This window comes from Netta rufina, assembly GCF_964035555.1.
Source record: "Netta rufina genome assembly, chromosome: 19".
NCBI classification, from domain to species: domain Eukaryota; kingdom Metazoa; phylum Chordata; class Aves; order Anseriformes; family Anatidae; genus Netta; species Netta rufina.
In genome coordinates, this window is record NC_140143.1 from 7,824,042 (window position 1) to 7,894,254 (window position 70,213).

The window sequence follows — 70,213 nt, forward strand, 5'->3', positions numbered from 1 at the left end:
CTGTTTCAACTACACCACATCCTCGTTTAAGTTCTCATGAAGCAATCCCTTTGTTTCCCAAATACCAGCCCCGTGCTGCTGTTCTCCCAGCTCCCTGCCACCAGCTGGGCTGGAACGGGGCAATTCCTGGAGAGGGGGAATCGCCAGCAGGAGCAGAAAGGCCCTGAGATCACTGATCCCTGCCACCAGGACACCGAGCTGTGCCCGAGGAGCCCAGCCTGTCCCCACAGTCAGCCTGCAGCGGGGGTCCCTGCTGGGATGGACTGGAGTTGGGGGGGCTGTTTTGGGAATAGGGGAGGGACTGAAGGCAGTGCTTTACCAGAAATGATGCTAAGCCAAGAGTCACTTTTGGGAACGATGGAGCTGCTCCTGGTGATTTAGTGAGCTTGTGAAAGCATCTATCACTCCCGAAGCACCAGTACATGCACGCAGAAGTCCATGAGATGGGCTGAGAGACCTGCCCTGGGTGCACTTGCTGGTTTGTGTCTGTCTGGGGGGGAACCTTCTGCTGAATTTTTGGAAGAGCGTTGCCTGCAGGCACAGGCGGGTGGATGCTGTTGGGCTGGGGGTGGCTGGGAGGTGGCCGAGCCATCGCCGTGGATCTGAGCAAAAACCTCCCCGTCCTCCAGACAGCTCCACGTCCTCTGCTCGGGTCAAACTCTGGTCAAACCCACGGGTACACCTGGCCCGTGTCAGACCAAGGAACAGGGTTGGCTCCCAGAGCCGTGTGGTGATGTTAACATCTCAGCAGCAGTTTTAGATGCCTTCGGAAACACGAAGGAAAGCTTGAAGGCCGGCTCTGCGAGGACCCGGCACACGAATGTTTCTCCACATCCACACAGAGTCTGAAACTTAGAATCAGAGACCTAAACTGCAGCAGTCAGCCGAAAAAGCTGCTTTTCTGGGGAGTTCCTTCCCTGCTTTTGCCCAGCTTTGACCACCAGGCAGGGCCAGCTCCTAGCAGGCTGCTCAGCAAACCTGGCTGCGGGGCCGTGTCCTGCGCCGAGCCCATCCACAGGGTGCTGACATAACGGCTATGCAAAGCAGTGTCTCTTTTCCCTTTTTTTCCATTTTTTTTCCCCTCTAGTAAGTGAAAGTAAGTCTTCTAAGCCAAGGTTAACAATATATATTTATGAGTTGTAGCCAGCTGCTTCTGTGTTTGCACATGTGTTTGTTAATGAAGAGTAACCTAAGGGTCAGGTTATTATGTAAATAACCATTGTCAAGGGTAAAGGTGAAGAACCCAGTAATGAGTTGTGTGTCTCTGTCTCTCTCACAAGCCACTAATGAATATTGGATATTGCCATTTGCAGGGCTTTTTACCCTCATTTTATCAGGGGGTGAGGGGCAGGGGTGGAAAGACAGGAAAGAGAAAGAAGTAAATTTGTAATTAAGTCGAGGTCTCTTTTTGCCTCTCTCCAAACCAGCTAACGCAAGTTATTTCCTCTGTAGGAATCATGTATGGGTGCGTATGTGTATATATACACACATATGTATGTGAGGCTGTTATATTTTTATATTTGATATAAAATAAAAACTGTCATGAACTGCGTCGGGGCAAAAACTGCCTCCCATCACTGGCTCCAGGCTGCATCGAGCCGTTTCTTTTGAGCCTCTGCAGCTCTCACTTTAGAGGATGCCCACAAATCAACAGTCTGCATCTTTGCAGATAATACTTAACTGAGGCAAAGCCAGCAAGCCATCGAACAGACTTTCCATTAGGAAGGTTAACAGCAAACCTGCCTGCGCGGGATTACTGACAGAGTGCGAACAGAAGGTGCAGTCTCATTGCATATGCTTTTAATATCGTGGCGCAGACAGGGAAGCCTTTAGCTCGCAGACACCTGACACCCCGCGCTGTTGTTAGGGTAATAGTGCAAATAGGAGCCGGGAGTCGTTCTCGCTGCTGTGTGAAAGCACAGATGCCAAGGTAGCACAACGCTGATTTTATTATCTCCCGCGCAGGATACGGCCAGACAGGCTTGCGCCGGGAAGGGAAGAGCAGCCTTGCCCCAAAGCAACGTATCTCTGCAAGCCTCCGTGTCATTTTCTTTCTTTTTTTAAATTATAGATGGTCACTGCTCGCCTCTAACACGTGGAGGATTTGCCCCACATAGTTTGGGGCAGGGACCAGTGTTGCTCGGCACGTGGGGCACCCAAAGCCACAATCTCCCAGCGGTTGTGCACATTGGGTGCCCAGCTCCCCTGACTGCCTTGGGATGTGGGAACCAGAGCGCTTTGCTGGCAAATCCTGGTGGCTTCCTCCCTCTCCTCCGGGCTCCCTTAGACTCCTGCCTCCCTGTGTAAGCCTGGCCCTTGGGACCCCCTGGGCACGGGGAGGACGAGTGGTGTGTCCGCGATTCAGTGCGGGCGCATCCCGCTGTGCCTTGTGGTGCTGCTGGCCACGAACGTCAGCAAGGCAGGACCCGGGGGGGCATCTGTCAGAAAATAAACAGTAAAAATAGTAAGAAGAAGATGCAATGGTCAATAATTACCCGCCAGACGATGACAGCATTGCTGTTTAAACGGGGTTTTGTTCACCTTCCCTGAATGTCAAAGCCAGGAGCTGGCGGTGGTGGGGGGCACGGTGGGACCCGTAATGCCGTGCCGCCTGCGTGAGCCTGGCTGGGTGGTTTGAGTAATGTCGTGTTGCCACTAGGGTGTCTCTGCAAACAAGATATTGCGTCTCCGAAGAGTTCCTAGCACACATAAAAAGCTAAAGAGAAATGATGGGCTGACTGGCTGAGCCTGGGCTTTTTGCTTTAATGATTGAGAAATAGGTGTTGAAATTGTCAATAAAAATAAATAAAATTAAGTTTCTCTAGTTAGGTGAGGAAAGGCGAGCCTACCTTTCTTTGCTGACAGGCCTTTTTGTTCTGTGTTGGCTTTTATATACGTGAAAAAAACACCATTGAGAGCTTCCAGGGAGCTGCACTGGGGCGGTTATAGCCATTTTTACATCCTTTATATGGGCTTAAATCCATTTACAGATGTGCTGGAGACAGAGAGACATTTTTTACAAGTAATTGTCATGTATACAAGGGTCCTTATGTGTCACAAAAAGATCTCACTTAAGAGAAATAAATGTGCTTTTCATCTTTTGTTGGCAGGAGCCTGGTGGTTGGGAAGAGGGTAATTGGTGATCTTTTCCAGGCCGATAACCAGGACAAACAGGGGGGAGCTCGGGGCTGTGGCGTCAGGATGCCGAGCTCTGCCTCCTTGGTGCCTGTACCTGGAGGTCAGAATTTCCCTTTTGTTCTAAGTCCCGAGTGGGTGCTTTTGACAACCATTGCTCCTCTCAGGGGCTGAGATTTCGAAGACTCCCCGGAGGCAGGGCAGCTTTGCTAACATCGTGCATCGCCTGGCCCCAGCGTCCTGCAGGGCCCGGGGGGCTGCAGATGCCTCGCACAGGGGCAGGACCGATGGGAGCACTCGCGTGGTGAGGGTGCTGGTCCCCCAGAGCAGGGGTGGGATGATCCCTGGCTTTGCACGAGGTGTTCCACAATATCTGGGTGGTTTTCCCTGGAGCTCTATGCTGTGGTGGTGCTCTGGAGGAACGTGGTCGATAACGCAATCGAGCTGTGTGCAGGAAGCCCTGGTGAGCACCCAGAAACCAGTCAGGCTAAGGAAATAGCAGATGCAGGCTGCCTTTGCTGATGGAGGGTAAAAGCAGGCCCCCATTGGGGCCAAACAGCAAAACGCAGAGCCTTCATTTCATAGAGTTACGTATAAATAGCTGCTCGGTCAATAGAAGGCAAAGCAGGAGCGGGAGCAGGGGGCTGGCGTTGAGACATGCAGGACAGTTCAAATGCTACGAAATCTCCACGTGCAACACAGCAAGTTTCATGTTCCCAATCCATAATTCCTGTTTAATGAACGCCTTGTGCAGAAGGTGCTTCACACCGTGAGCGTGGGGTTGGAGAAGCAGGAGGGAGCACGGCCTTGAAATCAGGGACAGGTGAGCACTGAGCCCGCCCTGATAAATAATGGATGCGTTGCGCTTGGTTTTGCTGATGATAGAGTGACCTTTTGGGAGGCAAGAAACAAAGAAACAGCAAATGACCAGCAATACTGATGAACAGGCTAAGTGAACTGGACACATCATTAACACCGGCATACCAAAATAATTACATGCAACGGGGAGTCACGCGGTCAGCAAAAACAGGGAAGAGGGAAAAAATTGAGCGTAGGTTTGTGCTTTCCATCGTGCAGTGGCAAAGAGGTTTGGGGGATACGGTTTTGTGGTGGTTGGGGAGGTCAGACCTTGGCGTTTGCCCCAGAGCAGAAATGGGCAGGGCACAGGGGGTTGCAGATGTCCCAAAAGCAATCCAACGGGATGAGAGAAGCACCCACGAGAGCAGGAGGGAGCCTGTACTGCAGGGAGGGATTGGCAATGCCCAGGAGAGACCAAAGAAACCCAAAGCAATATGTGGCTGGTCAGCGTGTATTGTAGAAAACAAGGGTGTTCATTTTATTTTATTTATTTTCTTCTTGTCTCATCTTTGTAAAGACAACAGCTCGGCCCCGAAGTGGCCAGCTCCGTATTTCAAGCAGGCTCGAAGGTGGTTTTGGTAAGGCAGCAAAACTGGAGCTGGTGAACGGGCAGAGGTTTGGCTGGATCGGGCATCTGCTTGCACTTTCCTGTTGGAGAACATTACTGTGAAAGGGGATCTGCTGGCAAGAAAGTGGAGAGAGCTGCTGCTTTTCACATGCTCATCTGTTTTCACATGAAAACAAGAGTATTCATTATTGGTTATTCATTATTCTCCCATCTAATAAACTTGCTGCCAGGCAGGCAGCGAGCGGGAGCTGCAGCATGCTGCCTTGTGCAGCCCGTCCCACATCCGGAGTAGCAGATAATGAATGGGCAAATCAAACGTCTGTCCCAAAAACTCCGTCTGAAAATTATTCAGCCCACCAGATATTCTCGAATAGCAGAAATATCTGCAGAAATTCGGCTTGGTTACGGTGGGCTTACAAACAGAAGACCTGAATTTGCAGTGACTGATTGAGGTAGCTTTGCTTGGCGGTTTCACTTATGAAACGTAATGATAATTTTCCCTTTGTTTAGCACCTTCCATCTGAAGGTCTCCTCATACAGGCTCAGTTGGTTGTGGTAAGACCCCTCCCCTGCTAATTTTGACAGTACGGGCACCATTTTAATGCTGAAATGTAGACTTGTTTCTTACGCTTGCATACAGCAAAGCAGTGGCAGAGCTGCGGGCACAGCCCGGCTCTCCTCCTAGACCCTATTTCTTCTTTTATTATTTGAACTGATCTGAAACTTCCCGGTAAGGTTAGCATGACAGCAAACGTGCACCTGCTAGCGCCACATGAAATCTACCAAAAAAAGCATGCAAAATGATCTTCGTTATTTGTGCTAACTGGGCAAAACCGGAGGGGAAGATGTAACAACTTTAAAAGAGCAATCTCTTTTGCGTGAAGGCAGCAACAATTTCAGTTTTTTTTTTTTTTCTCTTTGAGGTTTCCGAATTAAAAAGAAGTCAAGCCATTTCTACCGTCGGTTGAAAAAGAGCAGCAATATTTTGTGGAAAACCCACTTTGTTCTGGGTTTTCTGCTTATTTAACAGCTGTGTTGAAAACAAAACGCCAGAATTAGCATGTATTGCTCAGCTCTGCTCTCCGGCCGGAACCAAATCTCTGGGTTTGCCGGGGCTGCGTTGAGGCTGTGCCGGTTCTGGAGCCGGGATGAGTGCAGTTGAGCAACCAGCACTGGCTGCATTGCAAGAAGAGTTAATCCACTGCCATCTGTCTTTATTACGCTGCCTTTGTTGGACACCACAGCCTGGAAATCCAGCAATGAAACCCAGTTGTTCATTGCCATTCATCATAGTTATTGCTGGAGTTGTGTAATGAAGAGGGGAAGTGCTGTTTATTGCTCTCCCCTCTTTAGAAACTATCCTTGGGGGTAGTTATGGATGGTTATTGAATTCAGGCGCGGGGCTCTGGGAGGGCCTCCCTTCGTTCTGTTTATGCGTTGAACCACGAGGTCTAATGTGGTTTTATGTCTCCTTTTGCTTTGAGGCTGCTCTGCTGCCTGCTTTTGTTCTCAGTGGTGTGGAGTTTGGCTACCTGGCTCCTGGCATGAAGGGAAAACGGAGCTGGTCGGAGCTTTTAATGTGGCAAAAACGCAGGAGGTGCATGGCCACCGTTCTGCCCCGCAGAAAGGCACCGAACACGGACAGCAGTCAGAGTTTAAAGCATCAGCATGGTCAGGAGTGGAGCTTACCCCTGATGGGTTGGGAGAAGGACATCAACATCTTGGGCCAGGCACTGGCCGTGTGGGAGGGATGGAGGAGGGAGGTGGAAGACCCAAACGTAGCTCTTCAGGGAGAATTGCAGCATGTCTCAGTGGGGGCTGCACGGGTAAAACTTTGGAGTCATTGGAAAATAACTGTAATGAAGTCGTTCAATAAGTTGGTTGCACATCATGCTTCCTACGTAGCAGAATGAGATTTTGGAGGATTTGGGGTGAAATACGCTCCCTCTAGGCTTTGTGTCCTCACAGAAGCTCAGATTTCAGGGGAGTTTCCAGAGCCTCAAAGCTGATGGGCTAAAAGTGAATGAAAACGTGATTGTGTGCAAGAAGAAACACATTTGGGACATGTCTGCTGAGCAGATAGGCACTATGACTGAATTACCAACAGCTTGTTTGTGCAAACAAGAAGGGAAGGGACAGGGGGTCTTGGATGCTAAGTTATGGAGGGAAAGAGCTGCCTGTCAGTGTCTGAGCCCATATTCCAGCAGTGGTTCTAAGGGTGGTGTGTAATGGGTATGAGACCAGCTTCAAGGAAGGGTCTGAAGGCGTGGAAATAGTCGGAGTCTCAGTTGTGCTCCCAGATAGCAGATAGCTGGCGCCTGCCAAAGTTGCTGCTGATAAGGGGATTCTGCAGCAAGTAATTAAAACTCAGCCCCCTGGTACTTACCGAAAGGGGAAACTGCTGGGACTTGATAGGATTTTGTTGAAAATGACCAGGAAGCTGATTCTTAACGTGCTATGGGAAAGCTCAGAGAATTCAATCTAAGAGAGGGGCCAGGCAGGTTTCAGACTGCCTTGGCACAGCAGCAGCGCTGCAGGAGCCGTTGGGGTCTGCCAAAAAGTCAGGGTAAGTCCAGCAAACAAAACAAAAACGCTGGTGACACAGGCAGAATTCCTTCCCGGAGAAAAGTGTACGTTGACTTGGAAAGAAACCTGTGCAGTGATTTTGGACTACAGTTAGTTCTCTTTTCCCTGAGGTAGCTTTACTGGAAGACAGATAGATCTAAACAGACAGCTTTGCATATTAAGTACATTTTTGCTAGACACCGGTTGTCTGAGAAACTAATTTGTGACAACAGAGTATAGTTTAGTAGACATTATCTTAAACAGTTTGCAGTGAAGTGTGGGTTCAGCAATATAACCCTGCTGCCTGCAAAGTCTCATCTGAGGGGTGGTGGAAAATTATGCCCCAGTAATAGAGTACTTATTGATGGGGTTTGCAGACTCCAAGCCTGATATATTGCTGGCTCTTTCAATTATGGAACGGCACCAATGAAGCATGGATTGTTATCTGCTGACATCTTGTACAGCAGAAAAATGAAAAGCAGGAATTCCTATGTCAGAGCCACTTGGGACACAGAGAAGTATAAAGAAACAGATGAGGCAAAACAAAAAACTCAGCGTGGCTCGAGTCCCAGGAGCTGCCATCACTTGATCGTTTTCCAGAAAGTGGAGGCTCAGCACTGGGGAATGGCAGGGGTAAGGAGAAGGGGTGTCACGAGAAGTTTCCCACAGCTGTGTGGTCCTGTCCCCTCCGGCAGGCTTAGCAAAGAGCACGAGGTGCTGCTGCCGCCCGGAGCATCAGGGTGGGAAGAGGGAAGGCGATGGCACGAGCAGCCAGGACAGGCGGCTCCCTGGCAGTCGTAACGCTCGTGTCGGGAGGCAGAGCCCAGAGCCCAGCAGCCCTGCACACACCGAAAGCTCATCGACAGGCGTTACGGGAGTGACTTCTCCTCGAGTGCCTCTGCTGTTGAATTTTGGGACAGATGTTGTTGGATCCTGCGCCTCCAAGGGCTGAGCTTCCTTAGTAATGGGTGGCCGCGATGCTGTGGATATCGCAGCGTCATCTCATCTTGGTACAGGCACTAAAGGAAGGAGCCTGTGGCCAAGAGCTCTTTAAGCACCGAGAAGCTGCTTGGAAAGGCTTCTTTGAAGGAGAGTGCCTGTGTGAAGGTGAGGCATTACAGATCCAGCTCAACTCCAAGCCAGGGAATTTTCCATTTTGTTCCTGTTTCACCCTAATAGTTATAATTTCGTTATAAACATTGGTTTCCAGAAAAAACATCCCAAGTGAACAGTCTTCCTAATGGAAAGCTTTAGGTGCACATTCATCTTCAAGACCATGATAATCCTTTTAAGTTCTAAGACAAGTCATGCTTCAGGTCTTAGCAAGGCTCAGCCCCTGGACTGCTTTTCCTCTGAATCATTCTTCCACTTTACGTCGGAATTAAAAAATCCCGTGAGAGATGCTTGTTTTTTAGGAAATACCCAGACAATCTGAGAACAATTAGACTATATGCAGTCACTGTAATTTCAGAAAGTTTATTTGAAAGAAGCCCCTGGACCACAGCTTCCCCTCGCCATAGTTAATGGTCGAACAGATCGCTGCACGTACCTGCACTGATCTCAGTACTTACAAGAAACGCCTGGGTGGCACAGCTGGAGATGGCAGCCCGATGCTTTGATGTCTGCTTGCCAAAAGAAGTTGTTTTCTGGTTAAGATGAGGATCCAAATCAGCCTTTGCAGAAGAAAGTCAAGCGTAATAAACTATGAGGAGTGGGGGAAAGGCAGGGACTTTGTAACACAGCAGAGATGGGGGCTCTGGGCCCCGCGACCTCCTTTGCCGCTGGTTAGCTTTGTCTCCATCATCCTGCTGTTTGATCTCACCTCTCCTCCACTTATTCATCTGGAAGATTCGCTTAATTATATTAGTCAACTTCACGGAGGTGTCGTGAAGCTTAATTAAGGCCTGGCAAGCCTGTCAAGAGCCGCTGGCAGAACGCTGCAAAGCGCCTTTCAGACATGGACACGGGGAAGGGGAAGGCTGCTGGGGGTTGGCCATATGGAGCTGTCGAGCCCCTGCCACTGCGCTGGACCACGGATTCAGGGAAATACCGAGTGTGCTGAGGAGCTACCCGTGTAAAGACTCATCTTCTTGTTCTGTGGTAGGTGAGCCTGTGTTACCCTCGTGTTCCAATGTGGCTGATTTGGAGAGGGGAGCGCATGCATCAGCGCTGTGCATGGAAAGGCAGCAAGCACAGCTCCGCTCCTCCTGACTCCTACCGAAACCGGCCGGAGCTTGAAAGTTCATCCAGGCACCTGTGGCTGGCTGCTGTCAGCTCTCGTTTCACCCTCGGGAGGGTTTTCGCATGACGCACCCCAAGGGGTGAATTGACATTCATCGCTCCTCCAGGGGAAGAAGCATATGGAGGCTCCGCCGGGACGGGCTCCATGATCTGCATTGCCAATCAGCGCCTGTCTGAGCCTCAGCTGGGAACACCGTGCCGCTAACGAGCCTCCCTGCTCCCCCGCTTCCCGCTGCAATCTGTCAGCTGCTAAATACGGCTTCGGCAGCGCTCGAGCCGATGAGCAACCTCCAGCAGCAGCTTATTACGGAGAGGTGGTAGCCTCTGCATATTTGAGGTGCAGCCAGTTTCTATTATACAGACCTGCTCGGTCTTCCCCGTAACTTGGGAAAACTGGATCAGCCTTAAAAATGAATATTTAGTCGGAAAGTAAAAGAGAATGGTTCTGCTTAGCTTGAGGAATATTTCTCAGAGTGGTTGTATTTGGGGCATTTAAAAATACCACTCCCTGTAGAAGCTCGGAGTTTTGTCTACTTGTTTATATTTCTTTCACTCCGGATGCTGTTGTTTCCTTACAGTTTCCACTGAGCTTGAAATTGCTGGCTACGCAGGAGGAAATTAGTTTGTAATTAAAGCCAAGTTAATAACGATTCCCGCAGAGTCTGCTGGTCCTATTGCTCGGAGCGAGGCGCTGTGCCTTTGTCCTGCCTGCGAGCGCGGTCGGGCCCCGCTGCCCAGCTCCAGGCGCGGGCAGGGATCGTTTCCACGCGGCGCTAACTGCACCAGCACACACATGGGCAGGACTCGAGGTCTTTCAAGTCCTTGCACCCCACCAATTAGAGCTGATGGCATTACATCAAAACAAGATGAGGAGAAATAGCGCAGTTTTCGACCCTGCAGCCAGAGGATTGTTTATGGAAGGTTCAGGACTGGAAGCTTTGGGCTTAGCCTTGCCATGTGTGAGTCTGTGCCTCCACCGGAGATCTTTTATTTTTAAGGGGATGTAAAAACTGAAAGCTGCTTGGATACTCGCTCATTGCAATGTGCTGCCCTGTTGGCGTGGACAGAGGTGGCGTGCTGCTGATGTGCCACCGCTGCGAGGACCGAGGGGCTGCGCTCGCCTGCCGTGGGTGTCCCTCACCCCTATACATGCACAGTGCGTTGCTTCTCCCATTGCTCCATCCTCACCTGCCGTACGTCCATGAGCACAGTGGTGCCACAGCACCTCTGGCACCTTGAGGAGCCCGTACGCGGGGCACACCATGCCCCATCCCTGCAGCAGCTCCATCACCAGTCCCAGCAGATCAGAAAGATCTGGGTAGTTGGAGGTTTCCTGTGGCTGGACACCCCCTGAGCGCTTGCTTAATGGAGTCCCTTGAATACCCAGTGTGACAATTGCATTTTTAGGCTGATTTTGATTCCCCCTTTCCAGTTAAAGATTTTCCTGCTTTCAGATGTTGTGGATGAAGTCCTGAGGGCGGCTGGAAAATGTTCTGACTTGTTTTGATGTTGAGGTTCACCGTGTTTGCAAGGAAATGAGCCTTATCCAGGCATGTCTCACAAACGTGCCTGCCTGCTTCTCTTACGAACTTCCAAATTGGCTGGCTGTTTTCTAGACAATTTGGTAATGAGGTGGTGGACATCAACTAAATGATTTCCTTGTGTAAAGATGACCAGCAAACTGTCTTCCCAGTGCACAGGTAACACAGGCGTAGTTTTGGTACCTGAGTTTAGCAGAAGGAGGGAAGAGGTGCGTGTGTCTGTGTTCTGGACTGCAAGGAAAAAGTAAAAAATCTCAGCAGAAATCCTTATTTTCTGAGTGACCTCAGCACTTGGCCGGAATCACATGGGGCTTGGTTCCAGGGCTGATGCAAGCACTTAATCTCGTCCTGGAATTGGGGACTATTGGGCACATGAAGTAACCAAACGTACTCGCGTACTTGTGCGTAGCTGCACCCGAGAGCCTGTGTCTGAGCGGTGTTTGGGTTCTTGAGCATCGAGGTCAGGCTCTGAGGATGGGATGTAGGCTGGATTCAAGTGGGCTTAGAAATCCGAATGCAAATGATTAAACTGAAGGCTTACTCCCAGCTCCTGTCATACCCTACAGGCACCCAGAGTTGTAGCTCTTGAAATTTTTCCTTTTCCACAGAGTCACAGGCTGGGTGAGGCTGGAAGGGACCCCTGGAGGTCACCTCGTTGTTTCTGGAGGTTGTCTGATCTTGTCCTTTTGACCTGGTGTATCTTGTGATCTTTATTTGGGGGAAAGGAGCATTTGAACACCCCTAAGATGAATTTGCAGCCAGCCTATGGGGATGGGTTTGACCCACCCTTGAGCTGGATCTCTGCCTGGATGAGCCTTTGGAGCATCAGCAGAGGCTCTGGGCTGGGCTGCAAGAGAAAACCACGAGCCCTGCTGGGAAAGATTGTCTGCCAAAATGGGGAGAGAGACCAAAAGATACTGGACAGAAATGAAAACTTGGGAATTTCCCCAGGGGGTTAAAATAAACTCCACGGCCCAATTAAAAGAAAAAAAAAAAAAAGTGACTCCTCTTGAAAGGTTGCAATTAGGTGGATAGGATCTGTCCCACCTGACCCGAGAGACAGCCCGCAGGTCTCAGCATCCGCACTGATCGCTCAGACCTCATTTACCATCGATGGAGAGAAATGGGCACCTCCAGCAGGCAATTGCACTCGTCTGGCAGCGGCTGCCTAAAATAGGTCAGACAAATCACTTCTATTTCTCTCCACTTACGCACTTAAGAGACTAACTCAAGTACAGCCACTTGCCTTGGGGACCTCTGGCAGCGGGGGAGTCCTCCTGAAGTGCCAGCAGCAGAACGCCCCCTCCCAGCCCCTCCGAAACCCCCAAAGCAAGGAGGGGATGAGTGGGGACTTCCCAAACCCCACACCAATTGCATACCGAGTCAGTCCATCCAGAGCAGTGAATATTTCCCCAGAACAGCCCAGCCTGAGCTCTGGCTGCTTGGTGGATCTGGGAACTTTGGAAAGGGTGATCGGGATCGACCCATTTCCCTGCGTAAATCACTTGGAGAGCCTTAGATGTGAAACCATGTTGGTTATCGGCGTCCTCGTGCAGTAATACGGGGTTTGGTGAGTTCTGGAAAGATTTTCCTGTGAAACAGCCTTTTTACGCCTTCCCTGAGTGAAGTATTTTGCTACTCAGATTTGTGATTTAATAATCATAAATAATGGAGCCCTTAGTGCTATATTTTTAAATGACTGAATGGTGAGAATCTACTTTAAGAAATTGTATGAATGCCTATCACTTGTGTGCATATAAATGTATTCAATTAGCACTCAAATCTTGAGTTATCTCCTGATGGAAGGCAAAACCTTTTGAATTCAGTCCCATGCAAGAAATACTGTGTCATTTAACTCACAAAAGGATGCCATGCACTTAACAGATAATGACTGAAGAGGATTTTGCTGTATTGCCTGCTCAGCTGCTTGTGAGGACAAAGAAAATAATTCCCCTTTTAGGATCCGATGGGGTAATGAGGAAGCCCTCTCTGCACTGATCTCACCTAACACCAAGAAGGGAAAGGCAATAGCCCAAATGGCTGCGATGTCACTGTCGGGCTCTTCCACGTACTTTCCGTGTTTTGTCTGTGGTGCTAAGCCCGTGGCTAACCTGCCTCTGAACCTGCCACCAGCACACGGAGATTACTCACCCTGGATACTGCACTTCAGCAAACGCAGAATTAGCCCTGGCTAAGTAATCTTGTTAGCGTGATTCAGTGTTAAATGGATCTCGATTAAATGGGCCTTTATATCGTCCCAGCTGGAGATGATAAGCCTCCACAAGGAAATGGCAGGAGACCGAAGGAAATTGCTTTACTCCAGGCTGGGACGTTTAACCCCATAAAACGCTTCCTGCTCCCCTCTGCCTCTGCTGCTGCTCCCTTGCCCGGGACCGTCCTTGGTGGCTGTGGGGGACAGCAGGGACACAGGACGAGGGCTGAGGGATCTCCTCCTGCCACCCTTTTGTTGGGACAAGAATAGGGTGGCCCTGAGGGACTAGGTAGAGATGATCTCCTCGGTGCTTATTTTATGATCCTAATAACTCCTTCATCAGCACAGGTGGTTTTTTTTTTTCCAAGCTCTCGCTCCAGATGCTGGTGCCGGGTGCCCGAGCATCCCGCAGGCAGTGCAACTGGTGCCACCCATAGTTTGTTAAGCACCAAACTCCAGGAGAGGGGAATCTTGAGGCTCATCTGAAGAGAAATAGATTGCTTAAACGTGCCGCTGGGACTTCTTGGGAATGGCTTGGGGTTTATCTGTGTGAGATAGAAATCAGCACGGCGCGTTGTGCATCACAACCTGACACCTCATTTCTCCTCGCTATTAGATTTGGCAGCACGTGCGTGGTCTGGGTAAGAGGGAAATGGCATTGAAACCCCCAAAGGGGTTCAAACGTGGGGGAGAATTGTGGGGCACTGCTGTGACAGGGACAGGAGAGCTGGGATGGCAGTACCGGGGTTCGTTCCTCCTGGTGGGAAGGGGCTTTGCCCTCCAAGGAGCCCTGGTTGTCTGAAACAAGGGTGGGCGAGATGCTGTGTTGCAGGTGGAAGCAGGCAAGATTAGGGAGGAAAAAAATCAAATAAAGAGCCTCATCTATGGCCCATGCTAGTGGGCATTGTTAGTAAAGGTTTCTGGGCCAGATGACAAGGTAGTCACCGAACTGCCCTGCATCTCTGCTCTCAGCCTGCCCGGCGTTACCCGACGGGTGCTCTCAGTCCCTGCCTGCTGTGACTCCACGAGGCAGATTCCCTGTGGGGGGAGACACGTGGGGAGTCTCTGCTCTGTGCAAGTCAGATGGTCTGACATCTTTTTTTCCAGACCTTTGACAAAAATACGGTAAACATGCAATTATTTGAATTTTTCCATAAACTTTGCATTTGAGGTGGCTCTGCATGCCTGTGATATTTTCCAGACGTGGATCCCAGCACCGCCAAGGCAGCCGCTTGGAGAGTGGCTGCAGAAGGGCAAGAAATTACATAATCTATTAAAGATTTCCTTCATTATCCCTCTAATCAAGGCTTCTATCAGTCTCCTTTGATGCGCTGCTGGAAGAAAAAAAAAAAAAAAAGAAAAAAAAAGATCTTCAAGTAAACTGATGCTGGAGATAATTAATTAACTTGCCATCCTCCTGCCTTACAGACAGAGACAGTGAAAGAAAGAAGTGTCCTTTGCAATTACTGATCTGCGCTTTTCCATCCTAGTGCTGACAGCTCGTAGGACATGGAGTGGAAAAGCATTTTACCAAACTTTCAGGCTTTGACCATCAATTCCAGCACTTGAGAATATTTTCTCCTGCTTGTATTTCTCACGCTGTTAGACAACGCTCCTGATGGTGAAAAATGGGTTTAATACTCGGACAGTTAAAGTTGCGCGTAGTCTCGCCTGGTAATGTTATTTTCCTTATGCTTTCCTTACAGCAAATACCCTCACCTCTGCTATTGTCAGATTATTGTACATGAAGTCCCTCTTTAGTAGGATAGAATAAAAAATCAAGAATGAGAACTGGGTCAGTAACACCGGTGCTGCACACGGCTGTCGGCATTCGCCAAAATTCTTTGTGGGGTTTAGCAGGGGGTAGGGGGGTGGCTTCCATCCCTCCCATCCCAGGAACCCAGCTTTTTCATGCAAACAGGCAGATGGCTTTCCAGATGTCTTTGCTGGACTCGAGATCGCACAGTTATGGTTTCTCTCTGTAATGATGTGCAAGCAGGGTTTAAACTTGGCTGTCACCTTGGACCAAGGCTGGGGTAGCAGGAGGAGCTTTGCTGGTCACTTTACCCAGCTGAGACTTCTCCTTTTACAAAGGATGTCCTTTTTGCTTAGGATCTCCTGTGTTTCCAGCTCTGTGAGCCCTTGAAATAACATTTCAAATTCTAAACTAGTCTGTCTGTCTTTAAACTTCCCATTTTTGGTACTGCTTGAGCAGCTAGAGCCAAGCATGGACGGCTGGGCAGGCTGTCAGGGCTTGGCACACGGTGCTGCTCAACCCCACAGCACCCTCAGCAAAACCCCTTGGTGGTAAACCAAGGAAAAAGCACTTAATATAGGCAGTGCTTTTAGGAAGTTGTCTGGGAAAATGAGAGGTTTCACTTGTTGGTAGCCAGCAGCATGTAAATGCGGGGTGGATTTATGGCAAAGGAAAACTTCATTCATTTGGTTCGGATCTAGCAATTTGTATGTAAATCAGTTGGTACTTGTATGTAAATCAGTATGGAGTTGTATGTAAATCAGACGGTTCTCGCAGGACATATTAAAGACCAAGGAAGCCAGGGATGGGATTGCTGCAGTAGCAGCAACTTTTACACTTCTCTTTCTGGAAGAAGTGCCGCTATTGCTGCCATGAGGCAGCCCGCCAGCTCTCGCCTCCCTGTTTTTGGAGCAGCTGTGGTGGGTGCTGTTGCAGAAGGAGCTCAGTGGTTGTGGCCAGCACCCAGCACTCAGCTCTCAGCCGCTGAAGGCTGCGGTGGCTGCTCACGGGGACGTCCTCGTCACCTCCCGCTGCTGCTGGGCTGTGGCTCTCTGGAAACGGAGACCCAAGGGGACAGAGGCTTTCTGGTAGAAGTGGTCGCCTTTAGGAAACTGGGGACCTGTCCCTTCTTCCTGGCTTGCTGGGAATGTTCTCAGCTTCGAAGCATCTGCTGGCAACCTCTCACAGTTTCAGCTGGCCCCTTATAACAGCAGCTCTCTCGCAAACCCTAATTCCTTGCCCGGCCTGTAAGTACGGAAAAGCTCCTAATGCACGTCCTTTCTCACACACTCCTTGTACACAGACCTCTCAAGAATAAATAAATAAATAAATCTGCTAATTAATTTTAAGCCTCTTTGTGGCAAAGCCTAAGCACCGGATTTACCAAGATACCAGGGGGTCCATCTGGTGCAAAAACCTCGCCCTCTTGCCAAGGTATTTGTCTTACTGAGGCCTTTGGGCCCAGAAATTTCCCCCTGGCAGCAGCAGTGCCAGCTGTACTGACCCGGGAGGTTGCATAATGTGCTGATGGATGGTGAAAAACGGCTTCTTGACCAGAAGCCAGAGTGGTTTCTCTTGGGCTGCTCCCACATGTGAAACCTGTGCACGATGGCTTCACGGCACCCATTGCATTGCGCCAAGTGATGGGATCAAACCTGGTGGCAGTGCTGGGTTTTAGAAGCGGGGGATGAGAAGCAGAGTGGGAGCCTAATGAGGCTTTGGGAGTTTTATTGTCCAGACTCCTTAGGATATCCTTTAAAAAAAAAAAAACAGATGCATAAAGGCAGGCTCCTGATGTCTTTGCCCTTCCCTTGCCAAAGCAGGTTTGGCTGGGAAATGCAGAGGCTTGGTAACGAAACTGATGGTCTTACACTGCAGCAGGTTCAGACAGAGACCTGCGTGGTGGCAGAGGGCACGAGTGCCGGTCACTGCTCCTACAACAAGGGCATTTTTCAAACTGAGGCCAATTCTGCCAGGCAGAACAGCGCCTACAGCACACCACCACGGGGCTTCTGTGGCGGAGCCGTGGCACACACGTGCCCCTCGCAGCTCCCCTGCGCTGTTCTGTGCCTTTCATCATCCTGGCCACCCTTCCTTGCCATTTCTAATCCTGACACATCTTTTTCAAGGAGCATATTACAGCTTCGTTAGTGCTAACTTGTTTCGGTTCCCCAAAAGGTTTGGGTTGACTCTGGGTTTAGAGAGAGAGAGGAAGCAACCAATGAGGAGAGTTATTTATTTTAACTTAATCTCTCCTTCTGTGCTAATTAGCAGGACATTTGCTCATGGTGAGAGAAGAGTTTGCCAAATAGAAAAATAAAATAAGCTGGGCAGGGAACATTGTGCCAGTTTTGAAGTGTTGAATGCAACGGAGAGTAACAAAAGTAAACACAAAATGCATCTTTCCTCCCCTTGTAGGAACAGCCCATCCTTCCCAAGTGAGCTGCCTGACAGTCTTTTTCTTGTCTTTTTTTTTTTTGTCTTTCAGCAAAGAATAAACCACCAGACAGGCCCCTACCAGAAAACAGCTTTTGAAGGAGTCAAGAGCAGGTAGGGATTCTGCTTCGGACGATATCCATGAGAAATGTTTGCTTGTAAATTTGGTGCCGTGCAACCGTGTGGGACCCGACGGGAGGAGCGGGGCTGGGCTGGAGCCAGTCCCAAGCAGTCGGCAGACCCCAGCCCACCGCTGGCAGGAGGGCTCGTGCTGCGGGCACGTGTCTGTGGGGTCGTGCGAGGAGCCTGGTGGGTCGTGCCCAGTGTGGGATCTGTGCCCAGCCTCACACCGTGCTGCCCTCCTGGCCCAGCAGGGGCTGGTGACGGGCTGTGCGTGGCCTCAGGTGCTGCTCACAGCACTGCTGGGCCTGGAGAGCTGGAGATACCCATCGTCTTGTTCAGCTGCTGGTTTTGTCTTCTCTTCCCCCTTTTCTATGCTTGTAATGAAAATCTGGGGCAGGGTTATATATTCCATCCCACATCTGTGTGCGTAGAAAACACTGCTGCTGAGAGCAATGTAGGAATGTCTCTTTCTGTAGGGTAACCTTGAAGGGTTAAGCTCAAGCACCTGGATTAGGAGGACTCGGATGTTGTGCCATGTGTCGTGCAAATGGTTACTCCAAATGTTTGCAATCTTGGCAAGGCTTTCTTGCAGACAAGCTGAAGTAATTTTCCTTACATGCACAAAACAGTCTGCAGAAGCACTGAAATTGTTAAAAAAGACCTGAGCATGCTGCTAAAATTCAAGTGATTGTGCTGTATTTTGTTTGAATTTTTAATTCATCTCCTGCTAGCTTCCCTTGGTTAGTGGTCAGGTCTGACTTCACCTCCAAGTTGAGTCTTGCGAGACACAGCTTGTGGCTGATTGCATCTGACGGCGGGGAAAGGGACTTGCTCTGGAATCTTGCTTTAATCTTCAGGGATAATTTAGGATAAATTAGGGCTGTGTGGGCCAGGCAGCTGGTGATGGCTTGCCCACAATGTGATCCCCACGCCAGATAGTGCTGAGAGGGGGGAAAGGGCCCAATGGCTCTGCTGGCAAACCCCAGCTGGGTGAGAGCAGCTCACGGGAGAAGGTAGGGCATGGGCATGGAAATGGGCTCAAAAGACCGAAGCCATGGGTGGCCTGGATTTCAGAGCTGGCTCAATGTTCCCTGTCTGAGCTGTTTTTCTTAGATACAGCTCTGAGAACTAAAATCAGTCAGATACTGGGCTTGCTTTAGGCAGACGCTAACTTGCTCTTCTATCCTCCAAGTCATCCAGAGGTGATGCAAACGTGCTTCGGGCGATGCTGAGCTCATCAGCCAGCAGTTCAGCTTCAGCTTGGTGCCGACATGGGGACAGCAGGCGTGTGTCTGCCCGTGAAGCTCAGTGCAGGCAGCGCCAGGCACGGGGCCAGGGGCTCCGTGGAGCAAGCAGCGGCTGCGGATCCCCCGCGGGGAGCACGGCGCAGAGCAGCAGCGTGCCCCTGTGCCCCAGCACCACGTGCCGGGCTCCTCGGGGGCTTGAGTCAGGAATCTTCCTGGCCTGGGTTTTCCCATCCACGTTTCACCAAGGGCACATTTGAGTATTTAGCTCGCTGGAGCTTTCAGCACGGGCTGAAGTTTTGCTGCTGTCAGCGAGACGTGCATAAGGGTCTTCTCCCCGGAGAGCAGTTCCCGATGTGGTTGCGTTTGCGCTCACGTCACAGCCGTGCAGGTGTGGCAGTGGGAGCAGTGCTCATTGTAACTGAAAGGCAACGCGGGTTCCTTCTCCTTATTTTAACTCCGCGGGCTCTGCCCTCCTGCTGCCCGCTGGGTTACAGGGGCTGGCACCAGCGCTGCCAAAAACGGGCCAGAGCTGACACCCGGCAGAGCCGTGCAGAGATTTCCTAGGGGCTGGTGGCACAGGGGCAATCTGGAGCAAGTTTCAGAGCATGCAGCAAGGGGTTGTTACCGGGGCAGACCTGGCACCGGGTCACCTGAGGGCAGCCAGATTGCCTTGGCTGCCTTTAAAGGGTTTATCCCAGGAGGCAGCTGTCCTGCTCTTGAAATCCAGCCGGCAGCGGGTGGGATCCGTCCCTCCCCTGCTGCACCCCGGTGCTCCCAGCCCTGCAGCCTGCTGCAACGTTTGCATTGGCTCTTTGGGACGTGGCTGGGATGGGATGGGCCCCGCACGGTGCCCCTGGCTGGGATTCTCCAGCTGTACCCCCAAAGGGCAGCGCTGAGCTCTCGAGAGCTCTCCTGCGAAGGATTAGAATATGCTGAACTATGAAGACTTGTCTTAATTAATGCTTTAAATAAGGTTACAGCTCGAGCTGGGGAAATAATCAATAGTGAATCATCTAGTCGGCAAATTCAGCTCTTTTCGGTCGGTGAGTTATCTGTAAGCAGCCTGCAGTTTTCTGCGTTCATCCATTATTTAGAATTATTTCCCGAATAATTCCCTCGAATCGCTTTTGGCTTGCAAGCAGCCAGCTGGGGGTGGCTGATGCTCGCTGCTCAGGCTCCGTTTGTCACTCGGGAGGGATGAGCAGGTCCCGTGGCCTCACGCCGAGTCCCCGAGAGGAGCAGCCTGGCTCTCGCTGCCCTCCTTAATGAAAGCAAACAGCTTTGGCAAACGCTCCCTGCTCCCTGCCAGCAGCCTCGTTAGCCGGGTCCTTCACTCGGGGACTCATCAGGACAGCGGCTGCAGCGAGGTTTTGCTGCCTGGCACTTCTGGGGGGTTCCTGACCTGCTCCCCTCGTGCTCTCTTGGTGGTGGCAGCAACAGGAGCGCATTGCAGTGGCCATCTGGTGCCCCTTTTTCCCCTGCTTGGCTCTTGCAGCCCCAGACAAAGCTTGCCAGGGCTCTGTGGCCAAATGCCACCCGTCTGGAGTGGCTGTGACCCTGGAAGGGAGCCACCAGCAACCCCAGGGCTCGCGCCGTGTCCCAGGCTTGCAGCGTGCCTCTCCCCGTTCCCATCCCCGTGCCGTCGCAGCTCCAAGGAGGTGCTGGCAGTTGGGCTGATTAAAAGGATTTCTGCCTGCTAAGAACTGGAGCGAAACTCATTTCAGGTGGCGGCCCAGCAGCTGCCGGATGGTACACAGTTTCATTTACTGCTGACACGAACGGGATTGTTTTAAGCAGAGGACACAAATAGGCTGTGACATAAATCAAAGAGAACACCAGCTGCAGGTCAGCCGCGCTCCGGGGACGGGCTGCTAAGGACAAGCCTGCTGCTGCTCCGGGCTGGGCACGTCGGCATCGCCCCTGCTGCAGGCGGTGACGTGGGGAGTGTGGGGAGGTAACGGGGTTTGGTGTAGTCTGGAGGCAGGCGGGGATTGCTCCGGCTGTCTTTTCTCTGGAAGAAAGGCAGAGGAAGGAGGAAAGGAGCGCTGCCCCAAAATGAGCAAATCCTGCCCTCGGCGGCGGGATGAGCCCAGCACAAAAAGCCACCGGGCACCAAGCGGTGCTGTCTGCTCTCCAGCAGAGCACCCCTGCAGCCCGCAGCGGGGTCCCAGGGCTGCAAACCCACCCTGCTGGGGGCAGCGAGCGCTCCTGGCACGCTGCTTGCATCCCTCCCCAGCCCAGGCACAATCAAAGCCTTCCCGGTGGCCTGCGCCTCCCTGCCCAACGTCCCCTTGGCAGCTGAGCCTCCCTGCCCCAGCGCTGCACGAGCAGGGAGAGAGGGCTCTCTCAGAGGGCTCTCTCAGAGGGCTCTCTCTCTCTCTCTTTTTTTTTTTTTTTCCTTAAGTCAAAATCAATGATGATGACAGAGTTATAAGGTGAGCGATGGGAAAGGAGAAGAAAGCACCCGGTGTCAAATTTGATGCAGGAGGCAGTTAGAGGAACCTATTACTAGTTCTGTTGCCTTAGGGTATGTTGGTGGGTACATAGGAGAGTGTAATGTCAGCGAAACGGGAGAGCAGCCTCTTTCCCCTTGAACCCTTATCATTAATGTGGAAGGCATACATTGTCAGCTATTAGTCTGGAGGGGAGGGAGAAGCGCACGCGAGATGTCTTAGTTTGGAAATGGAGTCTGACTCGCCGCCGTCTGGCGTCTGAAAAATTAGGGTGGCTGTAACGGGTGGTGGCGGCGTGGGGAGGGGAGTGCGGCCTCTGGGGGGGACGGGGCAGCGAGGGTCCTGCCGCCAGCCCCACACAGCTCCTGGTGGGTGAAGGCTGCGGAGAGCAGGGCGGCTGTGGTCCTGGTCCCTGCCTTGATCCTGTCACTGCTGCACCCCTGCCCTGCGGGGGAAGGCGCCTTGGGGAGCTCCATGGGGTCGGCCAGGGGGGTCCCCTGATGTTGAGGCACTGCCTCATGGTGTAGAGTTTGGCAGCGAGCCCCAGGACAGCCCCAGTCCATCCACGCTGCACCTCAGCAGCAGTTTGTGTCCGAAGGCACCAAACACCTTGTGCAACCTCAAACCAAAAACCCCAAACGAGTGCTTTTCGAGGGAAATCGCGGCGGCTCCTGACGATGCCGGCAGCGCGTCGCCCTCCCGCACCTCGGCTGCCTGTCTCTGACTTACCCACTTGATACAGTTTCCCTCATTTAGGAAATGTAAATAATTCCTCGGGCTCTGCTAATCCCCAGATTACACGAGTAATTCCTGTTTGCATTAATGGGAGGATCTCTCAAATTCTCTGCATGTGAATGAGCAGCACTCGAGCACCGAGCCCGAGCGAGTCCCCTCCTCCAGCAGTGATGGTGCTCGGATGACCTGAAATAAACACAAAATTAGCTTTTTTTGCCTTAGGACTTTTTTTTTTTTTTTTTTTTTTTTTTTTTTTTGAGTCCCATGGGTGCTGCTGCAGCACAGGGAGATGGAAAATGTGGTCCTGCTCCTTGAGACAGAGAGAACTGGGGTCTGTCCAAGTGAGGTGAAGCCATCCCTGTTGGCTCACCAAAATCCCAGATTTTGGGTTCTTGTGGTGCCCGTTTTTGGGGTACTGCATTACCCCAGGTCTCACTGCCAGCCTGTTTGGATGGGATAAGCCAGGTGTAAGGGTGGCTGGGGCTCCCCTGAACCCATCTGCAGCTCTCCTGGTGCCCAGACCCCAAAAGCAGAGGAACCCCTCACTGCCACAGCGCCGGGGTCTCGCAGCAGCCTCAGCTCGCTGCCTCGCGCCTCCTCGCTGCTGCTCTTGACCACAGCTCCTGCCGCTGTTCACAGGGGGAAATAACGCATTAATCCAATTAATGAAGATAAATTGGAGCAGCGGCTCTGGAAAAATACCATCAGTCAACAGCGAGCTGCTCCCTGGGGCCAGGGGACAGCGCTGTCCTCCCGTGCTACTCCCCTGGCCTCGCTGCGGCCCCGCAGGGATGCTGGCATGGGTAAGTCACCCAGAGATCGGCACTGACCCATCCCATGGCTGGGATGCTGGCGTGCTGGGAGGTGTGCGTGCTTAAGATTAAAAAAAAATAAGGAAAAATCCCCAAATATCCCCCCAGATTGCCACGCATCAGTCAGTGCTCCTCTCTGGTCCCTTCAGCTCAGCGCCGAGTCAGGTCGGTACAAATGTGTTGAGGATGCTGCCAGCCCTCCAGCCTCGGGGGCTGTCACTCAGCTCCTTCATTAGGAGGAAAAAAGAGCTCGGGAGCCGCCGCTTCCCACAGTGATTTCATTTCAAAGCGCTCGCAAATCAGGGTGGAGAGGGGACGAGGTTCGCCTTTGCGTTGGGGCTGCCAAATGGAAACGTTCCTCATTCTGGGAGCGATTTGGTCGTTTCACGGAGTGGAAACCCAGGTGGGCCTGCGGAGATCTAGGGATGGTTTGGGAGAGAGCGAGATGGAAAAGCCAGAAAACCCTGTGTGCTGCAAAGCTGTGAAATCTGCGTGCCACCGTCATCCACTGCAAAGGAAAAAAGGGAAAAAAAAAAAAAAAAAGAAAAGAAAAAGAAAAAGAAACAGGCTGTTAGCTGGGCAGCAAGATTGGTTTTCTTGTCTTATTCCAAAAACACTGGGCTGATATTTATTTCATTAGTGTAGAGCTTTCTGTAGCTGGTAAATGAATTCCGAGAAGTGAGAGGAACCCCAGGATCAGGGACTTTGCTTCATTTGGGTTTGTGTGCAGCTAATATTCTGGTTAAATAAATACATTTTACTAATTGGATTACTCAGAGCAATATACCGCTGGATTTCCAACATGATGCTAATAAATTGTGTGAAGAACTTAATCATGTTAGCTTCCAAAAAGCTTGTAAGAGATGAAATTAAAAAATAAGTAGAAGTTGACATCTATTGCATTTCACAGTGTCTCCATTCCCCTCATCCTTCTTAGGGTTCTCCTTGCCGTAGCGTGGCTGATGTGGATTTCTGGTAATCTGCTGGTGCTTAGGGAGGACACGGTGGCCGAGCAGCCCCGTGGGGTGGCGACACCCAGCTCCTCTTCGCCTCCTCTGATGCTGATTCGTATCAGGGCAGAGGGCAGAGACCTTAACTTGGTTTTTCGGAGGCAAAGATGCTCCCGAAATTGAGGAAGGGGGACGCTGGGGCTGCGCATCCACGGCCCCGGGCTGGGTGCTCCATGCAGGGCACGGTGCGGGTGGCCCCGCTCGGCACCGGGGTGTCCCAGGGCAGCACGGGGCAGGGCAGGTACCCAAATGCTGGAGCAGGAGGCGCTGCCACCAGCACTCAGCGTCACCCAACCACCACTGCCACTAAATCCACCTGTGTGTCTCCACCAGGAAGAGGGAACGGAACAAATCCTTCTCTTCCCCTTTTTTTTTCTTCTCTATTCTTTGATAGAAATAGACAGTGAGAGAGGGAACGGCTCTCCCTCTCCAGGAATCGGTGACAAATGGCCTGTTAAAAACAGGTAAGTTGGAGCCCCATCAATAGAGCAGCACCACGGGTTAGAGGGAGAGCTGGAGATGTATTATTTAAGCCCCAGCCAGCTGTCAATAGGCTCTGCTCTTTAGTGAGAAATAAATGCCAGGCAAAGGGAGTTTTGTGGCTTGAGCCCAGCAGCCGGGGAAGCTGCTGATGGCTGAAGTCTGGCGAGGGCGGCACCCCCAGGGCAGCACCCACCGCGTTCCCCCGGGGCAGGGATGCTTGGTGCCAGCCCGAGTCCTTCCCCAGCGCTCCCCAAAGCGTTTCCTCTGTTGCGCTCAGGCCTGGCACCGTGCTGTGAGGTGTGCACTGCCCCCTTCCTGCGTTTCCAACCCCTCCATACGATGGGAATAGTTTTCTGTGCCTTCCCAAAGACCCAAGTGGTTCTGCGGCACTGGGAGCTAAGGGGTTAAAGTGCCCTTCCCTTGCTGCTGGTTTGGGCCCCCCTAAATTTCGTGGCTGCATTTGCTGCATCAAACGGTGATAATTGGTGTATCAAAGGGGCGCGGGGGGGATTAATGTGCCTCTCTGAAGTGCTGTGAGATCTTCAGATGAAACGTTTGGCTGCCGTGATTGACGCTGAAGAGAAGGGATTGATTGCCACTGCTGGAATTGGGGTGGTTCCCCAATATAGGGCCGAGACGTGTCCTGGCGGGCACATCGTCCCCACAGGTCCTGCCCCGTGCGAGCACCGGCAGCCTGAGCACAGCTCGTGAGGCTCAGAGCACAGCAGCACCTCCTGCTCCTGGCTGCGTCTGGGCGCTCCAACCCCAAAGCCCCCGAGCACACGACGTGCCTGGGAGCCCCTTGGAAATCCTAAAAGCAGCATCCAGCACCCGCAGCGGGTCTGCAGAGCAGCGCCGAGCCCGCAGCACCTCTGCGCTCCCCCTTCCTCTTGCTGTTAGCTCTGTTCCTGATCAAAGTTCCCCTCGGTTTTTCATTCCCCCTTTAAAAGGAGCATTGTCTGCGTGAGGCCTCGCCCTGCATTTATTTATATTTTCGTTCACAGCAGGACTTAAAAACAACAAACCAGCCCCTGAAATGGCAGCAGCTTCCCCATAACCCGAGCCTCATTGAAATACTAATAACTAGGTTTTGATGCAGCTTTGTGGGTATTAATGCAAATGTTTTTCTGACTCTCCAGGTTTAATAGCAACAGCTTATACAACTCTAATTAGCATAACAAAATTCAGTGATGAGGAGTAAAACGCTTGTCTTGTTTGATGTTTCCTGGTAATTAGCAAGAATAATGATGTGTGCAGCGCTCCCGGGGCCCGGCTCGCAGGAGATGGCAGAGAGCAGCCTCAGCAGCCAGCCCGGGGCCTGGGGGCCGTGGCTGGTGGGAACACGCGTGTCCCCGTGCCCCCACACCCAGGTGAGCTCACGGGGTCGTGTGTGTGAGCAGACACCCACACGGGGCTGCAGCCCGACATCTCCAGGAGGTTCCCGTGTCGGTCGGTGTGGCTGGGTGTGCGCACGGCGCGTGGGTGCTCTCTGCGAGCCCTCAACGCCCGCGCTGCCCTTTGGGGACGGCTGGCCAGCGGGTGTGCACAGCCAGGGCAGGGCTCCGGGTGTGGAGATGGGATCCGTGGGGCTGAGTTGTCCTTGGTGCGTGCAGCTGGGGAGGTTTCCTTCTCCTGCAGCAAATCCTGGAGGTGCGGAGCAGGGGAGGGGGTTCCTGCCCCACGGCACCCGTCAGTGCCAGCACTCGCACGGTGAGGAGGTGAAGCTGCGCTCAGCCCGGCAGCAGCACATGGCACGCAGCCCAAAATAAACCTTTTCTCTCTGCATTTGGGGAGAAGTTTGACCCCAGGCTTTGTAAAACACAGCAACGTGACCTGTGCGCTCTGCTTGCGGCCAGAAGTAAAAGGTCAGGAGAGAAGAGGCTGTGGCAGTGCCGTCTCCCAGGCTGCACAACCCTGCCTGCTCACCCCCGGTTGGAGGCACGAGGCTTTGTATTGCCTTCAAGGCTTCTTCGTGGCTACAAACCCTTTTTCTGGGGTCCGTGGGGAGCAGCAGCTTTGCCCCGCCAAGCCTTCTTCCCCGTCTCACTTTGCACAATTGGTGAAGGGTTGCAAGGTTCCGAGGTGCAGCCCCTGCAGGACCCGCAGCGCTCCAACACCCACCACGGGGTGCTGGAGGTGCCGGCCGTGCCGTGCTCCTCTCTGGGGGATGCTGTGGTGCTCCTGCTGCTCGCCCCTGCCACGAAACATGTCCTGAGTTACAGCCTTCCCGTCAGCCCGGGATCTTTGTCTCCTGCCGGCTCCTGCGCTGCCGATCCCCCAGCGCCATCCTCGCCCTACAAAAGCTGCATTGTGTCAGCGGCCGCACGGCAAAGCGTGCGGGGCAGTAAATCCCGAGCTGGTAAAAAGAAACCCTCCTTTCATGTGGCGGGCAGCCGGCATCACGAAGGGCAGCGCTGAAGGCGCTTATTGAGATAAATGCTCCGGCTGAGTTTTTAAAAGGACTGAATAACGCTGGCCGTTTGTGGGTATGTAAGGTGACAGAATTAGGAGAGAAGTTAAACTACCTGCTGCTGAGCAGCAGATGAATTTCTGGGGCAATCTGGAAGCAATCTCGGGCCGTGCACGCGGCTTCCCAGGCAGGGACTTGGCCGGCACAGCAGAGGAGAGCCGCGGGTGTCTGAAGGGCTGGAGCTTGGCTGCAGCAGCAGACATGTCGGTAGCCGGATCCAATCCAGCAAATCCTTTGTTTCCTTGCTAAGAAAGCTAATTTTGCAAAGCAAAAGACTGAATGATGTATAATCTGTGAGCGCCTCTAGTCTGTGGCACTCCTGGGAGAGAGAAATTGTCATCTGCAGAACAGGACAGATGCAGCCAGGGCTGCTCAGCTGCGCTGCCTCCTTCCCTCCGCCTTCGCAGCACTGCTGAAATGGCTCCTGCCACGAGACACCCCGAGACAAGATGCATTCATTCATATTAATAGCGTTGGAGTATTTGCATGGGTAAGGTGGCTCAGAGCGAGGCGGCCACGATGAGGAGAATGATTTGGTCCAGCCAGGCTTTGCAAACGGCCGTGGGGAAAGGCTTTGTGCCCTGCTCCCATCGGAGAGCACGAGCCGACCTGACAAGCTGCGAGTGCCAGCCTGCAAATCTCCCCTCTGCAGCCCTGTGGCTTCCCGGGGCTCCTCACACCAAAAGCACCAAAAGCTGGGCCAGGTGGGGGCTGGCGGGGAGACCTGAGGTCACAGTGCTTTCTCCAGTGATGCAAAAAGCCTGGGGGAGCAACCCGGGGTGCTTGGAGAGTGAGGCTCCCTGCTCAGGGAGGTGGTGGCAAGGCACTGAGCTCCCGGAGGGGAAATTCCTCCCCAGAGAGATCTCGCCACCCTGGGAGGGCTGCGGGGAGCAGTGGGGGCAGAGCCCCTGCCCGCAGAGCCGCTGCAGGCCCTGCTCCTGCAGGGCACAACAGCATCCCTGTGCCTTTCAGAGCCAGGCTGGGGTGTTAGCAAGGACTCGGCAGCAGGCAGAGGAGGTGAGCGGCATCGTCACATGGCGATTTGGTGGGTTTTCATGCTTGTGCCCTGCTCTAGGATAATGACATCCTTGGTGCTGCCCCCATCCTTGGACCTCTGCTGGAGGAGAGGCACGGCCACGGCGCTCCAAGTCCAGCCGGCCCCAACGCCACGAGCCCTGCACCAGGTCTCGCTGCACAAACAGTTGTTTCACGCAGCTTTTTTTTTTGTTGGCTGTAGAAATAATTACATTTTGGTACGAGACCTTGAAGATCTTGTGCTTGGCTTGGCTGTGGGGAGTGTTACTGAATTGTTGCCGGGCCTTAAGTTAACCCAGAGAGCTCAGCACCGACAGGAGCAGGACCCGAGAGGCAGGTGGGCAGAACAAGGCATGGCCGAGCACTGAATGCTTGTGCAAACAGGGATAGATGGGGGACTGCATTTTAAACAATTGCCCTTGTCACCGTGTGTCAGCCAGCTTACTGAGTGCCACTTTCTTTGGGGTTTCCAGGGGGCCATGTAACCCGCTGAGAAATGTAGTGTGGAGCTTGTTGCTCCTCCAGATTTCAGCCAAGCTGCGGGCAGGGCTGCAGTCTGGCTCCCAGTATCAATGGTGATGGGTTTCAGCAAGCCTGGAGGATCCTTGCAGGTCCCCTCCAGCTCAGCACGTTCTGTGATTCTGTGACCGTGCAAGCTGTGGGTGGGTTTTTACCTGAACCGACTCACTTGGTCCCCAGAGCATCCTTTTCCATGGCCAAGGCAGGCCCTTTGGAAGGGATTTGTGTGTTTTAAAAAACTGTCAGAAAAACAAATGTCTTAGAGGCTCATCCAAGCTTTTCTCTGCAGACCATCTCCAAGATGGTCATCCTGGACCTGGGTGGTGTCTGCAGGTCAGCCAGCTGCCGGCTTCCCACCGCTAAGGACCAGGTAGCAGAGACGAGCCCCTCGTGTGTCCGACCCCACTGCTGGGACCTACCCGTGGCCAAGGGGGGCAAAATGAGCCTTTAGGGGATTTGCAGGGACCTGGGTGTGCAGCAAGGAGCTGGGCATGAGGTGCCAGCCCGTGACGAGGTGGAGGGAGGAGAGCTGCTGGGGGACGTTTGCTCTCTGGTGGGGAAGGTTTGGGGGTCCCCCAGAGCCGGCGCGTGCGGGGACGTGAGCGATACAAATGTCAAACCGGCCTTCGCGCCTTCCGAGGAGCGCCGCTTGCAGCTGGAGATGGATCACCAATCTTCCAGGGAATGGTGCTCTACAAGGTTAAGCATGTTTGCAGAAGAAATATGGATAATGCTCTTATCATGTATGACCTTTACTATGCGTGTAACATTGTCAGTGACAAAAATGCCGTTTTTTAAATGGTTTTCACACCATGGTATCCAGCCATTAATCATGATGTATGTGAGTGACTCTGTATTGTTTCTCTGAAATTGCAGCATTAGATTACTTTCCATCCCGGCTGCTCACATGAATTGTACCCCGTGTTACCACGAGCAAGGCTCCTATTTTCCATGCCTAATGTGGTCCTGGCCCCACGTTTACCCAGAGGACTGGAGGGAAACTTCCACGGCGCGGGGACTGCCGCTCTCCTCTCCTTCCCCAGCAGACAATTTGTGCGTACGTGCGTGTAAATGGTGCACTTACTTTGAGATGTCTCTCTAATCCAGGGGTTGATAAATGACTCTTTCAGACGCCTCTGCTGATGTTGCATTTTTAATGTAGACAAACTGTAGCTCTGGCTCCAGTCCCCGCAGCCCCACTCCTGCCATCCCCACTCCTCGTGGCTTCATTTCATCTCGCCTGCCGTAACTTGGGAGGTTTTACCTCCAAAGTGTGTTTTGATTTACAAAAGCTACAAAGCTCTTGGCAGGGGGCTGTTTTTTTCTTTCAGCACAAGATGCTTTCAGGTGTGAGTGCCGTCTCCCACTGTACTTTACTTCTCTTTATCCTCCGTGCCCGAGTGAAGATGCCACCAAGGGGACGCTGGGCAGATGCCCCTCATCCTCCCTGTGCCGTGGCTGTGCCCCAGCAGCGGGTCAAAGCCCAGACCTGCTGCCAGCATGGGGCTGGGGCAGAGACCAAAGAGAAAACCAAGCTTTTAAGTGGCAGCTAAGCATGAGGCCATGATTTGTAGCCCTACAAGCTGGCGGTGCGGCGCGCTGGGAGGTGCTGTGCACACTGTGCATGCCCTGCGTGCCCACAGCGAGCTGCACGGTGCCAGCAGTGCCAGCACGAGGGCAGTGCTCCTGCTGGCAGCTGGAAGATGGCACCGCGGGCCACGTAAACCTGGCTTTGGAGGGGTCTGTTGGGAAGGACACAACATCCACGGTGTCGCTGTGGGCTCCTTGGGAGCTGAGTGCCCTTTGCTGCTGGAGCAGGAGTGGATGCAGTGAGTCGAAGGGAAGGGAAGGCTTCCTGGTGGGAGTAACGTGGACGTGCTCCGTCCATGTGGAGCCGTGTGTATCTGTGGGGGAAGAGGGGTTCTCAGCATTTCCCATCCAGATGTTGAACTCGTTAAGGTCAGGTCTTGCTCATTCTGTCAAACAGGAGTGAGGCCAGCGACATCACCGGGCTTCTCCGTGTGGGTAGAGAATTTGGCTGTCGGGATGAAAACGGTTTTATAGTAACCATTAAGGTCTGTGGTGTCGTACCCCACTGATTTTTAAGGAGACCTTGTTAAGCCTTTGGCTTCCTGCATGACCTCGGGTGAACCAGGAGCACCTGTCTCAGGGGAGGACCTCTCCCATCCTACCTTTTTGCAGAGCTTTTTGCTTCAGCCACTTCGTCTCGTACCCCTTGCAGATGTGATGCCTGGCACAGGAGGGGCTGATTTCCCTACCTATTTTTATTTTTCACCTTCCACAAGGCTCAGTAATGTCTTTGTGCTGGTTTTGTATGCAACCCTTTGGTCCTGCAGGACAATATAAGCCCAAGAACCAGGTCCGCTGGTGCAGGGTGCTGGCCCTTCCCCTTCCCCTGCGGGCAGCCTGTCCCCAGCAGGCAGATCAGATCCCCTCTCAGCCTCCCCGGGGGAATCTGGGCAAGGTGACCCCAGGATTTGGTTGGCAGTGCCCTGGGATCGCTGCCACAGCCCTGCAGCGCTGCGCTCCCCAGCCTGAGCCTTCCCCAGCCGGCTCCCCTGCGACGGCACCACGGGAGCATCTTGAGATGAATAAATTATGTGTGTGTGGGAGCAAATGCAAAACAAATTGCAGATGCACACGAGATCAGGCGTGTCTCTTGTCTCTTTGTCTCCGTATCGCCGTGTGCTTTTGTTTCAAACTCTTGCTTTGCTAATGAGCTTCTGCAGGCCACGTGCGCTGAACTTTTAGGCTGGTGGCGCTGCGGGAGCTCCCCGCGGTGCCACCTAAAGACAAAACGCGCCTCTCTGCCTGCCTCAAACACGTCTCAGGCCCATCCCAAACCTTATTTCCTCGACTTGCTGGTTCTCTTCCCTCGTTGCTTTACCTGAACACCAAGCCCTGGAGGAAGGTTTGGGATCTTGACCAAGGATGGGTGCGAAGGGTGTCTGGGGGCACGGAGCTCCTCCCTGCCTCCCCTCGGCAGGCTTGGTGTTGGAGGCGCTCCTGTGGCTTGTTCCACGCCGCAAGTCAAACTCTGCTAAGTAACTAAATAAAGATGTAATTTTAATGATGATTAAATTGAAGCACCTCATTAATTTCATGTGAGAGGTGGGGAAGTACACGGCGGCGCTTTCCCTAAATTCATTGTTTGTCTGGCCGCGAGACGTCCCCTCTCAACGTCTGGTTGAGTCTAATTTAAGTATGTAAATTTAATGGTTCAGTAAGTAAAATTGCCTTTATTGTTTGGAATGGTTTGCACAGTAATTTACGAGCTAGCAAGGCTCATTTGATAGGAGTGTATGATGGAGTAGGTGACTACAGTGAAGGACGTGTTTATCTTAAGGAGACGGGGGGACAGCGCGGACACGGAGCGTCCCTCGCCGGGGACCTGGGGTCACAGCACCAACGGGAGCCTCGGGCGTGCGCCAGCTCCCAGGGATGAAGGAGCCCTGTGATGAGGCTGCCGAGGCAGGGCACGGTGGCATCCCTCTCCCTGGTGTGGCTGCACCAGCAGCAGGAGGTCCCAGCACCCCTAGGGCAGCCCCTTGGCAGGGGAATGTCACCCCGGTGCCCCGCGGACAGATTTTTGCTGTCAAAGCACGGGACAGGAGGCTTTGCGGGCTGCAGGAGGGGCGCGGAAATGTTTGCAGCTGCATTCAAGTCTTTTTTCCCCCCACGGTGTTGCTTCTTGCTGGGATGCGTGGTGGCCTCAGGCGGTCTGTGTGAGGAATCGAAGCTTGCTCCGTGTTTGGGGACGGATTGCCCTGGAAGCACCAGGGGCTCAGCCCTCACCCGAGGGCAATCCTTGTGCCCTCTCTTTGCCACCCCGCTGCTCCTTGCTGTGCATCACTCGCTCTTCAAGGCTCCTCCGTGGTGCAGCCAGCTTGTTATTACAGCATGCCTTATTTAAAGCAGCTTGTGCTGAGGAGCTGCGAGTGCTTTTCCACTTGAATTTAGCCTCGTTGCGCGCTCGTGTTCGGGGAAGCTGTGATCCCCCTTACCCTGTGGGCTGCCCCGGGAGGTGCCGTGGCAGGGCTGGGCAGAGCCCCAGGGCAAGGGGCTGCCCCCCAGCCCCCCGGCAGCATCCTTGCCACTGAGAGCTGCTTCCTGAAGCTGTCGTTCAGACAAACGAAGGCAGCAGACGCTGGTTTGCCTGGCTGCAGTCTGACTTGCAGAAGATCTATGTAGGGCACGCTGCAGTCACGGGGAAATAAAGAGAGGAGGAAGGGTTGCCGTCAGCAGCTGCTCGCTGTAAGGAGCTGCGGTGCCATGGGGTGGGCAGGAAAGCCTCATCCTTGGGAAGGACTCAGTGTCTGGGGGAGGAGGAGGCTGTGAGACCCCTTCTCATTACAGTCAAACCCCAGAAAAGCTCGGATCTGGAGAGCTGTGTGCGCACTGGGCTCTGCTGGGGGCTTCCCCCTCCTGCCAGCGGGGTGGGAGCAGGCACTCGGAGCAGAGCTTGCCCAGCACCAAATCTCTCAGCTGGGGGGCTCTGCTCTGCACCCCCTCGTGCACCACCGTGCCCCCATGATAGGCACTGCATTTGGAGGAACACTCACTGCCTTTTTCTCTGGCTTTTTGCAAACTTTGATTGAACTGGGTGATGGCAGCATCACCTCCCCGTCGTGGGTGGCTGGGGAGATGCAGCCCAAGGGCAGCGTTTGCTGCAGCTGGTGGGAGCAGGGCCGGGCTCCCCACGGCTGTTCGGCTCCGTGTTTGGATCAGTGCTGAAAAAATTCAGGCTATGTAAGGAATAATTCGGGTCCTGCTTTCACTCCAAGGGTGAGAAGCAAGAGGGCAAACACCTCGCCACGCGTTTGCCCTTCGAGTGCCCTGTGGATGGGTTCGGGGTGGAAGCAGATCGCTGCCCCCAAAGCTTTCCGGGTTGCAGACATCCCTGCTGTGCTGCCGTGCCCCGGGCACAGCCCTGCAGCCCTGAGATGTGTTTAACCCCCTGCTTAACCCCCGGGCTGCTGCCGTGCGGCGGGGAGCATTAGCCAGCCCCAGGCATTAACGTCGCCCTGTGCTGGGAGCGCAGCCATTCATTTTGCTAAGTAGACAGTGTGTAGTGGAGAGTGTGATGAGAAAGGAGGGAGGGCTGGGCGACGGGGAGAAAGGGATAATTAAAGGAATGAAAGGGAAATCTACCTAATTGCATGGGCTGTTTGAAGGGGGTTGTGTTCCTGGGCTAGGCAGGAGATCTCAGGGTCCTCCCTGTGTTATGTGCTGCTGCTGGGCGGGACAGGGAGGGATGGGGCAGCTTCAGCCCAAGAAGTGGTGGCCAGGGAAGGTGGGGAGCTCCTGTCCTCCCCTGCTCTTTTCCTGAGGCTGGCCAGTGAGCAGGACCCGCTCACCATGGTGGTGGTGGGAAAGGAAACAATCGTGCTTTCCCCGTGGTCTTCCATTGAAACCAGCCGATGCTTTGCTCTCAGGGGCTTTAAAACCTGAGTTTGGGATTTGGTGCTTCCCTGCCTCCCCCGCCTGCTGACCACGCACCCAAAAGCTGTGGAAGGCTCCTCTGCTGAAGGGCAGGTCGGGCTCAGCTCTAGTGCTTGTTTGTCGTGGTTTCCCCTCGTCTTGTCTGCTTCTGAGGTCCTTGTAGGAAGAGCACACAGCGGGCTGCCAAATGGATCTTCTTTCTGTGCAGTTGTTGCCTGCGTTGCTTCCTGAGGCCTCGCAGACTCTGACCCTTACCCAGTCTGGGAAAGGTTGCTCGGATGAGGATGGCAACCCAAAAGGAAAAAAAAGAAAGAAAAGGAAAAAGGGGAACAGGAAACTGAGGCATGCAAATTGGTTCTTGTGTCTGTGAAATGTTTTGCTCTGCCTGGGCTTACAGGACTTATCAATTTGGGGATCTGTAAAAGTTGTACTGGCAGCGAGGAGAGGCTGTGGGTGCTCCACAAAGCTTTCCCCGAGACCTGTCCTGGCCGTGGTGGGGCAGGGGATGAGCTGCCAGCCCTGCACAAAGCATCTCGGTGCTGGAAATGGCAACGGCAATTTTGGCTTCGCCTCAGTTTGTATTTTGCACAGTGAAAGCAGGGAGATTTCTGCCCAAGTTTTGAGACGGTGGCAAATATTTTCAGGTTCTTTGTTTTAAATCTGGGGAAAGGGGGAGTTGTGGATGTGGGGGGAGTGGATTTTTTGTGGGGGGAGGCTGATATTTATGTTCTGGTAATAGGGTGCGGAGCAGAGGCTGGTAGTTTGGTTTGTTTGGTATGGAGAGGATATAAAAGTTTAATGATGGGAAACAGATATGGAAAACAACAAATTATCTGCTGGAGTTGTGCTGCTTTTTCCCAAGCAAAGCATGAATAAAGAAGAACATAAATGATAATGAACTACAATGTCAATAATTGAAGGTCTGCGTCACGTGGGTAGGGAAATTTTGCATTACCCAGGCCTCCGTCTTGCAGCGTCTCCCCCCAGACAGGGAGGATGTCGCTTTCGGAATCACCCCTTGGTCATGCAAACGCCCATTGAAAGAAATTCATTTTTCTCCCGTGCTTTCCAGCTCTTTTCCATAGCCCTGGGATGTGGCTGTCTTTATATTAATAGGAGCTGCTGCCTGACAACCATTAAATGTGCATTTAAGCCTTTTGCATACCCTGAACATGCTATAGCTGCTCCATGTCATGCCTGCTGACGAGCGGGGTCAGGCCCTTTCCTCGGTAGCTATCGCTGAGCCTATTAGGCTCTAACGGGGTTGGAACAATTGATATTTACAGCCCTGCTGCTGCAGGGACGGGGCTCGGCTCCGGTCCCCCCAGCGGTGGCACAGGTAGGGTGCGCGGGGGGCAGCAGGTGACAGGGACAGGGCGATGCGTGGCGGCGATCACCACGTGCCGAAACATCCCCCGTGCTGCCTGCTCCGAGGTTTTGGTGCTGGCGCGGTCACAACGCAACCGGTGAGCTGTGGTCCATGGATATTTTTGGGTAAGGGACAGACAAAACATCAGCTCCTCAGCGTGTGCAGGGTGAGTGCTCCCCCGGCCCTTTAGGCAGTGGGCTGGGAGGTGGCCAGAGGAGCACAGAGGCAGTGCTGGCTGCTGGTGCCCGCGGTGCTCGCACCCTGCGGGTGTCCCCAGCCGTGCCAGCGGCCGGAGCTTTGCGCGTCCCGGTGCCACGGGGACAGGCAGGGGGGCAGCTCGCTGGCAGGTTGCTACTTGAATTCATGGTGGGTTTTGTTTCTTCACATCCAGGCAGAAGTGGAAACCAGGGCACAGCCTGACCTGGTTATGTAAGAGAAGGCATAAAAATAACCCGGGAGTGGGAGCAGGGGGAGCGCAGAGAAGTGGGCTCCTGTGACCGCTCCAGCTCCAGCGGGGACCCCAGGCGCGTCCCCAGCCTCTGCTGGAGTGCTCGTAGGGGATGAATATTGCAGCCTGTGGAAGTTTGTTGTTGCAATTAAATACAAGGAGTGAAAACCAGAAGGGAATAGAGCAAATAGAGCAGTTAGAGCCTCGCTGTGCTGAGCGTCGGGTAAGAAATACTCTGCTGCAAAATGCTTTGGGCCCAGAAGACGAGGCACAGGAGGGAGGCGATGGGCTTAGCCAGGAGCTGGGGCTTGGGGGGACACAAAGAGCCCTGCAAAGTGGAGCCCAGACGGGATTTTGGGGTTGGGATGAGACCCACGGCAGCAGCAGGCGCTCAGGTCTGTCACTGCTCCCATTCCCAGAGGTGACTTAGGGGACGGGATGGGGCAGGCAAAGCGCTCACTGTCTGGTGAAGGGAGAGCAGAGCTCAAGGGTGGAGTGAGCTGGGCCACCAGCAAGGCAGGTGAGCCTTGGAAAACAGCAATCAGAGCTCCAGAGCCTCGTGCTTCCCATTCGTGCAGCTAAACCACACAAAATATAGAAGAAACCTGAGTAAAACCCATTCTGCCAGCTAAGGGCACACGACCACTTTCCCCAGGCGTTTATTCCCCTTTTTCCCCTCACTTTCACGTTCTCGGTGCTCAAGCCACGGGCTTGCTTCCTGTCCTCAGGATGCCCGTGTCTTCCAGGACAACAAAAATCTGAATCCCTCGGGTCCCAGCACGGCAGGGTGGCCTGGGCAGCGTTCAAGGAGAGAGGGCAAAGGCTCGTCCCGTGCTCCTGGTGTTAACGAGCTGCCGAGCAGGCCCCGGGGTGTCAGCGTTGTGCTGCCTGGGTGCAAATCACCGGCTGCTTTTCCTTTTTCCCTTCTATTTTTAAAACCATATTTTGGCAGAGCTGCGGGCAAGGTGGAGATGCGAAGTTGGGTTACAAAAAAGCACCCGGCCTGCACAGGCAGGTCCCTGAGGCTAGGGACACGTGCTGTGGCTGGTGGCCCGGCCACCGCTGGCAATGCCACGGGGCTGGGGCTCCCCGGCAGAGGGGGGCTCCCATCTCAGCCCCCCGTTTCCAGCCCGGCCACCCCTCTCTGCCCACCCCAGCCTCCGGCGCCGCCTGCTTTTGTCTCTGTGCAGCGCGGGCGAGGCGCTTTGCTGAATATTAACGCTGCAGCTCCTGCCCCACCGCTCAGCCCACGGCTCCTCCAGCACCGATCCACCCCGCGTCCACCACGGGGGCGCAGGTCAGCGGGCAAAACACGGGCACGGCTCACCCACCGCCCTTCATTTACCCCTCCCCTTGATTTATTCCTTTTATTTCTAGTTGTCCTGCTGCTTCCATCCACCCTGGGGCAGCCTGCTCTGACTGGGGGGGTGTTGATCAGCCGCTTGGCCACGGGGACAGGCTCATTTTGGCCAAATATCCCACAAAACGGCGCAGTCCCCAGCCTGGCAGTCCGTGTCCGCTGCCAACGTTGTCACCGCGCTGCTGGGTGCCCCCCGCCGCCGCGCTCCCCCCGCCGCCCGTGCCTCCTCTGCTGGCAGCATCGCTCCCTCCGCATCCGCCGTAATTGACATTTTCCATCTGACAGCTTCTGCTTTCCCTTCCCGCAGTTGCTAAGGAAACGGGAGAGAGGGCCCGGGAGCCATTAGCTGCCGTCATCGCCTGCCCGTCCGCAGAAATGTCACTTCTGCTAACGAACGCCAGGGAAAGAAGAGAAAAAAAGAGAAAAAAAAAAAAAAAAAAAAAGTTAAAACCTGAACAAAACACAGCGCCCAGCCACCGTCATGGTAAAGGGGAAGGGTGCGATGGGACCCGCGTCCTGGACACCGTGTGCCCAAGCACCGCGCTGGCAGGGCTCAGCATCCTTCGCCTGCACGGTGCCGGGGGCTGCTCCCTCTTACAGAGTCTCTGCAAGCGATTTGTTTGTTGAAAAAGTCAGTGGGTGCCCTTCGTCACAGGGGGGGGACAGGCTGTGACAGCCCTCCCAGGTCCCACTCGGATACAGTTTGGAAAAAGCAAACATCCTTCGCCCGAACCGCCGCGGTTCCGCATCGTGCTGTGCAGGTTTGTGCCTCGTGTGGCCTTGCTGCCCTCCTTGTGGTGCTCCCTCCCCTTCCTTCTGGAAAGTTTTATTCCCTGCGATCGTTTCTTGATCTGCTTCCCCTCTTATTTAGCGAAATGCCAATATTCTAGTAATTAGAAAACCAGATGCAGCGAGATCGAGCGGCTCGTTGGACTGCACGTGGGCAGCCTGCGCTGGAGCTGGGGAGAAAGCTCAAATTTCCCACAGCTCGTTTGGAGCATCTCCCACAGCCCCCTCCTTCTTTGTCCCTCACCCAAACACCAAACCAAAGCAGAGCCGGGCTCCTCGGGGGGCTGCAGCTCCACCACAGCCCGGGTTGTCCTCCCCAGCCCACTCCAAATGAAGACAGAAATCCCTCCCTTGTATCAGGTCTGCGTGACCAATGCGATTACTGCAGATTCAATGAAAATTTATTTCTTTTGCTCCTGGAAGTGCTCACATGCACCAAAACCTTCAGGGACGTTGGCTTTATTGGCTGACATAACTCAGTGCACGTTTGCAGAATACATTTCCAAGCGTTTGTCCCACCTCTGGTGTTGGTGAGGCCGTGCTACGCGACGTGCGAGACCGAGAGCTGTGTCTTTGCCAAATCTCGAGTTTTGAGAAAAAATTGAACTTCCTGGAGGCTCCATTGACCTCTGAGAAGTTTGGGTTCCAGGAGCCAGGTGAGGAGTAGTGGGCAGGATGCAATTTCTTGTCTCATTTGCCTCGGCTGGGCTTCAGCTCCCTTGGGCGTTTGGGTGCTGCTGGTTGCAGATGAGCGAGGAGCGAAAGCATCGCGCAGCTCCCCGGGATGGGCACGGGGGAAACTCCTTTGGGATGGGCGCAGGAGGCCAGCGAGGCCACGTGGTGTTGGAGGGGACAGGAAGGTGCATCAGGGGATTTCTCCCCAGTTTGGCACCACGAGCCTGCTCCTTCCCAAGCCCCAGCCGTGTCAGCAGGGACTCAGCCCCGTGCTGCTGCCGCCGGCACTGTGGGGCCATCGCCTCCTGCACGGTGCCACCAGGGACACCCCTGTGCTGCATTTCCCTGCTTTTGGGGTAAGAAACGGCCCTGGGAGGTAAACCAAAACTCCATGCCAAGAAGGTGAGGCTGGTGCCATCCGGCTGCGGGGCGAGGAGCAGGAGGAAGAGGAGGAAGAGGAGGGACGAGCCTGGGCTGCCTGCCCCCGAGGGCTCGTTGGCTGCGGTTTGGGTGCTCGGTTTCTGATTTTATTTGTTTTGCTTTGCGGAGAGCGAGCGAGCCCCAAGGAGACACCTGATGTGTAGAGCTTTATTTCCATCCCCTGCCTGCGTTATGGTGTTCTTCCTTACCTCTGTGGGTAAATGTTGGCTCTTTAGTGGCAATGACTGCATCCATTATGCAAGGCTGAGGAAGTGGTGAAATAACAGCATGAGAAATGTGCTCGAATGAGTATTCAAATGCGCACATAACGAGTGCAGTCAGTGTAGCGTGGAGTCCTGGGGGACGTGGGAGCTTTGGTTCGACTTTTATTTCTTTAAAAAGAAAGCCTTAACCCTCCCACCCCCTGGGTATTATTTTCAAATTAATTACTCTCATTACATTAATTGTGTGAGTGCCTGTTCCATTTTCCCCCCTTTCAGTGGGTTTGAGTAGAACAGGGCTGCTAAAAATATAAAACCTAGGAATCGCACGGCAACAATTAATCCAGAAAAAGGAATGCTATTGCTGCACACGCTGTCCTTGTTTAACAGATAATAAATAACAATTAATAAATGATCCCGTGTTGGAGCGCTCCCTCCCCCCAGATGTAATGCTGATAAATTTCTCCCTCGCTTGGGGGTTAGGGAGCTCTGGCTGTTTAAAGGCAAACTACAAATCTAAAATGAAAATTGAGTTCTGCCTTGTCATATGGCTCAACTGCCCTCCCGTCTAGGCTGGGGTGGGCATTCATCGCAGCCGTGATGTATGTTTTAATTTACCTAGTATATGTTATTAGATTATAAGCCCCTTAGGGCAGGGATCTCATGTTTTATACCTCTAAAGCACTGCACACACCTATTGAACTATATAAATACCTTTTACAGAATGAATTTGTCCTCCTGCTGTGAAATCCTGCCATGCCTCCTGGTTTGCATAAATATCCGAGGTCCTATCAGTCTGCAGCTGCTTTGACACGGGGGCTCGCACGGAAATTGTGGCGGTGCCGACGTCCCAAATGCCGTGACAAATCCGTGCCAGAGAGAGGAGAAGGGCCCGGCTGATTATTTTATTTTATTTTACTTCTCCAAAAGCTGAAGGCTTTGCTAGTGAATTTAATGGGGACAGTCCTGGAAGCCTGGTGAATTGGGGTGTGGAGGGAGCGTCTCGTGTCTCTGCTCCGTTTCCATCTTGGTGCTGGTTCTCAGGGCTGCCCGGTTCCTCCCATAGGTGCTTCCTCCCCACTTTGCCCAGTGATGGACAAATTTCACTTCTGCATTTTTTTTTTTTTTAATTTTTTTTTTCATCTTATCCCAATTCTTCCATTTTCTGCTCTGGTCCTGAAGCATCCCTCTCCCCCCAGGTGCTGTAGGGCAGCAGATTATCGGTGCGGGTTCCCAGGGCACCTGGAGGGGCGATGTGCCCGGGCTCAGCAGCTCATGCTGGGAGAGGAGCTCAGCCCCCGGTATTTCTGTCCAAACCCCAGCATCGGTCTCTGAGCTGCTCCCCAGCCGCAATCCCAGCTGCCCGGCCCGATCCTGAACCCGAGCACCCCGTCACCGATCTCCTGCTGCAGTTACAAAACATCTGAATGGCAAACGCGCAGGCTGCAAACGCTTCAGAAGCTGCTGTGCCTTGTAAGTCGATTTTAATTAAGCTTTTGGTTTTTCACATTGGTATGCATCACTCTTCTGGTCTAAGCAATTGGGCCATATTTTTTTTCTTCTTTTATTTATATTGAATTATTCAGAGGAGCAGGCAGATTCCTGTCTCCAGACTTTCTTCTCTGGCCATTGCCATATGCAGGCTTTCTGTCCCTGATGTGGAAATGCCAGCTCGGAAAAGATGATTAGTTTGTTCTCAGCAAGACAAAATATTTATTTTGAGAGCAGAGAAAACCAGAGTTAATGCCTGACTTGAGTGGAGGTGCTTGCTCTTTACACCTTTTTAAATGTCATAATCCTTACCAAGTGCTCACGTCCCCATGCTCCCAGCACAGCAGCGCTGTGAGCAATGACCGATCCCCCGAGCTGGTCAAAGAATACGCAGAATTCCTTCCTGTGTGAGAAAGCCAGAACAAAAGTTGAGCCAACAGTCAAGTGGGATTAGGTGCTAAAATATTTTTTGCTTGCCCTGCTTCTGCAAATGGAGCTCACGTGGCGGCCGGGTTCTGGGGGGGCTGAGCCGCTCAGTGCAAAATCCGAGCCCGATTTCAGCAGGTGGATCTCCGAGGAGATGATTTATGGTTCTGGGTGACTCTGTGTTGAGCACAGCCCTGCTTGTCCCCAGTGCTCAGCAGGACGCCTCCCTGCTGCTCCAGGAGCATCCTCAAATCTCGGGGAGCCGCCGCGTGAGAACCTCCGGTCAGCAAGCCCCCGCCGTGCAATTGCATAATTAAATAATCCTTGGGATATTTTAAGAGGATTTTCACAGTAGCATTTATTACCTAAGCTCTAGGCTTCTCTTAATGGCTGCTGTCTGAAGGGAGCAAGGGGAAGCAAGATCTTCGAATCCGCCCAGACTTTAATTTTCGATGAGCTGTTGGGGGCTTGCAACGGAGCGGGGAGATGAGAATCAGGCAGGGGACACCGCTGTCCTGCAGGAAGGTGGTCACAGGACTCAATCTCTTCTTCCCTACCACCTCTGCACATGGAGGGCACGGGCTGTGCAAGGGCAGGGTGCATGGCACGGGGGTGAACCGTGACCCTTCCTTCCCATTCCCTCCCTCCCAAAACCCCAGCGTCGTGTTAGGAGCCAGAGGAGAGCTCAAGGCGCGGGGCAGCTGTGCCAAACGCTGCGCCCTCAGCTGCCCCAAATCTCTGCCCTGGCTGCCTGCGATGGCAGGAGAGCCATCGGGAGAGCTGAGGAGGAGGCTGAGCTCATTCCCCGAGGTGCACCAGAGCTCTTATCAGCCGCACAGGCGTGCTGGTTTGCCTGTGAGCAAGCAGGGTGAGGTTGGCTGCGCTCCTCCATGGGACAGGCAGCTTGTCCAGCGCGCTGTGCAGCACGCTGCTTCGCCCAGCGCCTCTCCGGACCCTTCCTCTTCCCCAGGAACATAACTGGGAGGTGAGCTTTGGCCAGAATTAATCAGTAGGTTTTAATGTAGGTGGCTGAGTTGCAGGTTGCTCGCAGTAGCATCGGGCAGAAGCTTCTTCCAACAGGAGTCGACCCAGGCTGAACCAGCAGAGCCCCAGCACAGGGTCCCACCTCCATGAAGGTGCCCAGGAAAGGATTTTTCCACGGGCAAGAGACTCTTGGTTTTCTGTTTCAGGTGTTTCTAAGCCTTAAATCTCTGCTAAGATTTTGTGGCCTCAGCAGAGGAAGACGAGCTGGGGGCTCTGCAGCTTCTGGCAATGTCAGAGCAAGAGCCAGGGAAGGACTGGGGAGAGGAGAGCAACAAAAATCACCATTTCTTTTGTATTTCCTGCAGACTTGGGGTGACTCTCACCCTTTTATAATTACCGAGTTTCTTACAGGGCAATTCCCATTCCCCAAACAACAGAGGCTGCAAGTTGTGTCTGCGGCAGGGACGCTGGGAGAGCCGTGTGGTACCAACGGGCTGGTTTGGTTGTTTCTTAAAGGGAGGATGTTTTCTATTAATTATCTTTTATATACTCAACCACTGTCTCCCATTACTCTTCCAAGTCAGGGACAGTGAGAGATGTGTCAGGGCTGGGGAACAACACGCAAGCAGTAAGATTAATTGACACTTAGAAATCAGATGGTGATGAATAGATCCCGGCCTCCCGAGGAGATCCATCTTCTTTAGGGTGCATTTAGGGCTCAGGCTGCCTTTAATATATGCAATGAAGCATCTTTACCTTGCATATGACACTGCTGCTAACCCCGTGGCGTGACATCCCCGCCGCGTACGGCTGGCTGCTGATGGGATATTTTACAGCCCGCCGGGTAGCGGTTTCTTGCTTTTTTAGGCAATTCCATCTGAAAGGGATAAAGCACGGTGTACACGAACCCAGTGGCCAACAGCCTAAGGGCTCAAGAACCTCTGGAGGGGCCAAAGTTGTTTTTTTTTTTTTTCCTCTTTCCCTTCCTCCTCTTCAAGGCAGACACATTTCATTTCGAGTGTAAGAGACGTTGTCGCCCTCGGGCGAGCTGCCCCCTCCCCAAACTGTTTTAATCAGGCTGCTTTCTGATGGGCTCCTCTCAGCTCCCTGCTCCGAGCACCGCAGATGCTCCTGTGGCAGCGATTACAATTTCATTAGCCTCACGAGCCAGGCAGGAGGAGGAGAGCTGCAGGAGGGCCTGATCCAGCCCCAGGAGGAGGACACAGCACAGAGCTATCAGGGGAAGGCAGAAAAATCTTGCCCTGACCGTGCAAAACCACGGCTAGAAGATGCCGGTGCCGATAGGCGGCCCTGGGGGAATAAATCCTCCGTGGGAGCCAGCAGCCGGCACACAGCCGAGGGATGCGCTGCTGGCAGGGGCTGTGGGTTTGTCTTTGGGGCTGTCCCTTCCTGAAGTTAAAGCTGGGGAGCAGGGGGCCACGTCTTGCTGGTGGCACCTGCACAAGGTCCCTGCAGCCGCGCGCCTTCGCCCACCCTCTGCCTGCCTTGGGCTGCGCTCCTCGCCCCGCGCTGCTTGTTCAGCTGCGCGTCCTGCAGCTCCCCCTCGGAAAAACAAATAAGGGGTTGAAAACAAACACGCTTAGCTAGCCGTTTACACGGCACTTGACAAACAGATTACAGCCTCTTCCTGCCCCCAAAGGCTTTTCTGTCCAGGGCTGCGCTCCGCAGGCAGCGGGGCTGCGCTGTCCCCGCGTGCGCTTCCCTTTTAATATCGCCGCGCTTTAAAACCCAGCGGCGACAAGAAGGGAGGAGAAGAGGATAGAGCATTTGGGCATTAACGCTGCTCTCCCGTTGGTAATAACACGCTGGTACTTTTAGGAGTATCTCGGAGCTTAAGGGGTGAGAGGTGAAGTTATCTTCCAAGAGCAGCGCTAACACCACAGAGCTACTTAATGCAAGCCGGGAATAATGCAGGGCTGCCGGCTGAACCCAGCAACGTCCTACTGGGTTGGTTTCATCCCTTCTGCGATGGTTTCCCATTGAGCCGGGGGTTTAGTCCTTTCCCCCCTCCCTCCCCTCAGTCGTGCAGCAGACCCGGTTGGAGTATCGCTTGCAGTACGGCCGCGGGTCCTGCTGCTGCTCCTGCAGCCATGGCTCGGCTCGTCCTGCCCTGCTGCCAGCCCCACGGTGCCAGCGGGAGCTCAGGGTGTGATTTGTGTGTGTGTGTGTGTGTGTGTGTGTGTGTGTGTGTGTGTGTGCACCAAATGGCTTCCTCTCCCAGCGAGGTGTGTTGGGGACAGGCATGCAGAGGCGATGGCACCTGCAGGGGACTCTGCACAAGAAGGAAACTCTGCAAATCCTCTGCACTTGGCGATTTTCCCTCATTTAATATGGCAGGGTGCAAATGCTGCCGTTAGCCCTCGTGCTGTGCAGGTCTCCTCGAGGCTGGGGGCTGCGAGCAGGCTGAGCCCAAGGGACCCTGGAGTGCTGCTCTGGGCAAGGAGCTGGGGCCTTGCTCCTTTCCCTTGCTCTGGAGAATTCACCTGCATCATTCAGTGCTGCCCAGCAGGCTGAGCAGATGCTTGTGGACCCAGGCTGACATTTCTGAGGGCTGGGGTTAGCCAAAACCTCGGGAATGTTTCTGTCTGCCTGCCTAGGATGTGGGCACAAGCAAAGGAGCCCGGCGGTGCTGCCTCCCTCTTGTAATTCTCCTTAGTTCAGCTCTGGGTGAGTAGGGAGCGGATGTTTGAGGCGGATGGGACTTGGATGAATAACAATTTTCAGACGTCGGGTGGTGGTTAAGCTGCAGGCTGTGGGCAGAGCAAAGCGAGCTGCTCCTTCGGGCAGGGGCTGCCACTGGATCGCCGCACACCCGGCTGGTGCCAGGGGGACACGGCTGTCCCCACGGGAGCTGGGGGTGTTGGCAGCCCTGAGAGCACCAGCAGGGCCTCACGCCAGGCCTTCACACTTGCTTCGCTCGAGGGATCTTATTTCTGTAGCTGATTTTGTTTGTTTTTAATCTGGCTCCTAAAAACTGTGGCTTAAGAGATTGCACTCCCGGCCTGCTGACTGCTCAGCGCTTGGCTGCGGTGCTGTGAGGTCAGAGGAGTGAAATCTCAGAGCTGTTAACTTCGTGCTTCATGGAAGTCGGTGGGCAGGCAGGGGGAAGAGACTTGAAGTAAAAGACCCCACCGAGAAGGGCTGCAGCCTGGGTTCTGGCTGTGAGACATCAGAGCCTGCCTGGGAAAAGAGAACTTAAAGGCAGACTCAAAATCCCATTACTTGGTGGGGTATCGGAGTATCAGGCACCAGAGAATCTGTTCCAGAACAGGGTTTCTCTAAGTGCAGTGCCCGATATCTGTATCGGGACGGTCTCTGGAGCCTTTCCTTTGCTCAGGACATTCGTGTCATCTGCCTTCTGCATCTATGAAGGACTTGAACCCACAATCTCACTTGGTTTAAATCAGATAAAATGTCATAGGAGTCGTCAGTAGGAACTAGGAAATGCATAGGAATAACGCACTTGAAATGGGGCATTTTTAGTCCTGTTCAGAGCTACTTTCCTGTGCCAGTGGGATCATACACGTTCAGCAAGTGCCCATCTCCCTGGTCCCCAGCACAACAAATGTTCTTCAAGCCCCCGGCCCTGCAACCCAAAACTCCCCATATATCAGGAGGAATCAGCCTGCAGCACCTCCAGAGCAACTGGGCAGCATCGGAGGGTTGAGTTTTACTGCAAAGTCGGCTTTTTTACTTCTTCAAACTCTTTGTGCTAGGAAGCAGGCTGGCCAGACAGATATTTGCTCGCTGACTCCCTCCCTGCTGTGACTCCCTCCCATCGTGTCCTGGGGCAGGGGCTTTGTAGGGTGGCTGCTGTAACCCTGCGCACACAGAGGCGTGCCGTGGGGCTGCTCGTCCTCATCATCTTCTCTTGCCCAGGTTATACGTGTTCTCTTTTTGCCCTGTGCCAGGAGCCACTTTTTGCTGTGATGGATCAGGAATTGAGCACGTGGCGTTTGCTGGGATGAGAGTGCCCTGAAGGGAGCACAAAACCACCTGGCATCGAAACCCTTGAGCAGGGAGGCTCAGCCTGGCCCCCTGCAAGGCCTCCTTGTGCCCTGGGGCCAGCAGGGAAGCAGTAGTACCCATTCCTCACCAAAATCATCTTGGCCAGCATCAGGACGCTCAGCCAGAGGCTTTTGCTCAAACTGCTCCATGGTGAGAGGCAGAGAAGTCCGGGAGAAGGGGAATTTCGGATTCTCCAGGGCTCAACCTTTCTTTGGACTATGGGGTCTCGTTGGGGCAGTGCCACCCAAAGGGAGGAGAGGTGTGCCTGGCAGGAGGCTGTGGCTGCTCTCGGGGCGATGCTGCAGGCACAGCAGGCTGCTCGTCCTCATGGCTCTCCGCGGGACAGGCGGCTTTCGCCACGAGGAGGAAGAGAACCCGGCTCTGCTGCCTGATGGTGCTGCGAGATAGCAGCTCCTCACACAGCTGCGGTTTGTATAATCCCTCTGATGCTTCCTCCTACCTGCAGCTTCTTCCCACTGGCTTTTAATGAGCGGAGGAGATGGCGAAGTTACGTAATGAAGGACAAAGTCTAATTGCAGCTTGATCTTTCCTTTGCAAGGCACTTTTGTGGCTCTGCACCCCATGCCAGCGACGCCTCGCGCTGCCTCAGCTGCTTGTCCCTGCCGATGAGATGCTGCCTCAGGAGGGCCCAGCCCGGCACTTAGCAGCTTAAGGCAGATTAAGATCTTAATTCTTCAGAGAACGATCTTCTGATCTCCTTCCCTCCCTGCCAGTCAGCAGCGGCTTTGCAGCCCCGCATCTCGGCTTTCTGAGAGGTGATGACAGCAGAAGTGCCGGCAGGGGAGCCGGGGCATCCACGGTGTGAGATGTACGTGAGGAGAAAGAGGTCGTCCTCCCCGAATCTGGAGGTCCTCCAGTGCTACGAGGTGCCGGCGACCCAGAGCCAGGAGTTGGAGGTGGAGGACGGGGCGACCTCACGACCCTGCAGGATGCCAGCCTGGCCGAGTTACTTGCAGTAACCACACACCCCGATTAATGGGTCCTTTTCCTGGAGGTGCCCTGTGCCTTAAGGACAAGCTGAAGGACGAGGCCATCGGTCAGCAAGCGAGGGGCTGGGAGGTGCCCCCCTCCTGTGTGCTCCTGCTGCTCGGTGGCATCTGAACCCGCAGAGCTCCACGGGGTGAAACTGCTGCGGGTGGAACGGGAAAAGCCTGGCATTAGGGAGACAGGAACACAGATAAGTGACACGGGGACGGATGGAAAAAGGTATCACAATGAGCAAATGCAGCACGAAATGCTGTGCAGGGAGACTGTCACGGGTGGCCAGGGCACTGCCCCGCTCCTTTCCCTGGCAGCGCGAGGCTGCGTTTGGGCAGTGCCTCTCCTGGGCCTTTCCAGCTCCTGTTTTGCTGTGAGGTGCTGGCTGCAAAGGGCCTCACTGCAGCAATGAGGAGAAGCAATGCAGGCAGTCACACTAAGCAGGTAACACATTTCAAATGGTGCTTTCGTGCGGAATTCATCACAAGAGCAAGCGAAGCTCACATGCAGCCCCTGCTCTCCCTGTCCCCCGAGCAGCGATTTGGGTATGGGGAGCGGGACCTTGTCCCCGGGCGGTTTTTCCCTCTTGTTGCTGAGCTGCAGCCGGGCAGCCCGCTGTGTGCACAACCCCGCTGTGGGCTCCGGGGGCTTTGGGGTGTGGGGGCAGAGGGCTGCGGTGCCATTTCAAGGTGCCCCCGGCCGCTCGGAGGGCTCGGCCATCATTCTCCTGCCCTGGCAGCTTGCGCGGTCCTCGCCGTGAACCCGAAGTGGAATAAATAGGCTGCTCACCCCATCCTTTTCCTCCTTGGATCACAACTTTTGATTTTGTCATAAAGCTGCTTGACTTGATTGAGAGTGCCATAATAATGATACTTACCGAGGGGTTTCATCCAGCCGGCTGAAATTGAGGTCCAACGATCCCCAGTAATGAGCCTTTTATTGCAGCCACCCAGCCGCCGTGCGAGCTGCGCTGCCCCCTGCTCTGCCCGTCTGCAGCCCCATGGACATTCAGGGGGTTTGGGGAGGGTTTCTTCTGTGTTTGAAGGCACCGGACTTGTTGTGCCTCCCTTGGCAGAGCTCCCTGCAGGAGGCAGAGTCACCAGGTGGAAATTAGTCCCAGGAGTCACCAGCAAGGACGCTGTGGGTGTTGCCACGTTTGCACTCACTGGATCCGTAAGTGCATTTGGAGAAGAAAAGGGGGAAAAAATGTCTGGTGGCTCCCAGCAGCTTGCAGAAGTCCTTGTTACGAGCTGGCAGAGCCTTCGGCAGCAGCAAGGTTTAATTTGGCTGCTGCTTCGCTGGATTTGGAGCCCCTTAAATCTCCTGCTCTGTAAACCATCCAGGGCTGCCGTGTCTTCCTGCCGCTACTCCCCCGAGCTCCCCAAGGACTGTGCACAAGGAAAGGACGTCCCGACCAGCAAACGTGTGTTTATTCCTTTAACCCTCCCCTGCTGCAGGGGGGTGGCATCGCCCTGTGTGCCACCTCGATGGGGACAGGGGTGCCCTGGTGGCCGTGCACCCACCTGGGGCCTCGCAGAGGCAGGGACCGAACACAGGTGCGGGACACAAGTGCTGGGAGGGCTGCTGAGCTAAAAGGGTCTGCAAAGAAAGGGGGAAAAGCAAAGGGAGGCAGGAATAGCTGCAGGCTGAGCAGGTCATGGTGCTGGCTTGTGCTCCCCAGGAGCAGCAGGATGGGGCCGTGCGTTTCTCTGGTGGGCCACGGCAAATGTGGCAAGTGCTGGGCTGAATTTTGTGCTCCCCCAGCAGCTTCTGGCCCCAGCTGAGGTCTGTCTGTGCCATGTTCAGGGGTCACCCTCCGTCTTCTGTAGGGGAAAGTTCCCATGGTGTCTGGGCAAGAGAACAGCTTTAACACTTCCACTATTTGGGGATTTTATTGGTTATAAGTCATTTTGGGGGAAAAAAAAGGTACAAAGAGAAACCAAACCGTGCTTGTGCTCTGAGGGGTTTGCTGAGAGCTGCCGGGCACTGCTGCTGGTGCCCTCCCAGCTCCCTGCCCTGCTTTCTCCTGCAGCCGCTGTGCCCAAACCAAAGCTCGGTGAGGTGCCTGGGGTTGCTCCTTGCCGCTGGGCTTCCATCAGCCCCATTGCAAAGGAGGCTCGGGGCCGTACTGAGGTGTCACGGTGCCTCCCCAAGGGCAGCTGCTGGTTTCTTGCACAGGGTCAGCCATTCACAGCAAGCACCCCGACAAATCCCTGTTTTCTCTCATCTGCTCGTGTTCGCTCGTGTTCCTTCCCCTGGCCTTTCCTTGGGGGTTTGCAGGGCAAACTCAGGCTCCCACCCCAGGAGCGGGGAGGATGCCCCGAGCAGAGGCTCCGTGCCTCGGGGCTGGGACACGCAGCACCCCTCTGCTCACCGTGCTCCTGGCTGGCAGCTCTGCTCAACGTGCAGCGTACCTGCCGCCACGACAGCCTGACGGCCATGTGGCATTATAATAGGATTTGCTCCGTGTCTATAAACTGTTATCCTAAATATCATCCCAAATCCTTTGATGCCCAGTGACAACCTGTCTCTTTAAATCTTTTCCCCCACCCTGAGCAGGGTGGCGTGCTCTCAAATCATCGGGAATTCCACGTATCCGGCATATAATTGGATTATATTTTAGATGTCTCCTAAAATAATGATATACTTACATCTTATTCTAACAATGAAGCGACTCGGAGCAGAGCCGAGGCTCCCCGTGCCTGTATTATAAATAATGCTGCCAAGCTGGTCGGGATTATCAGCAAAAGAACTTGTTAGCCTCTTGGAGAGCAGATGCTTAATTAGAGCTGGGTGACACAGATGGGTGCCTAATAAGGGGAAAACACCTGTTTGGGTCTTCGGAAAGAGCCGGGCCCACTTGGGGAGGCTTTTCCCACCTCATAGCTGCCTCTTTGCCAACCGGCTTCTCCCCTACCCTCCAGGTGGGAGCCCCAAGTCCAATTCCATCGTTGGCTCTGGTGGCAGAAATCACGAGCAGGTAGATATTGTCGGAGATAGAGACTCCAAGTGGGTAATAAGGCAGGTACAGGGACTCCAGGTGGGTAATAAGGCAGGTGCAATTAAGGACAGGTTGGACGGGAGCTTTATTAGCTACGAGCACAGCGAGAGAACCTCCGGCAGCATCTCCCTCTGCTCCCCTCGCTTCTACTGCTTCAGAGGACAAAGAGGTGAGGAAATAAAAACAATTCTGCTGTTAACAGGGCCAGGTACCATCCCTGGGAGGGATGGATGCCAGGCAGTCATTTATATGTTAACAAGGCCGAAAACCCATCCCTGGAAGGGATGGAGGCCTTAAGGGTTGTTGTCATAGCTGGGAGAGGGGGCTTGGAAACATCACAGGTTGGCAGCTTTTAGGTGAAAAAAACATAAATGTTAATCATTGTACCCCTGTGTGATTTTAGGGGGGATGGATGTCAAGCTGGGGCCAGGTTCAGGTGCTGATTTGGGGGTTCCAGGGGCCCAGCGATGTTTCAGGAGCCCCAGTGGCCAGGCTGGAAGCTCAGGGGTTTGGGGTGGTTGCAGTGGGCAGGGGGCACCGGAGGAGGGTCCTGGTCCAGCTGCTGTGGGACTGGGTCTGGATTCAGAGGAGCCACCCTGGGACCCCTTTACACTGCCCTGTAAAGGGTAGGGTTGGAGGCAGAGTAAAGCTGGCTGCTCTCAGCCTCTGCAGGTGCGGAGTGGATAACAAAATTGCTGTCAGCAGTGAGGGGAGGAAAGGTTCAGAAGTGCTGAAATCTCCCAGAAAGGTCGGTGTGAGCTGGAGCCTACAGAGTCGGCATTTGGGGGAATTTTAGCCTAGGTTTTGTCTCCTTTGCCATAATTCTCCAGGGCTGCTTACCCATGCAGGTGTCCAACTTGTCTGCTGGCTCTCTGGTGAGCAATCTGGAAATGAAAACTAAAATCATCCAGGCCCTTTTATCTGCGTGTGCTTCAGAAGCAGGGCTTTAGGAACCACACACACACACAAATCAAAACATGTTTTCAGGAGTTTGTAGTACAAATTACCCCCATTAAAAAGTACCCTGCTTATAAAAGGGAAAAAAAAATGGTTTTCTGAGGGAGGAAGTGTGGAAAGTATTCAGCAGTGAGTGATCTTCACAGAATACATTTTCTCTGGGCCATTGTAACTGCTGGAACTTATCAAAAGAGAGGGTTATTTTGATCATAAATGCAGTGGGTGGTATGATTTCCTTGGCATTTATTTGGCTTTAAGTTGAACAAATCTTTCCTGTAAGGAGAAAAAGAAAAAACAAGAATCAGAAAGGTAGGTAATTAGCGTGCAGTAGTTAATGGGTAATTTCAAAGTAAATGAGCAGAGCCTGTAACTGCATTCTGGATGGTGTTTGTGCTCTCGGGATATGCTTCGTGCTTTGAAGATGAGTTTCCCTGCCTTCCCTTGGCGATGCAGTGCTCCCAAAGGATCCCTGGGGGCACCTCGCAGGTCACTGGGGCTTTGTGGGGCTGTGTCAGGGCACCGTGTAGGGCGATTCCTGTAACGAGGGGCAGGCCGAGGTGGGAGCTTGCTTTCCTCCGTGCTGATTCTGACCTACAGAATAAGGCGCTTCTCCTTACCGAAATGCTAGTACAATTTGTTGCTCGGTAAGGCAGGGGCATTTTGCAAAGCTGTGTGTGCAGGTGGGTTGTGCTCTGTGGCTGAGGCACATAACGAGCAGTTCCTGATCTTATCTCCCTGACGAGCCCCCATCATCTTATCAGCTGCAGGCCTGGCAAGACTGAGGTTTCTTTGATGGCCTTGGGATGAGGCTTGCCTCACCTCTGTGTTCAGCCCCCTGTTTCTCTTTCTCTGGCAAGCCCCCGAGGATGGGTGCTTGATATTCACCCCAAGACCTGTGCTCTGGAGCCCACAGCTGGGGCTCCTCTTGGTTTCACCCCCAGAGGCCTGGCTCCAGGCTTTGTCACGGCCCCGCCTGCCATTGGAAACACAAAGGCCAAAACGTGCCCCTGAGCTGCTGCCTGTGCTTTGGAAAAGCCTTTTCCCCTTCCAAAGGCCTCATTTCCTCCACCCCATCCCCGCTCCCTCTCAGCATCCCCAAGGCCCAGCAGGCGGAAAATGGGGCCGGGAGCCCTGTAGGGCCTGAGGGCTGGCAGCACGCCTGCTCTTGGCTTTCCAGGGTATAAATAGCTGAACAATCGAGCCCCAGCTATTTGTAGCTATCGCCCTTAACATCACGAGGGAGTCCCTGAGAACAATAGGGCTTGGCTCCCGGGAGAAGCGGGGGATTTGGGGATTCCAGCAGCTTGCCCCGGCTGTGCTCCGCGGCTCCCGGTGTCTTGGGGGGGGACCTGGGGACGTCCGGACCAGGAGGTGCTGCAGGATGAAAGCCGTACTTGGCACTGAAATGTCTCCTGAGGTGGCACTGCTGGGCACTAAGGAGAACAATGTCTTTTGAATGGGGATGATTAAATCTTTGCTATTTATGTTCCCCTTCCTGTGTACCTTGCGTGGAGGAAGAGAGGAATCTGTGCAGGCAACGCTGAATGCGCTGCCAAATAAGACCTCCCTGGCAGTCACGAGTGCTTAAAATGATATATTTTCTTATTGTGCAAAACCAAAATCCTGCAAATATTATCACCAAGATGCAGGAGACCGACCTGAGCCGCGTGTACCAGAACCGAATCTGGGCCGCCTGGGCTGCTCGTGCAGCAGGACCCCTGGGTGGGGAAATTTTGGGTTTCTGAGTCACGCAAGTGACTCTGCCACAGCACAACGCCTGCACCAGCCCCGGACCCTCCAGCCAAAACCCTCTCCTGGGAAGGAGCCCAGATAAACCGCCTCCAAAAGGAGGCAGCCGGGGCCATTCTCCCTCTGTAATCGTTCTGTGGGCAGCTTCCTTGCTTGGGAGGAGAGCCTGAGGTTTGGCTTCCACCCTGCTGGAGAGGCTGACGCCCACCTCGTGGCAGTGCCCTACAATTCGGTGAGTGGCCATCCTGGTGGGGAGCACACGGACCAGCCTGGGGACAGAGAGCAGCAACCCGGGGTTGTGGCTCCTCGAGTGTGCCCGGCAGCTCTGCGGGTGCCGTCCTCTCCTCCATCCATCAGCTCGGTGAGGCCATGTGGGATGGACAGACAGGCTGCAGGAGGGGGTTTGTACCTCACCTGTAGGGTGAGGAGGGAATCAAACCTCAGCCTGTGCTTTGGGGCTGGATGCTCTCTGTTAGATGCTCCCCGGGCACTGCTGGGTTGCTCTGCCCGCGATGCGGCCAGGAGGTCGCTCAGTGCCTTTGGAGGAGGGCGGTGAGGAAGCGAGATCCTGGACAGGAAAGTTATGCTGAAGGGCAGGAAGCCAAGAAAACAAACCAAAATAAAAACCAAGGAAAAAGGTTTCTGCAGCCCCAGCAGGGTTGTGCCAGCAGACGTGCCAGCGGTCTGTGCCATGTGCCCCGAGCAGGGCGGCTCCCGTCCCGCTCTGGGCAGGCTCCAAAGCCGGGGCTCCGTGGGGAGCTGAGCAGGGAGCAGCTTCCAGCAGGAAAGGGCTTCAGTTCGCCTCAAGTTTACGTAGAATTGCACTGAGCTCAGAGAAATCTCCTCTAAAAACTGTCGGCAAAGCTTTTCTCTGCGAGGAGGAGGAGCACCCCTTCTGGCATCCTGCGCCTACTCCAAGTTTGTTGTTGTTTAAAATTTAAATTTTATGTCTATTAAGTCTTATTTTAAAAGCTGACAACTAAAAAGGCTTTCATTGGGCATGTGAATTGTTCTTTGCTCTTAGTTTTAAATTCTGTTTTGCACAAAAAGCTGTAATGTTGGCTTTTGTATCCATGTGAGCCTGTTGGGTGGCAAGGAAAAGCAGTTCCCTGAGTGACTCCGGGTCTGTTTGGGCTGACAGCAGCCGAGCCTCCTCTCTTGCACGGAGCAGCCCTCGGGGCACTCAGTCAGCACTGCTGGGTTACCCGGGCTTTGCTCGGAATAAAATCTGTGCCAGCCAGATTTCCGCGTATGCTTCCAAGGGCATTTTAATTTTTATCATCCCTGGGATCCACCGGCGGACCTTCTGCTGATGTTCTGGATTGCCAGATGCGCATCGCCCTGTGCTTTCATTGCTCCCCAAGAATAACACCCCAAACCACACCGTGCTGAAGCTGCTCTTCCTCGGCTCCCCGCATGCCACCGAGCCGGTCTTGTCTGAAGCCACTCGGTGCTGACGCGCAGCCTGGGCGCCGTCGTGCCCACGGGGCCGTCCTGCCGGGCTGGGTCCCAGCTGCTGACGGGGCCGAGATCTGTCCCGATAGAGGAATCCTCCTGACGAAGCGTTTGGCCCCACGGGGTGCTCGGCTCCCTGACTCCAGGGCGGGAGGCTTGGGTGTAGGCAGCGTCCTGCCAGACCCTGTACCCAACGTGTGGCCACGGGTGGTGTCCTGCAGGTTGAACTTGGCTCTTGGTGTTCCCCAAGTTGTCATTCTTACCTGGCTGCTGGTTTCAGACATCCCAAATGGAGAGACTGAGGGGATATGGCTTCCCGTGCTGACGTTATCAGGTCAGGTTTTGCAGCCACGATGGCTGAGTGCCCACGGACCCGAGGAGATGCTGAAGGGGGCTGGTGCGGGCAGGGTGCTCAGAGAGGGTCCCGGGTGCTGCAGTCAGCAGCTTCCCTTCCGACGGGCTCCCTCATGCAGAAATGCGATGACATGATTGCAAGTGTCTGCCTGGTCCTTAGGTTAAGTCGTGAGGAGTGTCCTGGCAGGGCAGAGGTCTGCAGAGATGCAAATTTAACGTGTAATCAACCCGATGAGATCAAGCAAGCGGCGGACTCTTCCCCTTGCATCCTTCTGTGCAGTGGTTCTGAGATTTAATTACTGGCTCGAAAGCACGTCAGGACTTTCAGGTGGAAACTACTACATAGAGGAAGAGGAGAGTATAAAAGCAGCCCACGTAATTAAGTGCTGCTTGTTTAATTTAATTTTCTCCTTCATTTGATCCTCTCCTAGAATCTCGAAAGTCACAGTCTCTATCGCCAGCTGGGTCCTTCGGCACGCGTGGCACCTCCACACGCTGAGGGGAGCACCAGCAGAAAAAGGGTTTGTTAGGGAGAGATGCCCGACGTGCCCTTGGGAGGCTGGGTCTGTGCTGTGCCATGACCGTGCCGTGGAGGAGATGCCCCCTCTGGTCGTGCAGGGACATCCACCTCTCAAATTGAGGCTTGTGAGGGATGCAGCTTTTTGGTTCCAAACCGGGTTTGGGGAAGGTGTGGGGAGCTTGGCTTTCACGTAGCAGTGCACTAGAAGGGCTCGCCCATAGCACCCGATAAATAATTTGCATTTGGTAATCCTGATGAGAGCTGTAAAGGGAAAAAAACAAATGGGTTAAGCTGTAAATTACTGCTGTTCCTCGCTTCCCCTTCTCCTCGCTCCCTTGGAAATTAGCCAGTCACTCTCTGGAATTACTAATTCGTGCAAGCTGCCGGTGCCAGCCTAGCACCAGAAAAACAAGGAGGACGTTTATTTGATATTTGTTTCTTTGCTTAACACTCCCTTCTTTCCAAACATTTTAAAATGAAAGACTCTTACAAAAATTTTAAGAGACCTGGGTGTATCGCGTGGCACCTCTGCAACACCCCCGAGCCCACCGGTACGGGTTGTTAGAGTCCCATTTTTGCACCCCTGTAGGCACGGTGAGGTCTGATGGCAAAGGAACCAAACAGAACCAGGTGCTGGGAGCTCATCCCTTCTCTCCCTGCTGGAAGGAAAAAGATCAGGAGGCAGAGCAGGGAGGTGGATCCAGGGGGATCTCCCTGGGCGCGAATCCTTTGGGGCTTCCTATCTCATCCCTCTGAGGGGTGGAGAGATTTGAATACATTAAAGTTATCAGGCGCTGCTTCTCAGGGGCATGAGACCCTTGAAGCTGAATGCAGAGAATTAGTATTAATTAAGAGTAAAAAGAGAGAAGAATGGGGCTGAAGGAAGGCAGGGAATGGCCTGGCCTTTGTGCCACCCCAATGTAACTCCCCAATTTCTGCGGTGTCCCCTCAGCACCGCGGCTCCCCCTCGCTGTATACTGCCAGGCCTCTGTCGGAGCGGTTGTGTCTGTGTTCAGTAAGATAACACAAGGTTTTCTTCCACACACTGTGGTTATTTCAGGCCCTGAAGTGGGTGCAGACCCGAGGACACTGTAAGGCACTGGGACGCTTTGGATTCGGGTTTTGGGTGCCCAGAGAGAAGCCCATGCACGAGGATGGGCCTCAAAATGCCCTTCATCCCCCCAGCCCCTTCCAACCTGCCCCAAAAGGGGGTTTGGGGCTGGGGCTCCCCACCCGAGGGCTGTAGGAGGGGGAGATGGGCTCGGGGCTTCCCCGAAATGGCTCTTTGGTGGCCACCAGCCTTTTCTTTGGGCCCTCCACCCGAGGTGTAACACCACGGCCTCCCTCCCTCCTCCACGGGCATTCCCCCTCGGGTGGCTCCGGGACCTGCGGGACCAGCCTCAGTACAGCGTGTCGTGTCCCCGTGGTCGCTGCAGGGACATGAGGTGGTTCGGAGGGAGCCACTTTCCTCCTTTCTCCTCTCTTCCCTCTCTCCCCCCCACCCCAGCCCCTTTTGCAGCAAGGTGCAGGTGCCCACATGGGGCTGCCCTGCTGGCCCCGCACCGATTTCCCCTCGCCGTCCCCTCCCGTTCCCTTCTATTTCCTCGTACTCTCTGCAAGCCAAGACCCAGGGCTGAGCCAAGGGCTCTGCTCTCCCCTTTCCCCGTTCTGAGCCCTGTGTGGCAGTGCCAGGCCGGGAGCGGGCTGCGGGCAGAGCCCAGCTCCCTGCCTTGTGATCCGCGCGTCAAGGTGAACCCGCGGCAGGATAATCACGGCGCTATCCCCAGAAGGCAGGCGGTAAAAGATACTAATTGCATTTCACTGAAGGCTTCAGAAACACTCAGCAGCTGGGAAGCTGAGGAGAATTTTGATGCTATTCTTATAAGGGAAGATTTTTTTTATTTTTTTTTTTCCCCTTGCACTGTTTGTAAATCTATTACAGAACACAGGGAGTGGAAGCGGGGGAAGGGAACGGATAAAACCAGTTAAAGGCTTAATGTTTCCCATTATATTTTGCGAGCTGTAGGTGGTCTGGAGCTTATAAAAATGTAGCGCATTCCTTTGTAATCAACCATAATAATTTATTATTATTATTTATTATGATTTGCTGTTATTTTGCACAGAGAAAGGCCCCTGCCAAGGCACTGAGAGCCTGCACAAATAGTTAACATTTATTATGGTGGTAGTAATGTTTAAAAATATTAACTAAATAAAATAAAAATACCAGCTCTAAAGAGCCGGGGACAGCTTTGTTATGGGAAAATGTATGCAGGAAGGCAAATATCTCGCAGAATGGCTGATAGTGATTTGAATAGAAACGTGCCCGGCGAGGGGGGGACGCGGCTCCTGTTGTTTGAGAAATGCCGAGGGTTTGGCTCCGAGGCGTCTCTGTTTCTGCACCCATGGCTTCACCCAGCAGAATCGGGGACCCCATTGCTGGCCAGAAGAGCAGACAGCTGTGAGGGGAGGGTCCTCTGGCCAAAAGGAGGGCTCTCCTTGAACACAGCGGGTTCATTTGGCCCCAGATGGCTGCAATCCTATTTTCCATCCATTTGCACCATCGTGCCTTTCTGCTGTGCTCTTTGCATCCAGGGAAACCGGAGCTGCAGCGTGGGGTCCCCGCTTGGTGGTTCCCAACATCTTCGCCATCCCGTGCATTTGTTTTGGCTCAAATCCTTTGTCCCAGAGCAGGTGGGAAAGGCTTCAGCCTCCGCTCCGTGGGCTGTGCGTTGGGTGGTCGGCACTGGGGAAATGTTCCTGCCCTTTGTGCAGCCTGGGCTGAGGGGAGGACGCTGCCATGGGCAAGGAACCATCCGAGAGGCCACAGGAGGAAAGATTTTGCTGGAGATTTGCCAGCAGGATGCTACAGGGACGTGTATGGGACCTGGTTCCATGCACTGTGTTTGTTAGTGATTTGGGTAAAAACAGGGTGATGGACGAATAGCAAAGCTTGTAAGTGCAGGAGATTTCTTTGGTTTGGACAAGAAAAGAGATGGAAAGCCTTGCCAGGGCCGGAGGAAGCTGGAGGCTGGGCAGGGAGTGGGAGGGCAGAGAGGTAAAAGCAGTGTGCTGGGAGGAGCACCAGGCGCCTGCTGTCGAGGTCTGAATGAGCTGCAACCACCTGGGAAGGGACGAGCAGCATCGACAGAGACGTCTGGGTGTGAACCTCTCCTCTCCATGTACAGCTGCTGCCAGATAGGCAAAGAAGATTTGGGGAAGAAGGGGATTAAAAATATTGCTGAGAGTATTATAATGCCAGCACATAAATCAGGGCTGCAGTCCTGCCTGGAACAGTGTGTTCGTTCCTAGTCGATCCGTCTGAAAAAGATATAGCAGGGATAGAGGGGTCAAGAGATAGGCAACAAAAATTACTGGAGACACAGAGAGACTTCCATGTGAGGAGAGGCTGAAGGATGAGGGGGAACATTTATTTTAAAGATGAGATAAATGTGAAGGGATATGATCCATGCACATAAAAAGCCGGCAGTAAATGGCACAGGGGAGGTAAATCAGGCTCTGGCGGTCGCCCGCCCCGTGAGACAGGAACCAGGGAGCACCCGATGGGACCCAACGTTGAATATTGACCAAAGGGCTGGTTTGTCCAAGGTATTTGCTGCTGGGACTGGCCCTGGTGATGGGGCTAATGGGATTCAGAGGGGCCTGAAAGGCGACCAGAGGGTACCCAGAGGGTACCCAGAGCATCCCAGCGAGGACACCGTGGGGGTACCACCGCCTCCGCACTGGGGCTGCTCCTGCTGCCTGCAAGAAGAGGAGGAGGAGGAGGAATGCAGGGCTGCACCCGATGATGGGTGGGAAGCAGGAGGCAGGTTGCAGGGTGCAGCACCTTGCTGCAGCTCTATCTGATCTCCCTGGCTCTCTGATCTCCGTGTCACCGTGCAGCCCTGGCCCTGGGTCGCTCGCGGGGTGCCCCGGGGCTGTGCCGGTGACGCAGCCGCACGCCCACGCTCCCCACCCCGCCCGCTGCTCCCCAGCTTCAAAGGCCGGGCGTAAACTGGCGTGAATCAAACTGTGAATCAAACTGCTCGGCTGTGCCCTTCTTGCTGTGTTTAGGATTACGGCGTTCGGCCCAGTTCTGCACTGTCAGGCAAGGGTCGGCTCCTGCCCAGGCGTGCAGGCGGAGCCCCGGCCCATCGGCAGGGTGCTGAGCGAGCATCGTGCTCCCAGCGCCCTGAACCTCCAGCCCGTGGAGCTGGAGCGACTGGTCTGTGATAACGTGATGGGCTGAGAACAGGCTGTGCTATGGCAGTGCACGTGTGTGTGTGTGTGTGTGCGCACACATACATACACACACATCCCCAAATCCCACTGCGCCCACCAACTAAACGAGCATCCAAGCCCTGCCCGCACTGCACTGAGCACCGGGGCTCACAGCTCGCACTCAGGGTTTCCTCCTCTCCTCCTCTCCCCAGGGGCAGAAGCATGTGCACTGAAGCATCTTGTTTTGGTAGGGGTAAGGTTTGTTTTGTTTTGTTCTGAAAAAAAAAAAAGATGTTTTAAATACACCGGTTGCTACGTGTGTGTGTTGGAGTGAGCTGTCTCAGGGGTGCCGAGCAGTTGAAGCAGAAGTGGTGGGTTTTGCAGGCACTCTCGGTTTCTGGTTTGCTCTAGGTTTGGCCTCCCCCAGGTTGTTTCTCACGCAGATGAGCTCTATTTTTAAGGTAAAGGGGGGGAAAAAAAAAAAAAGAGCCAAACCCTGAAGTTCCCCATCTGCCTGGTTTTGGAGGTGCTGTGATCTTGTGCAGGAACCCACTTACAGCTTCAGGTTCCTTTGGGAATTCTCTCCTGAGCATCGAGTTGTTGTCCTAGTGAGAGCGTTAAACTTTGGTTTAACAGTGGCTGGTCCTGTGTGGTTTGAGCTACAGCAAATTTACTGACAGGCTTCGTTCCTGGGAAGTTCAGGAGAAGGCATTATCCCACCAGGGAGTGCTGTTTAATTTCTGAGGAACCATTTCCCCGTATTGATACAAATTTGATTGTAATGACAGGTGATTGTGGCAGTGGTTCAACAGGGATAAACCATTGTGCCAATAGCAGTATTTGCAGTGCAACTTTGTGAAAATCCTTCATAATGTCAGGTAAATGAAACACAGACCCAGCACACGTGGACTCAGTGTTTGATGCCGTGTTCGGTTCACTTTTCTCTCACTAAGGAGGCACGGATCCCGGATGGGGGCTGATCTCAGTATTTGGCCTCATCCTTCTGTTTCACTGAGGTCGTTATAATCCATGTTGAGGTTGCGTTGAGATCTAAAAGCGTCAGCAATTTCCACTTCCCACGCACAGGAGTCCCAGAATAGGGCAGGAGAAGGTCGGTGAGGGCTGGGTGCAGCGAGGCTTCGTTAGTGTGAGCCTTGCCCGTGGCTGGACCTCCGCAGAAGTGCCAGTATCGCCCCGACAGACCCCAGAAACGCAGGAGTATTTAAATCTGTAAGGCAGAGGCTAGGACCTAGCGTGCAGAATTGCACAGGTACTCGTGGTTTAGAGCAGACAGCTCCCTCCTTCTCCAGGGAGATGTTGCGGAGCTGCTCAGCACAGCTCCACCGGGACCTCTGCAGCACGCCTGCCTGTGGTTGTGCTGCCTGCCCATCTCGTCCCGTCCTGTCCCATCCCGTCCCCATTGCTGGGTTTGCTGCAGGTGGGAAAACGTGGTGCTTGCAAAACGCATTGCACAGCGCGGCCGCTGTCCCCAGCAAGCCTCCTCCCGTGCTGATGCAGGCACGCATGCACAACGCCCAGCGGCTGCCTGGCTGCCCGGGCAGGGATTTCCCCCGGCACTGCTTACCGTGGCTTTTTGGGGTGGCAGCTCGCCAAGCAGGGAGAGCAGCTCAGCAGAAGCAGGCAGATCAATGGCACGGACGTTGTCAGCCCACACAAGCCCTTGGCCTGTTGCACACTCCGGGCTGCGTCGCGGCAGCATCGGCGCTCCTTGGTTCAGCCTCGGCCTCCCCAGTGTGCCCGGTCCCCTACTGCATGTCCTGTGCCAGCCCCGTGAAACGAGAGGGGCAGGAGGGGAAATGCAGGGCACACGAGTGGGAATTGTCAGCTTTGGGCTTAGAAAGGGAAGCTGGGAACATGTGCGTGCCGGGAGAAGGAACGGGGCAGCCAAGGCGGGAGAAATTGGTAGGGAATTATCCGATGAACCCACTTGACGGGATTAAATAAAAATGTGAAATATAAATGCTTTTTTTCCATGTTTCTTTGTCACTATTGCTAAAATATTGAAGTTTAAACAAGAAGGCTTTTAATGGAGGGTTGTCTCACAGGGTGTATTGTATTCACTGGAGTTTGCTCTCTCCTTGGCTAATTATATATATTTATCCATCTTATTGAAAGCTTCTCCAGGGCAAAGAGATGCCGGTTTATTTCTTTATTTAATAAAGAGAAAGAATAGCGGGGAGAGATCTGTTAAACATGAAGGCAGCTCAGTCGCTGACACTCCAGCTCTGGGGGGGCTGCAGGAGCAGAGGCTGGGACCTTCCCAAGGAGGTGGGAGCCCCCCAGCGAGGTCTGTCCTGCAGGCTCCTCGCCCTCCTGGACCAGTTTTTGTCCAGCAGGGACTGGAAGGTGGGTCCCTGGCAGGTCCCATCGCCCCACAAACATCCGTACCTGGCAGTAGGATCCTGCCACATCCCTGGAAGTGGCAGAAATGGGGGGGCTTATTTCCTTTTTTTATTTATTTTTATTTTTATTTTTTTTGAGCTTGGGGAAAAATCTGTGCTCTTCACTTGAAGGTGCTGCTAGACAGCTATGTGCTGGCTCCTTCGACTTATTTATATCCTAATGGTGCTGCTTTATTTATTTCTTTTTTTGCTTAGCTACCCGTTGGAGCACCATATGTTTTCTTCTGCAGGAAGATGAGCTCTCAGGAGTATCCTCTGCTTTACGGCTTTGTGCCGGTTCTGCAGCTTGGCTTTGTCACTGCCTGTCACTTACTCATTTGCTTTTTGATTCAAAGGGGAGCGAGTCTCTGTACCTGGAGCATGTGTGTGGGGACAGCAGAAGGGTTGCGTTGGTCTTTGGGTTGCTCTTTGGATGCGCCAGACCGTCTGATGTCACAGCTGGCCTTGGGGCACGTAGGGATGGCATCAAGATTGCCATCATTTGTTCCCCATCCGGGCTCTCCACCTCTTCCTTTTGGCCAGCCACCCTTAAGGCTGAAGCCTTTCAGCTTTACTTTCCTCAAACAAGGTGTTAAAGGGTGGGTGTGTGGGCGAGAGAATGGGGTTTTAGTGGACAGGCATGCGGGAAGGGTGTCAAACTCTGGTTGCTGCCTCTGTGCAGAAGCAGATGCCGGCTCCAGGGCTTTTGGTGGGCAGTGCCGGCACAGCACCCGTCCCGTCCCGAGGTGCGTGTCAGAAAATGGGCCAGCGGCTCCGTGCATGCTGGGTGGAGAAAATCAGCATGGTCAGCGTGCTGAGCTGGTGGCGTTTAGTACCAGCCACGATAAGCTGTGGCCCCAGCACTCCTCGATGACAAACTGCTGTTCGGAGAGCTGCTCAGGGCTAGATCCCAGGCCGGGGAGGGGAGCAGGGGAACAGCCCAGTTCTGGTGCCCCAGCACCGAGCCTCAGCCCAGGTTATGGCTCCTGCTGCCCCTCCTGTCCCCCTCCAGCCTGGGCAAGCAAATTATTGTCTCAGTGTCTTTCAGAGTAACATACCATGGAGCTGGGAACCTCTCCCTGTGCCCTGCTCTTCCCCTTATGAAACTCTCTCTTCTGGCAGCAGCAGGGTTGCCTTCTGCAAGGGCAGGAGGAGGCAGCGCAGCCCCCAGCCTCCTGCCTCCCCTCCCTGGGCTGTGCCATGCAGGCAAGGCCAGGAGAAGGGCCGAGGGGCATCGAGCAGTAAAATGCAGCCGGGCTCGGTCCTGGTCCATCTGCCAGATGTGAGCTGGAAGGGGGGGAGCGTGGGCAGTGCATGGGGATCGACGTGGTTTTGGGGATATTTAGAGGAGACTGCCGTTGTGTTAGGGCAGGACCTGGCCCTGTGGGGCAGCAGTTATTACATCACAGTGAGTAACGCCGGGCGGGGATGGTGATGCTGGGCACTGGGTGCAGGACGTACCGGGGGTACCCAGGAGTCCAGGGGCAGCGTGCTGGCGGTGCCTGCACACACAGGTGGACACCCAGCAGCTGCTGCCACAGCCCCGAGCTGCCAGTGCTCTGCAAGGCGAGTTCATGGGGGAACAGTAAAAAGGTACCAATAATAATTTTCCTCTCTGCTGTCCAAGGAGCCGTGCGCTTTTGAGCCGATGCTGAGGGATGTACGCGTGGTGACGCCGCCCCTAACGCACACCGCTCGCAACCAGAGCGTTGGATTTGGGGCGAGGGGCTGGCGAGGTGGGAATGGGGGAGCAAGGAGGAGCAGGAGGGCACCGCAGCCACGTGGGGACCCGGCAGAGCCCTGACCCTGGCACCGTGGCCTGGCCTCTCCGGCCGGTGCCCTTCGGGGACGGGCAGCACGAGCAGAGCAACGCTCCCAGCAGTGCCGGGTTACGCACGGGGCAGGCAGCTGGAGACGACAGGCTATTGTCTGCGAGAGGAAATTTATTACAGGGCACTGTGCAAAGCCCAAATTAGGCTATCCAGGAGAAGGAAAAAAACCCTCGGTGTGCGTTATATGTATGCAGAGCTTGTCATGCCGAGTAATGCAGTGCAATAAGGCTGAACCGGGCGGTAATGGGGTGCGTGGCTGCCTTTCTCTGCTTCTCTCCCTCTTGTTTTGTTGTGGTGGTGGTGGGACCTTAATGAGCTTCCTTAAACAGATGCTCGAGGAGTCGCACTCCAGTGCCCAGTGATTAAAAAAAAAAAATAATAAAGAAAAAGAGAGAGGAGGAAAAAAAAAAATGAGAGAGAGAGGAGAAAAAATGTTAAAAGCAGAAGATTGGCAGAAATCATTTTTCAAAAGAAAAGAGCTTGGGGGTGGGGACGAGCTGGGAGAAGACTGTCAGGCTGTGGAAAAGTTTAATAAATTCCATGTCACTCTAAAGACCGTCGTGTGCAGAGTTGCCCAAGGCCAATAAAACCCGATAAACCTCTGATAGGCTGGCTCCGCTGCACTGGCACACGTTATTGCTTTGATACTTTACACAAAAATAGGGTGCTTTTTTTTTTGTTGTTTTTGATATGGTAAGAGGCCTTGCAGTGCGCTGTTCTTTATAATATATATATATATAAAATCCATGATAAAAACACCAAAGGATTTAAGCGTGTAGCTGTCATCAGTTACTATTTAACTGAGCGAAACATGTTAAAAGCAGCAACAATACAATCTAGCAGGGAACGCATGAGAGCTCAGGCAATCTTCCTCCCACATTTAAGCGAGAGTGCTTTTTAAAACCGTAATCGTGGTGGGATCTGCGGGGAGGGGAGCGGGAAGCCGGGGCTGCTCTGCAAAGCAGGGAGAAGCAGCTCGGAGTTTTGTTGAACTTGAGCCACGTTTGGCTGCTGTGGCACCCCCGGGGGCGTTTGCTGGGTTTCTCTCCCAGGAGCCGCCCGGCTCTGCTGGTGGGGGACCGCAGCCGCCACCTGCCCGGCTCACGCTGCACAATTTGGGGCTCGGTTTGTAAAAAATATTCATTTTCTGTGCACGTGGCAGCTTTGGGAGCACGAGCAGGCTCCTGTGCTCGTACCCTCGGCGTTTCAGCGGGGCTCCCCGAGCCGTTAGGTCCCTCCATCCTCCTGTTCACGGCGCTGGGTCTGGGGGCATCTTGCACGATGCACCCTTCCCAGCGCAAGCATTTCAGAGGGCTCGCGTTGTTGCAGTGATGGCAAACCTGTTGGGTTCTCCTTGCTAGGGCTCCTGGCGGGCTTTCCTCCAGCGCTGGCGTGGGTTTAGGTCCCTGCCTGTGAGCCCTGAGCTTGAAGTGAGCAGGGAATTGCTGCTAAAACCTAATGCAGAGCTGCTGCTCCTGGTGCAGGAACCCAGCCCGTGGGGTCGGGCTGGATGCTGCCCCCGGATGGCTCAGAGCAGAGCTGTGAGGATGGCCCAGGAGGGCAGCTGAGAGCTCCGTGCCCCTGCCGGGCTGTTGGAAGGCAGCGGCTGGCCGAGGTCTGGGTCTCCGTACGGCACCAAGTGGTCGGAGCGTTTGGGCGAGACCACAGTCTGGCCTTACTGGAGGCAGGAAAATACGTCTTGTATTTATTTATTCATTCGTTTATTTATTATTGCACAGGAATTATTTGCAGGGTTATTTTCAAAAGAAATTTGGCCTGGGAAGAGCCCTCTTTGAGAAGCGCTTCTCAGTGCTCTGAAAGAAATTGGTTGGGATTTGGCTGAGTTTGGTAACGATGTGCTCAGTGTGCCCAGGACATTTCTTCATCTGAACTGCCGGCTGCTTCCTTCCCCTCTCCTCACCCAGACACCCACTTCACAGGGGAAGGGAGAACTCCAGGAAAATCCTCCTCTTCCACCTCTGAAAAATATTGATTTTCTTTGATTTGGAGCAAAAGCTGCACAGTGTAAAATGTAATTCCAACAACCTGGGAGATGCAGGTTGGATTCCCTTTTATCTGGTTAAGCATACAAGTCACCCCACCCCTTGGTTTCTCCCCAGGGCTTTTTTTCCCAGCCCTCGGTGCTTTTCCTTATTAAACCCCAAACCCCGTGGGCCTGGAGGTCGCAGACCTGGCCGGTTCCTCTCTCTGAGGTGTTTTTGCAGTGCCTGTCTCGGGACAAGCCGTGAGCATCCCAGCAGCATTTCACAGAGGGGAAAAAAAACGTGGCTTTATCCAACGTGTTGCTCCTGGTCAGATAAATAGCGATTCCCTGGCAAAATTCCCATTTTTGTGCAGTGCCAAAACGCTTTGCATCACCTCCCCTCTGCCTCCCTTCTGGCTGCAGCTCAGCGGGCTTGGTGCGGGGAGGAGGCAGTGGGATGGTACGGGTACCTGGGGAAGGGAAAGGTAAAGAAAAGAGGCTGCGAATGTTTAATGCTGTCCACATATCAGCAGCGCTCGCTCTGTTCATCATAATCCCATTTTCTGCCTCAGACGTGTCATTACTGCCCACCGGATTTGGGGAGATAGCAGCAGGAAATGAGCTGGAAAAACATCAGACAGTTTGGGTCTTTTTTAAAAAGTCATTAGCACCTTTAAGATACTTAATGAACTGCGGGCAGCTCTCGGAGAGAAGGATAAATTTGCTGCGGGTATGGCCGTGACGCCAGCCTCTGCTGCGAGGCAAGAGGAGAGGTGCCGGAGGGCAAGGCGAGGGCGAACCCTGTCCAAATGCAACACAGGAGGGGAATTAAAAGGGGGAAACCTGGGGGGGGCTCTCCCTAGGACCCCCATGGGTGAGTGGAGATGTGCGGGGGTGCCCGTATGTGTTCTCCCCACCCTCAGCAGCACTTGCAGAGCTGTAGGTCGATGGAGGAGCTGGGCAGAGCCCTCCTCTGAGCAGCCTGGAACGAGGAGGTGAAGCCAGGCTGCGATCCCAGGGGATGCCGAGCCAAATTCCTGGCTGCCTGCACCGCCCCACAGCGACATCCATAAAACCTGACGTGCCTTAAGCAGCGAGAGGCAGGGGCAGCAAACCCCTGGAGCTGCACGGGGGCTTCTGCCATCGCCCCCTCCCCTGCTGGCTGCAGCCAGATCTGATTTTGACAAAGCGCTGGGGCTGTTGTTGTGCCACTGCTGTGCACTTGCCGTGCCGCCCGCACACCTACGCGTGTGTCTCATTTGCAGCCGGGGTGGGAAGAGGCATTTATCCTCCTGACAGGCGCAGAGGGGCCGAGCCACTTGTCCGAAGCAGGCACGAAGCAGCGCGGCTCTGCCGATTAGCAGGGGCCTGAACCCGGAGCTGAGCTGGTGCCCGGGGTGCTGGCGCACGCATCCTGCCTGCTGGGGGCACGAGGTGGGGAGCAGGCGATTTGTTTGGCAGGCTGCTGCGAATTATATGGAAAGGCGCTCTTTTTTTGGCAATGCTTTATAATTTATAATTGCCAGGGATATCGTGGCTCTGTGTGAGAAGCAGGGAGGAACCCAGGGGGTGCACAAGATGCTGAGGGCTTTGGTGGGGCAGGACAGAGCCATGTGCTTGCCACCAAAACTTCCAACCCCACTTAAATCCCCAAAGGAATTTCCCAAAGCGCCTGAGCAGGTTACGTGCCCAGTTCTCAGAGCCTGCTGGGACTTGGACATCTAATCTGCTTAGCTGCTTTTGCAGATCTTGCTGGGCGCCTGCTCGAAAATTTCTGCAAGTCCGGGCTGTGGCCGGTTTGGGTCGGGGCAGGACTGCAGCATATCCCCTTTGGGGGCGGTTTTGGGCTTCAGGCAGAGCTGTGGAGGCAGCACATCCACCCAGCCCTGCCATGGGACACCCTGCGCTGCCCAGCCCTAGATCATCTCGCGTTATTCGGCTTTGTGCAGAATTACCGTGGGGAGGCAGGAGGGCAGGGTGTTCCCGTCCTCTCCCTGCCTCAAGAGCTGTGCTTCTGCAGTGGTTCGACTTTGAGAAGCGCCCCTTGTGCCGTGCTTTTTTGGGAATCTGTCCCGTCATGACCATTGCGGTGTGGTGTGGGACCAGAGCTCCACGTCGGAAAGGGCAAAGGGAAAACCTCTCAGCAAAGCACAGTGTTGCTGAAACATGACGAGAGCAGCTCTCCTCCAGGAGCAGCGCTTCTGTCCTCGCAGTGGTGTTCGAAATCAGAAAGCTCCTTTGTAGCTGTGCAAAGCGCTGAGCACCTGGCCAGAGCCGCTGGTGGAGGGAGCAGGAACCTTCTGCTGCTTTGGGCAATCAGGCCGCGGGGTTGGATTGTGAGAGCTGTGTGAAAGCCCTGGCTGCAGGACACCAAGCGCCGCCCCGGGCAGCTGCAGCCCCCACTGGCCCCGAGGGCATCCCCCGCTGGATCCCAGGGCCCCTGCTTGTCCAAACCTGCCCCCAGAAGCTGACCCCATTTTCCGAGACCTTATTACCAGCACGGTAATTGCGGGCTGGAAATGAGACCCCAGCCTTCAACGCGCGGGCTCCGAAGCGCGGCTCAGCGCCGGCAGGATGAGCTGCCCGGCCAGCCCTGCTCAGCTCCTGCCTGAAATGATGTTTGACTACAGGCCATGAAATGTTATTCATCCTTCCCCATCTCCCTCCCATCTGCTTCTATTCAGATTCAGCTCCGAGCGGCAGCAGCAGCAGGTATATGAAACGGGTTTTCAGGTGTTGGCGTGCCTTTCTCTTCTCTTTCTTTTCCCCCCAGCTCCCCTTTTATCCGGCAGGAAGCAGCATGAAAGGCAACGCAAATGAGAATCGGAGAGAAAGTGCTGGATTTCAGGCAATCTGTTCGCACAGCGGTGCGTGATCCGCTAACACGGGGCCGTGGGGTCCCAAAATCTGCCTCTGCCAGGGGGTGACGGCCACGGGCGGCGTGGGAAGGGTGCGCGGAGGCAGCCGCTGGGCACCGGCTCCCCTCTCCCCCCGCTCCCTGGCAGGAGCAATTTCACGGCTCCCGTCATCTGTGGACAGTCAGAGAAAGGGGAGATCAGAAATGACAAATATCTGCATTACCTTCGGAGATTAAAATGCCACCAAATGTTCTTTTAATAGGAAACCCCCAGTGGTTCTGTGCAAGAGACGGCTTCCTTTTTTATTTGTTTGAAAGGACAAAATGTGCAGGAAAAAAAAAAAAAAACAGGCAAAAATGTGGAGGGAGGGGGAACGGGGAGGCTACCGTGAAAAGCAGGCTGGATATCGGAGCCGGACATCTCCCATTTGCATGGATAATTGATAATCATCTATTTTCCCCCACCAGTCAAAAACCAGAGTGCATTTTAAACAGATAGCACCGGCTCTTGCCATTTCCTCGTCAGCGTTATCTCATTAGGATCAATACTTCTCTTTGCCTTTCTCTAAGCCTGGGAAAATCAGGGGGATGGATTTCCTCTAACAGGATAAAACCCTCGCAGAGTACTTTGGAGAGGTGAGATAAGAAATTAACGTTAGGAAACGCGATGGCTATCGCGAGCAGAGGGTTTGCATCTGAATCGTGTCGGAAGCTGTTCCCAGCACATCTACATCCTCAACCAGCAGCCACCCACCACGATTTGCAGCCCCAGGGTGCAGGAGCTCACCGGGGCATTGCTTTGCCCAGATGTGCCCCCCAGAGCGAGCACCCTGCTCCAAAATCCGCTGTCTGCAGGGTTTGCAGGGGAAAAGGGACGGGGCGGTGCAGAGGGCGTGCGGCTGGGAGGGCTTGTGCTGAGCCTGGGTACGACCACAGGAGAGGGCGAGGGGAGTGCCCGTGGAGCTGCCCTGGCCGGGGGAAGTTTAAAGTGTTGAAGGAGGAGAGGGGATCCCTCCCCGGAGCGTGCGGGGAGCCCTGCTCCTGGGCCTGCTTTGGCTGCGGATGGCGAATGGAGCAGGAGGATGCTGGAGCCGGCTGAGGAGGGGTGGGAGCTGACAGCTCGGGAGCAAATGAGACATGACAGAAAGGGGGGAGATAATTTAACAGGCTTGGCCTGATGTTGTCCTTCAAAGCCGTGTCTTGATTTTCTCTTGCTTTAGATTTGTCAGATCTGATTTTCCCCAGAAGGCGGAGGGGGAGCGCTCTGCTCGGCGCACTGCACGGAGGTGCCCGCGCAGCCTCCTCTTGCTCTGCCAAGCCACGAGCGCTCACGAGGGTTTGATTTTAAAGGACTGGACGCACTTCAGTGTTGTTCTAATGACTCCTCCCTCATCAATTGCCTCCTCGAGAGCCGCTGTGCTATTTTTGCTCAGAGTTTCAAAACGATTCCCCCTGCCCAAAGCAGAAACCGAGCGCAGGAAATGTCAGGAGCTGCCAGCTTCACCACAGGCACCAAAAAACGAGATTTGGAGCAAAAGCATTTGGCAACCTTGGCTTTCTGGGACACCGAGGGCTGGCTGGGGACAGAGTTCCTCTTCCCTTGGGATCACAGAGTCTCTTTTTTGGCCGGATTCCCCCATGGCAGGCAGTGGGAAGCCTGGCAGTGTTTGGGGACGGGCTGTGCCCCCTGCTCCGAGGGGCCGAACCCCTCGAGGGCTTTTGCCGTTCACCCCAAAGGCAGCAGCAGCCCCCCAGCCGCAGGAGGTGCGTGTAGTGCAGCACGGCGAGGTTTGTATCTGCAGGTTTGTGGGTGCCCGTATCTCCATGCCGTGCCTCACACGGTGTGCTCGTGGCAGGGGGTTGAGGTCGATGTGTAAAACCGAGCCCTGCTGGGCATGGGTTTGTGCCATCCTGCTGCTACCCTGCCCTTATTTTGTATCTGAAGTGCCGGTATCGAAGCATTTCTTAAACTTGCCTGTGGCAAATGGCTCGGGAAGACATAAAAAGCTCT